This window comes from Mustelus asterias, chromosome 9 (genome assembly GCF_964213995.1).
Source record: "Mustelus asterias chromosome 9, sMusAst1.hap1.1, whole genome shotgun sequence".
Taxonomy (NCBI): Eukaryota; Metazoa; Chordata; class Chondrichthyes; order Carcharhiniformes; family Triakidae; genus Mustelus; species Mustelus asterias.
Window position 1 is genome coordinate 118,445,316 of NC_135809.1, and position 72,089 is coordinate 118,517,404.

The 72,089-nt window shown below is 41.5% G+C and overlaps 1 protein-coding gene across 1 annotated transcript; it reads left to right on the forward strand.

Moving 5' to 3' along the window:
* The first annotated feature begins 10,806 nt into the window (after positions 1-10,806).
* eif3m (eukaryotic translation initiation factor 3, subunit M) lies at positions 10,807-48,302 on the forward strand. Its single transcript, XM_078220942.1, has 11 exons — positions 10,807-10,896; positions 15,470-15,602; positions 15,807-15,945; positions 22,032-22,155; positions 22,611-22,705; positions 32,702-32,785; positions 32,997-33,096; positions 36,088-36,169; positions 45,050-45,193; positions 47,068-47,128; positions 48,021-48,302. The coding sequence occupies exons 1-11, from the start codon at positions 10,855-10,857 to the stop codon at positions 48,139-48,141; spliced, it is 1,125 nt and encodes a 374-aa protein (XP_078077068.1). The 5' UTR covers positions 10,807-10,854; the 3' UTR covers positions 48,142-48,302.
* Positions 48,303-72,089: the final 23,787 nt, after the last annotated feature.

A 72,089-nucleotide genomic window follows, 5' to 3' on the forward strand; every position in this document is an offset into this window, starting at 1 on the left:
TGGTGTTCTCACGTGAGATGATGGCATCTGTGTCGATGATCCGGCACGTCTTGCAGAGGTTGCTGTGGCAGGGTTGTGTGGTGTCTTGGTCACTGTTCTCTTGAAGGCTGGGTAGTTTGCTGCGGACAATGGTCTGTTTGAGGTTGTGCGGTTGTTTGAAGGCAAGAAGTGGGGGTGTGGGGATGGCCTTGGCGAGATGTTCGTCTTCATCAATGACATGTTGAAGGCTCCGGAGGAGATGCCGTAGCTTCTCCGCTCCGGGGAAGTACTGGACAACGAAGGGTACTCTGTCCACTGTGTCCCGTGTTTGTCTTCTGAGGAGGTCGGTGCGGTTTTTCGCTGTGGCGCGTTGGAACTGTTGATCAATGAGTCTAGCGCCATATCCTGTTCTTATGAGGGCATCTTTCAGCGTCTGGAGGTGTCTGTTGCGATCCTCCTCATCCGAGCAGATCCTGTGTATACGGAGGGCTTGTCCGTAGGGGATGGCTTCTTTAACGTGTTTAGGGTGGAAGCTGGAGAAGTGGAGCATCGTGAGGTTATCCGTGGGCTTGCGGTACAGTGAGGTGCTGAGGTGACCGTCCTTAATGGAGATGTGCGTGTCCAAGAATGCAACCGATTCCGGAGAGTAGTCTATGGTGAGCCTGATGGTGGGATGGAACTTGTTGATGTCATCATAGAGTTGTTTCAGTGATTGTTCACCATGAGTCCAAAGGAAGAAAATGTCATCGATGTATCTAGTGTATAGCACCGGTTGAAGGTCCCGTGCGGTGAAGAAGTCTTGTTCGAACCTGTGCATGAAGATGTTGGCATATTGAGGTGCAAATTTGGTCCCCATGGCTGTTCCGTGTGTCTGGATGAAGAACTGGTTGTTGAAGGTGAAGATATTGTGGTCCAGGATGAAGCGGATGAGATGTAAAATTGCATCTGGAAACTGGCAGTTGTTGGCGCTGAGCACTGAGGCCGTTGCAGCAATGCCATCGTCATGGGGGATGCTGGTGTAGAGTGCTGAGACATCCATTGTGACGAGGAGCGCTCCTGGTTCAACTGCTCCATGTGTGCCGAGTTTCTGTAGGAAGTCCGTCGTGTCGCGACAAAAGCTGGGGGTTCTTTGTACAATGGGTTTCAGGATGCCCTCGACATAGCCGGAGAGGTTCTCGCACAGGGTCCCATTGCCCGATACGATGGGACGGCCGGGTGTGTTTGCCTTGTGTATCTTCGGGAGGCAGTAGAGATCTCCAACGCGGGGAGTACGTGGGATGAGAGCACGGAGGGTGTTCTGAAGGTCCGGATCAAAGGTCTTGATCAGAGTGTTGAGTTGACGGGTGTGTTCTTTGGTCGGTGTTCTTTAACCTGGTGTTGTTAAACTTCTTACTGTGTTTACCCCAGTCCAACGCCGGCATCTCCACATCATGAGAAGGATAATCACAGGTTAAAGAGGTGTGAATTGTCTCAAGCCAGGACAGTTAATGGAGAACTAGTCATCTGTGATATCAATTCGACACCATGTCCTACCAGTGCGTGTGAAGTTGAAATATTCACATTTTTGGAATTTGTCAATTTGAATTTATCTTTAGGCCAGAGGCAATTGAGGGAGATCAGATCCAAAGCATATCCTCAGGTATTTCTCAATCAGTTCAGCTCTTTGAGGTCAACATGTGTCATTTATTAATAAAATTGACTTTCTCACTGAATTTTAAAACCCAAAAAATAGTCTGAAAATACCCAATCTTTTCTGAAATGATCATTCACCTCTTCCGGGTTGAAGGATGAAAACAAAGGCAGCAAATCAGGTTAAAACAGAATGAAATATTTTATAACAATCGACAAAGAAAAACTTCCATGGCACTGCACATGATCGGGCAGGATTTTCCGGTCTCGCTCGCCCCGAAACTGGAAAATCCCGTCCGAGGTCAATGGACCTTTCCATGGTCCGCTTCTTGCCCACTCCGATTCACGTGGTGGGCGGGTCGGTAAAATTTACCCTGATGACTGGAGATCGAGTGTAGTCTTTAAGCAAAATAAGCTATAAGTGGACTAGGGTGTCCAGACATAATGGAGTGTCCTTTATAAAGACATTTTTCTCTTGTTTTTATATTATACTTTGACAACACTTACACTTTCTTTGTTCTTTGGGGGAGGTAGTGGAAGCAGAGACAATAGTGACTTTTAAGAGGCGTCTGGACAAATACATGAATAGGATGAGAATGGAGGGATATGGTCCCTGGAAGGGTAGGGAGTTTTAGTTCACACGGGTAGCATGGTCGGTGCAGGCTTGGAGGGCTGAAGGGCCTGTTCCTGTGCTGTAATTTTCTTTGATCTTTGTTCTAACAATTTGCCTTTATCTGTTAAAGCAAGCTTGTGGGACAATCCAACTTTCGATGCAGTTTTTACTTAGTCCTGAAAAATAACAAAAAATATTAAGGATAAAATAAGTTTATTTATTTAAATTGTTTTTGCACTTAAAATAACAGCACCAATTCAAGATAAATAGTGATGGGTTAATAATGTGTAGCTAAATATAATGGAGAACAAACAGTCAGGAAGTTATCAGTTACAGATGTGTTATGTAGAATCTATTCTCATAGAAGACTTAGTAGAACCAGATTCAATTGCTCCAGAAATGACAGTTTGATATCTAAAATGATGATTGAAAGTGAAATAATTAAAATGATAGAACAAAACATGACTGGTTCCAAATGAGCATTCTGTCCTTATTTTAAACACTACTGAGAGTCCAGTGGTAATTCCAGTTATTAATCTGTATAAAGCATGCACACACTTGGTTAACAATCATTCAAAGATATAGAAGTGGCAGTGATTCTGATAGATATTTATACATAAACAAAGTATAATATATATAATCTTTTAGGAAAGATGTGAGATTCCTTGAGAGGCTGCAGAGGAGATTTGCCGGAATTGTTCCAGGGATGAGGAATTTCCGCTACAAGGTTAGGTTAGAGAAGCTGGTGTTGTTCTCCTAAGGAAATTGCAGGGAAATTCGATAGAGAGGTACTAGATTATGACAGGCTTAGATAAGGTACACAAAGAAAATTTGTTCCCAAATATGCCACAAGGAGGGGGAGCGGAGGGTCAGGAAATCCCACCAATAGGTCTGAAGGAGGGTCTTAAAAGAGTGGGGAGGGAGGTGGAGAGGTTTAGGGAGTTAATTCAAAAGCTTAGAGCCTAGGCAGCTGAAAGCACAAACAAAGAGAGTGGGAGTTACTCAGGAGGCCAGAGTGGGAGAAACATAGATTTCTTGGAGGGTTGTAGGGATGGAGGAGATTGCAGAGATAGGGAGGAGAAAGGACATGGAGGAATTTGAGTATGAGAATTTTAACATTGAGGCATTGGTGGACTGGGAGCTAATGTTCATCAAGGAACACAGTTGAGTAAGTGGGACTTGGCGCAGGAGTTCAGATATGGGCAGCAGGATTTTGGCTACAGTTTCTATGGACATTGGCAGGGATGTTGGACGTCACTATAGGACACAGAGAAGTGGGATTTAGGGCAGGAGATTGTGGATTTTCATCCAGCAGCATAATGAGGGCGAGGAACCAGAAGTGAACTGAAGGAGGGTCAGAAGCTCAGTGGGTAACAACAATGGTTGAGGGCAGAAGGCCTGCCGGCAAAGCAGAGTCACAGCAGGTGGACAGTGGTCCATAGGAGGACTAAATCCTGATGGCAAAGGAGTTCAGGAGTTTCAGGAAGTCAAATGTTAGCAGAGGTCAGTCATTGAGAAACAAACAACAAGCTGGGTCATTGGTGGGTAGTGAGCTCTGAATTAGGTTAGTCAACCCTCCAGGACTGTTGTGGAGACTCCAGGAATTATACATCAAATTTCTGGATGCAACAACTTATATTTATAGTGCTTTTAATGTAATAAATTGCCCCAAGAAGATTCAGAGATGCATTATAAAACAAAATATGACACCAAGTCACAAAGAAAGATTAAGTCAGATGACCAAAAGCTTGATCAAAGAGGTGGGTTTTAAGGTTTGGCTCAAAGGAGGAAAGTGAGATACAGAGCCTGAGAGGTGTAGGGAGGGATTTCCAGAGTTTAGGATCCATCCAACACAAGGCACGGCCACCAATGATGGAGCGTTTAAAATCAGGGATGCACAAAATGCCAGAATTAGAGGAGCTTAGGTATCTGGGAGGGTTGTGGGGCTAGAGGAGATTACAGAAATAGGGAGGAGTGAGGTTGTGGCTGTTTTGAAATCAAAGACAGAAATTTTAATATCAAGATGTTGCCTGACTGCAAGCTAATGTAAGTCACCATGGAATAGGTGAAGGGGACACGTGTGAGTAAGCTTAAGTTTATATATTAGTATCACAAGTAGGCTTACATTAACACTGCAATGAAGTTAGTATGAAAATCCCCATGTCACCACACTCCGGCACCTGTTCAGGTACACTGAGGGAGAATTTAGCACAGCCAATGCACCTAACCAGCACGTCTTTGAACCATGGGAGGAAACTGGAGCAGTCGGAGGAAACCCACGCAGACACAGGGAAAATGTGCAAACTCCACAGACAGTGACCCAAGCTAGGAATCGAACCCAGGTCCCTGGCATTGTGAGGCAGTAGTGCTAACCACTGTGCCACCATGCCACCCCACATGCCAGGTCGCAGTGTTTGGGATTACCTCTAGTTTAGCGAGGATAGAAGATGGAAGGTCTTGTAATGCAGTGGTAGCCTCCCTACCTCTGAGCCTAAAAGTTCCACTCTGGAAAGGTAAGAGTTCCCCATCAACCAGAACCTGCATAAAGCAATGGCAAGTGCCTTTCCAAGCATAATAGACCAACTCATGGAGGTCCATAGTTGCCAATGGCCACCTACGGCATGGTAGCTGAAAAGATAAAGAATATGGGAGACCAGTCAGAACACTGCTTTGAATAAGCACCAGGAGAATAATCCTAGCGGGGAATTAAAAAATATGATGTGGCTATTTTTAATTTCTTTAAACATGCCTTTAAAAAAGTATTGGAGATGGATGGAGGGGTGCACCCTTTGATTGTGTTGAAGGGGAGAGATCAGGTGATCAAACCTCCAGGAATATATCCAATGACAATGAGGGGTGGCATGGTGACACAGTGGTTAGCATTGCTGCCTCACAGCACCAGGGGCCTGGGTTCAATTCCAGCCTCAGGTGTCCGTCTGTGTGGAGTTTGCACATTCTCCCCGTGTCTGCGTGGGTTTCCTCCGGGTGCTCCGGTTTCCTCCCACAGTCCAAAGATGTGCAAGTTAGGTTGATTGGCCATGCTATATTGCCCCTTAGTGTCAGGATGATTAGCAGGGTAAATACGTGGGTTTACAGAGATAAGTTGTCGGTTTGTTGCCGGTGCAGGCTTGATGGGCCCAATGGCCTCTGCAGTGTAGGAATTCGAAGTACAAAATTCTTAGTACAACCCTACACAGACAACTTCAGACTATCAGCTTGAAGAATAATTTGGGCTAAAATGTGCCCATTATTGGGGTTGAGGGATCTTCAGCAATGCAAGAGAGATTAGGGGGAAAGGGTCAAAGGATGTTTACAGATAGTCAATTATAGACTTGAAGAGTAGAGGGAGCTTAGGACAAAGTTTCCAGCCTAGGAATTATCACGCTGGTCTTATAACCTATCTGGCTGCGATAAAATAGAACGCTTTTCTCAAACTCATTTTTCAACAGCTGTTATGTGTAATTCAAACTGTGCGTAGTCACTTGACAGGCTGGACTATATTCAACCTTCCAAAGGAAATTTTAACAGAACTTAAAGAAGATTTCCTGGCATAATTTACAAACGATGGACGATTTGAAGTGCAAAGCATTATTTGGCAATGTACACTTCCTCTTGCTTAGCAGAATTAAACCAAAATAGAATTTGTGTTTACTGCACATAGCAACTTGTCCATCAGTAAATAAATAACATTCCCAGCACCTGCAGGGTAGCTACTTTAAAGCAAATGCTACATTTTTTTTGAACATAATGCAAAGGAGCATCACCACTGTTGAAATAGGTTACAACTGAATTTTATATCATATGCATGGTGGCACAGTGGTTAGCACTGCTGCCTCACAGCGCCAGGGACCCAGGTTCGATTCCTGACTTGGGTCACTGTCTGTGTGGAGTTTGCACATTTTCCCTGTGTCTGTGTGGGTTTCCTCCAGGTGCTCCTGTTTCCTCACATGGTCCAAAAGATGTGCATGTTAGGTGGATTGGCCATGCTAAATTCTCCCTCAGTGTACCCGAACAGGGGCGACTAGGGGATTTTCATAATAACTTCATTGCAGTGTTAATGTAAGCCTACCTGTGACTAATAAATAAACTTTATATTGTTATGCATTGTGCTACTTTGAAGAAATGAACTCACCAGGGTTCACACTATATTTGAGGTAGATAAGCGTATTGATGTATTCATGTGAAATTCCTGTTTCTACCATTTTAACAAAGACCTCACTGAGGTAATAAACAAACAAGTCTCCCAAAGGTCTGTTGTCATGTTCATTGCTGGTGTCATTTGTTGGATTTTTAAAATTTGGCTTTGGGATGTGGACAATGTTGGAAAGGCTACAATTATTGCGCATTCCGAGATTCCGAGAAGGTGATGGCTGGTGGAGGGAATGCTTTCAACAGCAATGACAACTTACATTTATTGTGCACCTTTATGCAGTAAAATATCCCAAGGCACTCTAGTTTATTGTTTATTTATTTATTAGTCACAAGTAGGCTTACATTAACACTGCAATGAAGTTACTGTGAAAATCCCCGAGTCGCCACACTGAGGGAGAATTTAGCATGGCCAATGCACATAACCAGCACATTAGTCGGGCTGTGAGAGGAAATCGGAGCACCCAGAGGAAACCCACGCAGACACGGGGAGAATGTGCAAACTCCACACAGACAGTGACCCAAACCGGGAATCGAACCCGGGTCCCTGGCGCTGAGGTAGCAGTGCTAACCACTGTACTGCTCTTTTTACAGCAGCATTTGACATTGAGCCACAAAGAGATTTTAGAACAGGTAACAAGAATCTTGGCCTACGGGGTAGGTTTTAAGAAGCATCTTCAGGAACGTTACAGAGGTGGAGGGGTTTAGAGAAGGAATTCCAGAGTTTCAGGCCTAGGTAGCTGAATGGTCGCCAATGGTGTTGAATATTAAGGATGTCCAGAAAGATGGAAGAACACAGAGATTAGCAGAGGGTTGTAGGGCTGGAGGCAGTGACAGAGATAGAGAGGGAATGAGGCCATGAAGGGATCTGAAAGCAAGGATTTGTGCTACTTAAACTACGTAAGAAGTTTAACAACACCAGGTTAAAGTCCAACAGGTTTATTTGGTAGCAAAAGCCACACAAACTTTCGAAGCTCTAAGCCCCTTCTTCAGGTGAGTGGGAATTCTGTTCACAAACAGAGCTTATAAAGACACAGACTCAATTTACATGAATAATGGTTGGAATGCGAATACTTACAACTAATCAAGTCTTTAAGAAACAAAACAATGGGAGTGGAGAGAGCATCAAGACAGGCTAAAAAGATGTGTATTGTCTCCAGACAAGACAGCCAGTGAAATATTCCAACCATTATTCATGTAAATTGAGTCTGTGTCTTTATAAGCTCTGTTTGTGAACAGAATTCCCACTCACCTGAAGAAGGGGCTTAGAGCTCCGAAAGCTTGTGTGGCTTTTGCTACCAAATAAACCTGTTGGACTTTAACCTGGTGTTGTTAAACTTCTTACTGTGTTTACCCCAGTCCAACGCCGGCATCTCCACATCATGACTACTTAAACTACTGCAGTTCTTGTGCAGAGGGTGCTTTGGGAATGATGTGTGACAGGTAATTCCAGTATAGTGGTTCAATGAAGGCACAGTGATGTACATATTTCGTATCAATAGTTTCTACTTGCAGAGTAACTTGGTGATTGTTACAAAGGGTCTACATCCAAGATGTTAAACTACCTTTTCTCCTTGTAGGTGTCAATGAAAATGCTGTACTTTTCCAGTGTCTTCCGTTCAAGTTAGGGGGTTTTTAACACATGTTTCAACAAGCTGCAAACCAATTTGGCAACGTGTACAAGATTCCAGCAAGAGTTTGAGAGCACTGATGGTTCTAATGGCAGATAATAAATCCACTGTGAGAGGTCATTGTTAGAGGTTAGGGAGAAGAAGGGGGAGAATTGTCATCCCTTTGGAAAGGATAACTTATAAAGACCCATTAAACTGGGAAGTGATATTTGAAAGATCAGATAACCGTGAAATAGAAGAAGGTGATAAGAGGAAAGTTTAAGATTTTATCAGTATACTACACATGAAAAAAGTTAAGTACAATATATGTTCAGGATGAAGGATTGCATGTAACAATGTAAGTATATTAATTAAGCGAAAAAAAATATTAATATCTAGAGATATTAGGAAGTTTTAGAATTTGAAGGAAATGTATCACAAACACAGATTACATTACCTCAGATTTTCATTAGAAGCATGTTCCAATTTTCAATAAATCTATTCAGGAAACTTAGTGGGGAGGGGGTTGTTGCTATGAATTCTATTTTGTACTCTCTGTGGTAGTGCAGGGCTATAAACCTATCACATTATTTTAAAACAACAGCCCTTTTTGAAGAGTTAAGCTGTGTTAATTCATTTAGGTGCTTTTGTTTGAAGACTGAAATGTGTAAACTCAAAGGATGATCAATACTGCAGAGGTCAAGAGATCAGGATGTTCCAAGTTGTTACCTCAGTTGTTCACTTCCCAAACTTTGTGTTCGGACAATAGTTCATATAAATACAATAGTTGTATTATTTAGGGGTTTTCCTTTTGCAAATACACTTCTGGGGGAGTCAAAATTAAAATCCATAAATATAAAATGGACACTAATAAATCCAACAAAGCACTCAGGAGAAAGATCTTTACCCAGCAAGTGGTTAGAATGTAGTTGATCTTAATATCACAGAAGCGATTGAGGCGAATAGCGTAGGTGCACTTAAGATTAAGTTGGATGACTACACGGAGGAGAAAGAAGTAAAGGTTATAGGGTTAGATGAAATCGGGTGGGAGGAGGCCTATGTGGAACATAAGCCCAACAGCGATTGGTTGAGCCAAATGCCTGCTTCTGTGCTGTAAGTTCTATGTAATTCTATGCTCAGGGTTAGAAAGAAAAATGTACATTTATGTAACACTTTTTGCAACCTCAGAACGTCCCAAAGTGCTTCACAGCCAATGAAGTATCTTTGACAGATCAGCTATTGATTTGCTGGGAAATGCAGCCGCTAATTGGTGTACAGTAAGATCCCACAAACAGCAATTTGATTAATTACTAAAGAATGGAGTGGATTTTAATTCCAGTCATAGGTTGGATTAGGAAAAGGTAGAATATGCTAACCATCCGCCCCTCCTCGACCCACACACATCACCTCCTACATTCCTCATGGCAAGAGACCTGATCCATTTCAAAGGCTGTGCCAGTGGTGGCCATAACTTCAACTACCTAGACCCCATAGGGAAATTCCCTCCCTAAGCCCCTCTTGCCTCACTATATCCTCCCCCCCCCCTTCAATAACCTCCTTAAAACTCACCTTAGGGTGTCAGTTTAATACAAGTCTCACCTGAAAGGTGACATGTGCAATTGTGCACCACTCTACTCTCTGAGTGCTAGGAATATCAGCCCAAATTGTTTTTGTGCTCAAGTGAGACATGAACTCAAGCCTTCAGCCATGATCATATTGAATGGTGGTGCAGGCTCAAAGGGCCAAATAGCCTACTCCTACACTTATTTTCTATGTTTCTGACTGAGAGGCAAGTGTGGTCCTAACTAATCTATGGCTGACACCCAATAAAAACATTGAAGATGATGCTGATTTGATTTATTATTGTAATATGTATTGGGATACAGTGAAAAGTATTGTTTCTTGCATGCTATGCAGACAAAGCATACCATTCATAGAGTCCATAGGGGAGAAAGAAAGGAGAGGGTGCAGAATATAGTGTTGCAGTCATAGCTTGGGTGCAGAGAAAGATCAGCTTAATATAAGGTAGATCCATTCAAAAATTTGATGGCAGCAGGGAAGAAGCTGTTCTTGAGTCAGTTGGTACGTGATCTCAAACTTTTGCATCTTTTTCCCAAAGGAAGAAGGTGGCAGAGAGAATGTCCGGGGTTACTGTCTGGGCTCGCCCCAAGACCGGAAAATTCCACCTGAGGTCAATGGATCTTTGCTTGGCCCATATCCCACTCACTCCAATTCCTGCTAAGATGGGTGGGACGGGAAAATTCCACCCTATTTCCTGGCTGGCGAGCAGATCAGATTACAAATGTCAGCTTTTTTTGATGATCATTGCCCTTTTCCAAATACTTTTATTTCCCAAAGAGTTTCATGGGACAGCACGGTGGCAGAGTGATTAGCATTGCTGCCTCACCAGTGCCAGAGACCCGGGTTCAATTCCTGGCCCTGGGTCACTGTCCGTGCGGAGTCCGCATGTTCTCCCCCTGTCTGCGTGGGTTTCCTCCGGGTGCTCCGGTTTCCTCCCACAGTCCAAAAGACGTGCTGGTTAAGCACATTGGCCATTGCTAAATTCTCCCTCAGTGTACCCGAACAGGTGTGGCAACAAGGGGATTTTCACAGTAATTTCCTTGCAATGTTAATGTAAGCCAGTTGTGACTAATAAATAAAGAAGATTCTTTACAGTGTTCCATTTAACCTTTCCCATTCCAAATACCCTCCCTGTTTCTGAGCTGTCACCTCCTCTGCTGCTGGAGATCCAAGGGTGGCGGCTCCTTTAAGGAAGGAGGGTAGTGGCTCCTTTAAGGGACGTCTGGGCGGAAGTGACGGGATTGCGTCGGAAGTCTCGCTGTCGGCGGCGGAGTGGAGTGCAGGGTGGCGGCCATGAGTGTGCCGGCTTTCATCGACATCACCGAGGAGGACCAGGTGAGCCGGGCCGGCCGCTTCATGGCGGAGAGGGCAGCTGGCGGATGGACAGATGCATCCATCCTCCCTCCCTCCCTCCCCGCAGGGTTCAGTGGCGAAAGGCCGGGTCCCCCGCTCCCCTCCTGGGCCTGGGGCCGCTTCGCACGCGTGGGCCCGGGGAGGAGGATGGAGAGGGAGTGGGGGCCGGGGAAAGGCCAGGCCAGGCCGGGCCGGGGAGGGGGGCGGAATTGGGCGAGGACCGGCTTGGTCCATATTAACAAACCCGCCTCTTGGAGACTCTGCAGCCTGTCATGTTGCAAGTGAGAAGGTTTGCATTTCTGTAGCGCCTGTCATAATCCCAGGGCATCTCCAAACTTCTCACAGCTAATGTAGGCAGTACTTTCTAATTATTGTCACTGTTATAATGTAGGAAATGCGACAGGCCATTTGTACCCAGCAACCATGATAGTGACCAGATAATCTCCTATGATGATGATTGAGGAATAAATATTGGACATAACAGCAGTGTAACTTTTCCTGCTATTTATTTGTTAGTGTCACAAGTAGGCTTACATTAACACTGCAGTGAAGTTACTATGAAAATCCCCTAGTCGCCACACTCCGGTGTCTGTTCGGGTACACTGAGGGGGAATTTAGCATAGCCAATGCACCTAACCAGCATGTCTTTCTGACTCTGGGAGGAAACCGGAGCACCTGGAGGAAACCCATGCAGACACGGGGAGAATGTGCAGACTCCACACAGACAGTGACGCAAGCTGAGAATTGAACCCAGGTCCCTGGCGCTGAGAGGCAGCAACGCTAACTGCTGTGCTACTGTGCCATGGAATATGGCCACAGAATATTTTATATCCAGTATTAAATGCAAACCTTATGTTGATGATACTTTATATTTTATGCATGATATGTTTGTTAGGCTGCATGAAGTAGAAAAGTACCTGAAGCCATCTAAGTAATTCTGCTGCTTTTCTCTCCAGAGCCTCTATTTTTAACTCAATTTATTTGTCTCTAAAGTGTTGCAACTTTTACAGTGGACTCAGAATATTAATTGGTTTTGTAATATGGATTTTTAGAAGTCATGTTGGCTTCTGTTCATTGTATAGAATCATACACTGCCGAAGAGGCCTTTCGGCCCATCAATCTGCACCGACGTGAGAAACACCTGACCTCCCACCTAATCCTATTTACCAGCACTTGGCCCATAACCTTGAATGTTATGATGTGTCAATTGCTCGTCCAGGTACTTTTTAAAGGATGAGGCAATTCTCCTCTACCACCCTTCCAGGCACTGCGTTCCAGACCATCATCACTCTCTGGGTTTAAAAAAAAAATTCCCTCATTCCGCCCCCACCCCCTCCCCCAAACCTCCTGCCCCTCACCTTGAATCTACGGCTCCTCATGACTGATCCTTCAACTACCACCCCCCCCCCCCCCCAACCTCCTGCCCCTCACCTTGAATCTACGGCTCCTCATGACTGATCCTTCAACTAAGGGGAACAGCTGTTCCTTATCCATTCCATCCATGCCCCTCATGATCTTGTACACCTCGATCAGGTCGCCCCTCAGTCTTCTCTGCTCTAACGAAAACAGCGCAAGACTATCCAACCTCTCCATAACTTAAATGTTCCATTCCAGGCAGCATCCTGGTGAATCTCCTCCAGCGCAATCACAACCTTCCTGTAATTTATAGCATTTTGATAAGTGGAGAATAATTATTGCTATTTTCAAAGTTATGAAAGTCTAAATGAGGCTAAGTCATGAGCAAGGCCAATTACAGTATGTAGTGGGGAAGTGGGACTATTTGGATAACTGACTCAATGACCTGTGTGGTTTGAGAGACAGTTTGGGCAAACAATTCTATGTATGACCTTATGCTTCACATGAACAGAAATTCTAAACCCAAGTGTCTGTTGTATTCCCAGTTGCTTTCCCTTGTATATCTACCATGTCTATCACCTTCTCAAAGAAATCTCTGATTTTAAAGTCTTAGTGTTATACAACTGCATTCTGCACAGTTTTACTATATGGTTTCCACTTGATGGGTAGCTTTCATTGGGATGTACTGTGCTGCCTCAGTTTTAGAATTTGGGCAGCTTTTTGGTACCATCCACTTTTAAGTTGTAATTACTTTTATAGCTTGTTGGAATAACTGTTTGTCTTTAACCAGCTTTCATATAGATAAAATAGTCCTATAGTTAGGGGAATAGAGAAGTATTTCTGCAGCCACAGACATGAATCCAGGATGGTATGTTGCCTCTCTGGTGCCAGGGTCAAGGATGTCATTGAGTGTTGCAGAGCACTCGGAAGGGAGAGCGAACAACCAGAGACCCTGGTCCATATTGGTTTCAGTGACACGGGTCCTTCAGAAAGATTTTGGGGAGCTAGAAATTAGAACATCAAAAGCAATAATCTCCAAGAGTTGAGTATTGAAATAGGAGAATAGCGCAAATGAATGTGTTTGGAGAGATGGCTGAGGATGGACAGCTGTGCATTCCTGGAACATTAGGACCAATTCTGAGAGAGGTGGGACATGAACAGAGATGAAAGCAATATCTCAGTGGTGCTATTTGCTAGTGCTTTTGAGGAGGGTTTGAGTTAACTTGGTAGGGAAATGAGAACCAGGATGAAGCATAAACAAGCTTCATAAAGGACCACAAAGCAGATATAGAGTGTAATGCAATTGTGTCTAAATTAGGTTTATAATTCACAAATGCACAAAGCATGCTAAGTAAGGTTGGTGAGATGCAAGTGCAGATACCCACATGCAAATATGATGTGGCAATAATGGAGACCTGGTAGGGTGCTAAATATTCATGGATATGAGTTAAAGGAAAGAAAGAAGGATGGGAACTATAATGGTTAAGAGGAATGTTATAGTGCTGCAGAGATATAGACTGGGGTCAAAAGCTAAAATCTATTTAAACAATAGAGCTACAATTTCATAATCTGGTATATTCTATTGGCTACTGACTAGCTGACATCTTGAGCATATTTACAGAGAAATTGGAGGTGGAAAAATTGGTAATGGAAGACTTTAATTATCCTAGACACTATTAGTAGTAGTGAAAAGGGCAAACATGTTGAAGAGTCATGGAAGTATGTTCAGGAGAATTTTCTCAATCCTACGTCTCCAGTTCAGTGAAAGATGAGGTTCTGGGAAATGAGATTGTTCCTTGGGTCAAGTGTCAGTCGAGGACCTTTTAGGGAAACTGTGATCGTTGTGTCTTGGGGTTGATGTTAGCTATGGAAAAGAACAAGGAGCAATTGAGAGTAAAAAATGCTAGACTGGTGAAGGGCCAATTTCATTGGGGTGAGAATAGATGTTTCTTTTATGAATTGAAATCAAATATGGGCAGGTAAAACTGTAACAGAACAATGGACTGCATTTTTAAAAAATAGTTTTGTTACAGTCGAATGACATTCCTGTGAGGGGGAAATATGACAGCCAAACCTTGGGCTCCCTGGATGATGAAAGAAGTATTTGAATCATAGAATAAAAACCTTAATGTAGAAGAGGCCATTTGGCCCATTGAGTCTGCACCAACTCTCCAACGGAGTATCTTACCCAGGCCCTCTTCTCCCCCCACCCCATCCCATAACTCCACACATTCCCCATGGCCGATCCATCCAACCTACGCATTAGCATAGCCAATCCACCTAACCCGCACATCTTTGGAATGTGGGACAAAACCAGAGGAAACCCACCCATGCAGCCACAAGGAAAATGTGCAAACTCCACACTATAACTAATTTAGCAGCTAATTGCTGCAGTTGGAAAGTTTGTTGATTTGGCAGTTGCTTGCAAATTCTTTGATTTGATTTATTATTGTCACATGTATTAGCATACAGTGAAAAGTATTGTTTCTTGCGTGCTTTACAGACCAAACATACCGTTCATAGAGAAGGAAACGAGAGAGTGCAGAATGTAGTGTTACAGTCATAGCTAGGGTGTAGAGAAAGATCAACTTAATGCAAGGTAGGTCCATTCAAGAGTCTGACAGCAGCAGGGAAGAAGCTGTTCTTGAGTCGGTTGGTACGTGACCTCAGACTTTTGTACCTTTTTCCCGAAGGAAGAATGTGGAAGAGAGAATGTCCGGGGTGCGTGGGATCCTTAATTATGCTGGCTGCTTTGCTGAGGCAGCGGGAAGTGTAGACAGAATCAATGGATGGGAGGCTGGTTTGCGTGATGGATTGGGCTACATTCACGAACTTTTGTAGTTCCTTGCGGTCTTGGGCAGAGCAGGAGCCATACCAAGCTGTGATGCAACCAGAAAGAATGCTTTCTATGGTGCATCTGTAAAAGTTGAAAGTAAAAGTCTTAATCTATTGAGGTCAATTAGAGATTAATTGCTGTTGCTGAAAGTAGTTCCAGTTTTGTTGTTTACGGAGCTAGTTGGTTACAGGTACATGAAACACTTGAATGAAAGATCATGCTATCTATTAGATAATTAAACTCTTTTTCTGAATCTGAGTGGAAATTTCCCTTGTTTCCACAATGTAAAATACAAAAAGGTTTTGGGTCTTTTTCTTTCAAAGACAAATTCAAGCATTATTACTAATTTACATTATTTCCTAGGCCTCTGAGCTTCGATCCTACCTGAAGTCAAAAGGAGCTGAAATTTCAGAAGAAAATTCTGAAGGTGGGCTACACGTGGACTTGGCGCATATCATCGAAGTCTGTGATATCTGTTTCAAGGAAGATGACAAAGGTTCGTTTTCCCACAAATCATCTGGTTTGTTTTGAAGTTGATGCTGCTTTTTATATAAAGGCCTTAATTCTAAATGGCAATTTGCTTAATGATCCACTGACTGAACCCTCCAGGGGCAGCCTGAGGCATTGTGCTGACATGTGTGGCTGGGCATGTCCAATGAGCTGCTTTTGGCACGTTGAATGTTTTTCTTTACACATGCAGATGTGGAGAGTGTGATGAACAGCATTGTGTCTCTGCTCCTAATTCTGGAGACCGAGAAACAGGAAGCATTGACGGAAAGCTTGTGCGAGAAGCTGCTGAAAGCTCGTGAGGGTGAGCGCCCGTCACTCCGACTGCAGCTGTGAGTAACCAGTTTACCGTAGGAGTTTATGCAATCTTCGAAACTTCGAAAGTAAGAAGTAACTAAGGATCCATTTACAATTTGTTCACTTTAATTAGGGAATGGTTGTGCTTTTGAACATGGCAGTGCGTACATACTAAATTAAATTCATGGGGATAGTCAGTTCCAAAAAAGCTGCTTCCACTGTAACCAAATTCCTTCAACTACTTTTGGAAAACCGTAGTCATTTTCTGCACTTGCTTGAGGGGCAGTACGGTGGCACAGTGGTTAGCACTGCTGCCTCACAGTGCCTGGGACCCGGGTTCGATTCCTGGCTTGGGTCACTGCCTGTATGGAGTTTGCATGTTCTCCCTATATCTGCGTGCGTTTCCTCCGGGTGCTCCGGTTTCCTCCCACAGTCCAAAGGTGTGCTGGTTAGGTGGATTGGCCATGCTAAATTGCCCCTTGTGTCAGGGAGACTAGCTAGGGTAAATGCCTGGGGTTATGGGGATAGGGCCTGAGTGGAATTGTGGTTGGTGTAGACTCGATGGGCCAAATGGCCTCCTTCTGCACTGTAGGGATTCTATAATTCTAAGTAGTTTCGAACACACATTACCCTTTGGTTAAAGAAATTCCTAATATCTGCACAAGATTTGTTTTCTCTAAACATCCTGACTTTTACTTTGTTACAGAATATTAAATATTGTTCACAAATATCTTCAGAGGTCACCCCTTGATCACCTTCAGAACTTGATTTTCTATATTCTTGGCAACCTTTCATCTTGATGATGGTTTGCACTATGGTGGTCAACTCTGTTAAACAATGCTTAGTGTGGCTCAGGAGCCCAAATCTGGCAAGGCAATCTGTGCCATATTAGCTGCAGATGAAGACAGTGTGCTGAGAAAGTGAAGGATTCACTGGTCTGTTTTCTCTGGGCCCCTTTCTTCACCACTTAAGCTTTTTGTTTCTGCTTGCCTCTCCCAAAATCCTTCGAAGTTGATGCTGAGGATATGTCTGGAATAGTGAAGATGGAAACCTGTTCAACTTTTTTCCTGCCTTGCATATCATGGTCCAAGTCTCACTATCTCGTTATAGGAGTGTGCTGAGGATGCAAGCTTTGTAGATTTGTAGTTTGGTGTTCAAAGATTGCTGTTGTTATTCCACACAATCCTCGGCTTGGACATAAAGCTGCAGTTTTTAATGCCAAGATTTCGGCATCAAGTGACAAATTGCTGGTGATTTTGGGGTCTAAATATGTGAAGCGGTCAGCAATGATCACATCAGTGCCGATAGGCGGTGGTATGACAACATCCTGGACCATGACATGTCTTCCTGATGCAGTGAGCATCACTTGCTGCTGTAGATGCTCCTTGGTGTGGAAAACTAGTGCAGCAGTTCTCTGGACTTTACAGTTTGTCTTGTATCTTAGGCAGGCAATTCTGACAGTTTTCCATCAGTTCTGATATACAAGTAGACCTCCTCTGTGAGTGAACTGAAGGCATTCAGTCTGTGTGCTTGGGCCAAAACGCAAACCTGTTTGACCCCACTGTGGATGCTTTCCAATGTTGTCCTGTCATAGCTGACCTTGCTCCTTGTGTCATGGGAAGAAGCGATCATATTGAGGAGCTTCAGAGGCAGCCTGTTTTCTGCAGCAGCTTAAATAGAACTTTGCTGCACATGGTCAAATGTCTTGATGATGATGGCAATATTTAGTGGCCTCCTTTGTTCGTGGAATTTCTCTTGCAGCTGCCGGACTGAGAAGTTCGATTGTAGATCCTCCAGGTCTGAAACCAAACTGAGTTTGGGATTGATGTTCAGCCAAGATCTACAGTATGACGAGAGCAAATAATTTTCCCATGATATTCAGCAGGGCACTGCCTCTCTAGTTGGTACAATCACTGCAGTTGCAGTGGTCATAATCTTTGCATCATGCATATCCTGGGGCACTGCTCAATCCCTAAGCAGCAAGTTCCTTACAGCGAAGCCTAGTTGCCGCATCTCTTCTGATTCTTCCTCTGTCAGGTGAACATGTGCAGCTTTTCTTTCAGCGATTTACTGTCAGCGAGCCTGGTTTCTTGCAGAGAAACTTATCAAGTTACTTGTCAATCACAGCTGTCTTGCATGCATTATCAACTAGCTGCAAGTTGTCTGTCTCTGCGATGCACATGTCCTGACGTTTCAGCTCGCCAGTTGAATAATTGGCATCTTTCTTTGCTTTTTGTTTGCCTGATGTGATCCACTTGTTGAATGGAGACTCTAAGCTCCAAGCACTCATTGCAGCAGATAGACTGTGGCGGAGCAACACCTTATTCGTTAAGGACCGGCTCACCAGTTGGACACTAGGGTCCTCCGACCGTCAGACACAGTCCATAGTACCTGTTCTCTACACCAATCCACTTGGGATCGTCATTTAGTCTCCAGGTCACAAGCCTAGGGACATTGTTCTGCTCAAACAGCAGGGACCCCTCCCACCCCCACCCTGACCTTCCCAGTTGTCCAAAGGAATACAAAGCATAATATTTGGCACCAGATTGGTTGCAGTAGTTGCTGGAAAGTGGAATGTCTTTGGGCTCCACTCCGTTTTTTTTGGTCACCATTTACTCTCTCAGCTTCTAACTCTCTCTCTCTCTCTCTCTCGATATCCACAGAACAGTGCAGCTATTTGCCCATTACTGAGAGTTTGATTTATGCTGTCAGGGCAGCTCTACATGCTGCTGGGCCCTCCCACGGCTGGTCTGGGGACCTAACCTCCTTTGAAGCTTTAGCCAGGGACCACGAGGAATCCAGTGTACATGTGTTGTAACGTGAAGTACAGCAGAGGACTAGCTGATGGAGACGTTGTGCGCTGACAGGGAGAAACTAACACACTGGCTCTCCTTTTTGATCCGCTAGCCAGCAGTGTAGGCTGAAAATAAAAAGCTAACTCGCACAAAGCATGCTAACTTTCTTTGGTCACACATGAGACGAATGACATCAATAGAGCTCATATCCCTCATCAGCTGAGCAGGGTGGCACTTTCTACCTGAACTTTTATGCTGATAGGCGAATTAATGTATAGTAAGTTAGAGAATTTGAGTTTTCTTTTCATTCATTAAAAGAGGAAGAAATAGTTTGAATAGAAAATATCTATTTTCCTCCCAAGGCTTTTCCCCTTTTAAATTCCGCACAAAAACACAATCTTTTGTAGGGAGGTTTAGGCTAACATGGCCGTAGGTGACAAGTGGCAAGTAACAGTCATGCTATACAAGGCCCATTCAATGACCACCTACAAAAAGAGGATCTAACTGTCGCCCCTTTATATTCAATAGCATTACCATCGCTGAATTTCCCACAATCAACATCCTGAGGGGTTACCATTGACCAGAAACTCAACTGGACCACCATATAAATAGGGTGGTTACAAGAGCAGGTCAGAAGCAAAGAATCCTGAAGCAAGTAACTCACCTTCCGACTCTCCAAAGCCCTGTGCACCATCTACAAGGCGCAAGTCGGGAGTGTGATGGAATATTCTCCAATTGCCTGGATGAGTGCAGCGCCAGCAACACTCAAGAAGCTTTACACCATCCAGGACTAAGCAGCCTGCTTGATTGGACCCATTCTGCAAATATCCAATCCCTCCATCATTGACAAAGATGTGCTGCAGGAACTCCCCAAAACTCCTGAGAGTTTTGCATCTTATAAATTCATTACCGCTTTAATCTTGAAGGGCTAGGGGAACAGACACATGGGAACTCCACTGGAAGTGCATCTCCAAGCCACGCACCAACCTGACTGGGAAATATATTGCAGTTCCTTCACTCTCACTGGATCAAAATCCTGGAACTCCCACCCTAACAGTACTATGGGTGACTTACTGTGGTTCAAGAAGGCCTCTCACCACCACCTTTTCAAAGAAAACTCGGGTTGGGCAATAAATGCTGGCCTAGCCAGTGATGCCCAAATCCCATAAATGAATTTTTGAAAAAAATACCCCAGGCATTACAAAGGACGGCATATTGAATCCAGTGTACAGGAAACTCCAAACAACTTTCCTCCCCAGACAATTACCCCATTTCCCAATTGTGACAATTATGTTCATAAAAGCATTAGAATAATGTGTACAAATACCAAATAAAATGGTGGCTCGTCTGCTAAGTTATGTAACATTTTTGAATGTGTACATACTTCCTGCCATTTCTCCCAGAAACTTGGCTTTTAGTATTGACAGTACTGTGTGGTATATTACAATCTTCGATCATAATTTGAAGTTCTTCAAGATCAGGTGCACCTTCTGAGTAATGATCCACCCCTAAACAGCTTTTCTTGAGTCCAACTCAAACCTTAGCTAAAGAAGTGAGATCAGCCAGAATTATTCATGACGTCAGACTTATTTACAGCTAGCTTTTAGCTGGATTGTAGTTTTCCCAGAAATTATAACAGTTCTGGTGAAACTGTTCAGTAAATATTTCCCCACCATGAGGGAACAGGGATCTGATTCATGAGTCTTTGATACAGAAGACTAACTGACACATTAAGTTTGCAGGTACACAAATGTATTATAAAGCACGCAATTTGGTTATTCATTTGTGAATTCAAACTTCAGATTTGATACAAATGTAGAAAGAACAGACCCTTCGGCCCTCCAAGTCTCTGCCGATCATGATGCCCTAACTAAACTAAAGAAAACATGTAATGTAAGGATATCCATCAAATATTAAATTAAGTTTATCTTAATCCCTGAGATGTGAGATTCGTTTGGCTTCAGATCCATTCTGGACCTGTCTTAAAAAATCTGAAATGACTTGAGCTTGTGCTGAAATATTTATTGTGGAATTTTTGGGGTTGTGGCTCTGTAGATGTGATTTAATCAATAATAGATCGCCCCTGAATGATATCCAATATTTAGTGAAAGGACCACCTGTTGTAATGAGGGTGCTTGTTCAATTTCTAAGAAATGTTACTTTGAATTAATTGCTGAAAACTGGACCTTGGGTAACGGTTAGTCAACATTGCTAAATAATAAAACTTGAGGCCTGGCATTCTTTTATCGACTTGCAGTTTTAATTATCAGGGCTAGCAATGTATGCTTACGTGCTAATGTAGCAGCAAGAAACCATAGAATACTGTTTTTGAGGTGTGTATTTCTTACCAGTGAGTTCACATTTTTGTGAAAGGAACTAGCCACATTGTTTTGCCTGATAGTTTGGTCCCCTGTTAGAGTATGTTTTACTGTCAGTTCACCCAAAGTTTTTTTTTAATCTCAAGTGATATGAATTAATATTATTTGACCCTTATTCCTTCACAACTAAATCTCATCCCCCTCTGCTTCAGACTTTCTATTTGCAATTTGTATAAGTTTTTCAACTTTACAAACTATCTCTCTTAACCTGCTGTGTTGCACATATTCATGTTGTTAATCTTCCAAGTACTTGAGTTTTTTTTTTGTGGAATGAGTTTGGCTGGAATCTGCTGAATGACGCAGATCACATAGCTCAAGATGTCCACAGTTCACTGAGCATCAGATAAAGCAGTGAGAAATCTCTCAGCCCCATCTGCACTCTTCTGCGGCTGAGGGACTGGAGTTAAGATTTACTCTGCATCACACGCCACATTGTCTCCTTGTTAAGCACACCTATGCCTCAGTGTGGGAATGTGATTGCTTTCTCATAAATCACCAAACATTCTTAAAGTAATAATATTATTACAAGAGCTCTTCTAATTCATTTTCATAGAATCCCTACAGTGCAGAAGGAGACCATTTGGTTCATTGAGTCTGCACAAACTCTCCAACAGAACGTCTTACCCAGGCCCTATCCCCGTAATCCCATGTATTTACCCCACTAATCCCCCTAATGTACATACCTTGGGACTTTAAGGGGCAATTTAGCATGGCCAGTCCACCTAACCTGCACATTTTTGGACTGTGGGAGGAAACCAGAGCACCTGGAGGAAACCCACGCAGACTCAGGGAGAATGTGCAAACTCCACACACCGTCGCTTAAGGCTGGAATTAAACGCGGGTTCCTCACATTGTAAGGCAGCAGTGCTAACCACTGTGCTGCCCACTTGATTAATACTTGTTATTTCTAAGTATGCAATGTAAATGTTAGTTTTGACTTTTAATTAGGCTACGTAATCTTTTCCATGGAATGGAGGAGAATGCTCCTGCTAGGTACATCGTATACTGCAGCCTCATCAAGGTAGCAACATCCTGTAATGCTATTCAGTACATTCCTTCTGATCTTGACCAGGTGAGTCACAGTCTCTTCAGATGCTTTAGTTTATTATTGCCATTTTCTACTTGTGCGGGCAAGGTTAGGAGGAGTAAATTTGTTTCAGGCCATTCCTGATATTACAGTACCATTGGAACCAAAGCATTCTACTTGGTGTCACTTGTGGACCTGGGATTTGACATTGCCATTTATACTGGGGCGCAAAGTATTTTTAACAGGAGTGTATGGTTTATTTACTGTTGTACAAAGTTACCAACCACCCTGGTACATGTTGGTTATGTATCAATAATGTGTGGCAAATCATAAACCATTGGTGGGGAGGTGGGAAATTGATAATCTGTCTTCTGGTTAAATGGGCAGCGTAAGTAATATGTAAAAAATAATCTTGTGGGCTGTCATTGCATGGCCATGTGGTCGCTATAGTGGATGTAATAACAAAGATCAGTGGATAAGCAGTTATGGCTTTCAACTAGGTTCGCAAATGGATATCGGACTGGAACCTCAGCGTAGACAAGAAACACCATGTACTGCGATTGCTTTATGAAGCACTGGTGGACTGCAAAAAAAGGTAATGGCACAATTCTTCAAGAAAGGCAAATTAATGAGGGGTCAATGCACTTAACTATGTGGTAACCTTGAGACTTCTGAGATATTGGCAGGTAAATGGAATTGAGATTCAATGCTATTATCTAATCAAATGGTAGAACGGTCTTGAGGGGATGAATGGTCTACTATTCATATTTAACATTATCTATTAAACTAATTGAATAAATTGCAATTTAAAAAGTACTTTTCCAGTAACTGCTTATGTTGAATGTGCTTGCACAGGGACTCATGATCTTTGCTGAATCCATTGCATTTAGCCATTTCTTCATATCATGTGGAGTAAGCTGAATTGACTAAATATTGGTATCTCTGGTACTTCAGCCGCCACTTCTGGCTGATGGTGTTGCAAATGCTTTGTCTTTTTCAGTTGCGTTCCGGCTCCCCCATCATTGAGGATGAGGATATTTGTGAAATGCAGTCTCCACAATTAGTTGTTTAATTGTCTGTCCCCATTAATGATTGGATCAGGTCAGATCAGTTGGTTGTGGGATCACTTGGTTATATCTGTAACATGTTGCTTCTGTTTAGCTTGCATGTAGTCCTCTAGCTTCACCACATTGGCACCCTATCGTTTAGGTATGCCTGGTGCTGCTCCTGATATACATTCACCATTGAATCAGGATTGATTCCCTGGCTTGATGGTAGTTGTAGAGCAGTGATGGGCAACCTAGGCTCATGAATTGGCCACATTAATGGCCCTCCGTTATCTCAGTGGGCTACAAGATTGAAATTGGGCTTGCTCACTAACTATGACCCTTGAATAAGATTGAATACATGCCGAATATTTCATCAGTTGTAGAAAATGTTTAATCATTAATGGAACTGTCATCAACTTCAAGTGGTAAAGCTTGATGTAGAGGGAGCTCTCTCAATCAATGTTGCGTGTATTCAGCACACATCTCACTTCACTGTCCTTGCTTTAAATGCATATCGCATCAGTCATATCGGTAAGAACAAGGCAATGCAGATGGAAACCAGCGGTATGTGTCAATTCTGCTCATGGCAACAGTCAATAAAATGTCTCATGGGCTGCATTCAGAACTATGATGGGCTGCCGATTGCCCACCACTGTTGTAGAGTGAGAGAGATGCTGGACCTTGGAGCTGCAGGTTTTGGTTGAATACCATTCCACTGTTGCTGATGGTCCACAGTACTTCAGGTTCCCAGTTTTGAACTGCTAGATCTGTTCTGAATCTATCCTATTTAGCATGGTGATATTGCTACCCAACACAAGGGAGAATGTTCCCAATGTGAAGATGGGTTTTGAACTCCACAAGGGCTGTGGAGCGGTCGCTCCAGCGTTGTCATGGACAGATGTATCTGTAATGAGAAGATTGGGGATCAGATCTCGTAGGTTTTCACCTTTGGTTCTCGCCACCTGCGCCAGACCCAACCTGGCAAATTTGTCTTTGATCTGTCAATAATGGAGCTATCAAAACCTTCTTGGTGATAGTCTTTGATCTTATCAACCAAGTGTCCTTGCCCCTTCCAAGTTGTATTCCACATGGAAGAGCACTGATTCATCAGCTGAAGGAAGGCGATGGGCAGTAATCAGCAGAGGTATCCTTTCTCGTGTTTGATCTGATGCCATGAAATCTCATGGTCCATAGTCAACACTGAGGACTCCCAGGACTGCTTCTTCCTAACTGGTTGCCACTATTCTGGCACCTCTGTTGGTCTGTCCTGCTTGTGGGGCAGGACATGCTGAGAGATAATGACTGGAGTCTCTGATTGAAGAAGTCCCAGATAGTAATGATTTTACAGGGGGTTCTGGGCTGGGATGTGCTTGGGCCAATGACAGTCCATCTGTTTTTATTTAACTTTTTCATAGCGGTTTGATGCAGCTTAGAGGCTTGCCCGACCATTTCAGGGGGCAATTAACAGGCAGCCACATTGTTGCGGGTCTGGAGTCATGTTTATACTAAACCAGGTAAGAATGGAAAATGAAGGGCATTAGTGAGCCAGAAGGATTTTGATAAATCTGTTCGCTTCATGATCAGTACTGAGAAGTTTTTAATTACACATTTATTGATGAACTAAATCAATGATACTTCATGAAAGACAAATTACAGAAACTCAAAGCTGGTTTCTCTCAGTCAGTTTTTTTCAGGAATAGCACAGCTGATAAATGTGCCTGGGTTCATCAGTTTAATCTTTTCACCAATTGGCTAAATCCGATTGCTTAAGAAAAACCCTGTACTTAAATCATAACGCAATCACTGCTGGTTCACGAGCTTCATCAAAGATTCTGTACCAATTAAAATCTGTAAATAATACCCAGTTTCTTACACTATTGATTATTTTGGAAATTTGTTTGATTTTATATATGGAATAATATAACAGATGGTGAGTTGCAGAACAGTTGCACATCAAAGGGTTGCAATAAGAGCAGTGCTTGAGCAGCCTATCACTGTCATCTCATGCCCAAGATGTGTTGCTTTGTTTGAACGCAATCCAAAATATCTTCCGGCAGATCATGTCGAAATTTAGTGCATGGCAAAAGGACAGCAATTCATAGAATCCTTACAGTGCAGAAGGAGGCGATTCGGCCCATCGTGTCTGCACCAACCACAATCCCACCCCAGGCCCTATTCCCATAACGCCATGTATTTACCCTAGCTAGTCCCCCTGACACTCAAGGGGCAGTTTAGCGTGGCCAATCCACCCAACCTGCACATCTTTGGACAATTCAATGGAAGTGCTGCTTTGCAGACCAAATTTGCTACAGCTTTTTAAGGGTTATTTTACAGAATTCCTATTGCTGGTATTCAAATGCTGTGGTGCTCTGGTGCCATGACATTAAAAGCCTACAAACAATCGGAAGGAAGAGTTTTGGTACCTGCATTGCTGCAGACCTTATTTACACTGTAGTTAAGGGTTTACAGTGTGTTTGAAACTCTGGGATTTCACACTCCAGTTCCCCCAGTCTGAGCAGCAATAAGATTCTTATCTGACTGTGTTGACACTCTAGCTTAATTGATTTGCTTGACTTGATGAGCAGTGACATTATACTGAACCGCATCATTGACTCAGCAATATTGTTACTTAATGGCAACCTTCATTTACCTGCAGTTTTCTGGCACACTGGTTTGGTTTTTTTTTGTTGGGGGGGGGGGGGGGGGGGATTTGTTTTTTTTCCAGAAGTGTTTCTTCTGTCTGAGGCTTACAGTTCCTTGAGGAAAGTTCAGGAAGTACTAACTGCACACAAGGTAGTGGGAACCTGGAATTCTTCCCCATCCTAAAAATAAAACGTTGTTTGGGGGGGTGGGGGGGGGGGAGTGTTTTTTTTGTTAGTTGAGGGTATTGAGCGTTATTGAATCAAGCTGAGAGTTGTCTCAGTTGGCAGCACACACTCCCGTATGTCAGTAGGGTAAGAGTTCCAGTATCAGTCGAGGACTCGAGTACAAAATCAAGCCTGGCACTTCAGAACAGCACGGAGGTGCCATCTGAGGTACCACATTCAAACAAGGCTCCATCTGCACTCGGACGTAACCCCTGGCACTTTTGCAGAAGAGCAATTTTCTTGGCCAATATTTATCCCTCAGTCAATATCACAAAAGTGATCAGGTCGTTATTACATTAGCTTGTGGCAACTTTGGGTGCCATTGTACGTACAATACAACAGTAACGACACATCAAAAGTACCTCAACAGTACAGTGCTTTGGGATGTTCATAAATGCAAACCTGTCTTTTCAAGTATTTCAAGGCAAATAAATGGAATTGAAGTGCAGAATAACTGATCTAATTCAAAAGTGAAACAGGCTTGAGGGACTGAATGGCCTACACCTGTTGACTACCTAAGGTTAATTTGCCAACACCTGCCCTTGCAGGGAACAAATTTTTCAGGTGATAAAATTTGGTAAATCAGTATCTGTATAAAGATTAAAATTGGAATATTGCTAAAAGCAGAGGTGCAATTTAAGATTATCTGCAGGGTGTAGTCATGCTTGGGGAGCAGTTCCAATAGGATGAATCACACTGGATGCATATTGCAATAATTTCCTTGTAGGGATTCTCTGACAGACTACGAACACATGGTTCAGCTAAAACCAACCAACTTTACCTCCAGAAATATTTAAATTGGAGATGTTCAGTCTTTTTACCTTATGCCAGTGGGCCTCAGTGGAGGAAGGGGATACTATACAAGTTTTAATTCCCACATTTTGGTTCATTTGCATATGTTCAAAGTTCCTTTCAACAGTTTTTTGTTTTTTTTCATTGAGGAATTCTGCAACAGTATTTTTTTAAAAATATCATTCCTGCCCAATCTTTCAAAAGGATTGATATTTGGAATGGTCCTTCCAGCAATTCATAATGATCCCTTCAATAAATAAAGTTGCCAAACCACTATGAATTTAGCAAGAGATGTGTTTTTTTGCTGTTGGGTCAATGCACTGGCAACACATTGGCCTGCTTCATCTGGATTGATTCCTGTCTTTTGATTCTGGTAAAGAGCTGGGTGATGGAGACTAATTGCATAGTGCTTTTATGCATAGTGGAGAGAATGGCTGCCTTCTGTGCTTTATATTCTTGCTCAGACAAGTCATGTAGTTTTTTTTAAATTCCCACTGTAGTGATGAGAGTTTGGAAGTGTCAAATCACTGTCGGAAATTAAAAACTGACCCAGTTTGTAATTCTTTTTGTTCAGTGTCTCAGGGGATGTTGTCACTTCCTATAAAATTTGATGTATGCGTTTTTGTATTTTTTCCACTTTGTAGTTTTGATCTTTGTAATCTTTTGATCTGCATGCTTAAACCAACATCTTAAACCCCAGCTGGGTAACATAGAACACAATTTATGCCTTGTGTAGTTTGTTATAGTCTGCCATGTCAGACTCTAGGACATTTGGATCTAGTTTCCGGGAAAGGCACTCTAAAATGGCAACCCTAGATTGTAACAAATTTGATGCCTCAATGTGCTGGTTTTAGCAGGAGGAGATAAATCTGTACTTTCATTTTAATCTGCAGAAGTGCCACTTTTTTCCCTTTTTGTAAAGCAGCTGCAAATCACATTAACTTGCTTTGGGGAAAAAAAATGTTAAACCACTTGAATGTCATGATGAAGTATGAATTAGATGTGTGTCCTAGGAAGTGACTCAGAGCGAGTCTTAAAAGTGCACAGGAAAGCAGCTTTGTTTCTTGTGTTTTTAAAGGCTGAACCTCTTGATATTTACAGATGTTTTGCCAAATGAATAATGAGGCAAGATTACAAGTGTGTGCACTGAAATGAGCAGACCAGTCATGCACTTAAAGAACTTTTTGATCCAGTTTTCTGGTGCCATGACTATCTAAATCAATAAAACTTTTACAAAAAAGATAAAAGGTGTCATTACTTTGTGCTATTTGTCAAATGCCCCAGTTCACTTTGAGTGAGAGATTAATGCAAAGTAAATTGGAGCATTGGTTTATTTTATGTCAAGAGGAGTTTGCCTTGCATTAGCCTCAATAATCTGCATACTTAAACCAACATCTTAGTCCATTCAGAATTTTAAAAATCTGATGCTTGTTACCTACATAGTAATCTATGCTCAAAATAAGACCTTTTTACAAAATAATTTCACTTACTGCACAATAGAATTCTTGCAAATCAACCCTATTTTAAAAATATACTTTTAAACCACGATGCTTCTAGCCCAAACTTGCTTATGATACAGAACCATGGTGATAGGGTTATATGTATTGGGCTTTAATGGGTGAGCTTCCAATAGTACTGAGAAATAAATTGAACTTGGCTTGAAATCTGTTCAGATTACAACTGTGGCATGTGTACATTCAGCTGTTCTTTGGAGGAGCTTCCACATCTAAGGAAGATTGTTTTGCACAGCATTACCAATGCAATTGCAGAGGTGGTTGTGAGACTTAAAAAAGGTGTCACTTTTGACACTAACCACTTGATTCTCCTGCAATGTATTGCCACTGTGCCAGTCGCCTGGTTCCATTCTTTAATTGTAGGCAGACATCACTTGTCACAGTTTCTCTTCCTGCTTGCACATTGTTACCTCTGGTGTCCCAACAATCTTTGATGTGGAGTTGCCGGCGTTGGACTGGGGTAGGCATAGTAAGTAGTCTCAACACCAAGTTAAAGTCCAACAGGTTTATTTGGTAGAATGAGCTTTCGGAACGCCACTCGTAGAAATCATAGAAACCCAACAGTACAGAAAGAGACCATTTGGCTCATCGAGTCTGCACCGACCACAATCCCACCCAGGCCCTATCCCCATATCCCTACATATTTTACCCACTAATCCCTCTAACCTACACATCTCCGGACACTAAGGGGCAATTTAAGCATGGCCAATCAACCTAACCCTTCATCAGGTGAGTGCCTTTTTTTTTCAGTAAGTCGTCTCACGACACCAAGTTAAAGTCCAACCGGTTTATTTGGTAGCACGAACTTTTGGAGCGCCACTCCATCAGGTGATTGCAGGATTTGTTTCACAAACAGGGCATATATAGACACACTCAATTACAAGATAATGGTTGGAATGCGAGTCTTAACAGGAATCAAGTCTTTACAAGTGCAGACAATGTGAGTGGAGAGAGGGTTAAGCACAGGTTAAAGAGGTGTGAATTGTTTCCAGCCAGGACTGTAAGTGAGATTTTGCAAGCCCAGGCAAGTCATGGGGGTTACAGATAGTGTGACATAACCCAAGATCCTGGTTGAGGCCGTCCTCGTGTGCGGAACTTGGCTATCAGTTTCTGCTCAGCGATTCTGCGTTGTCATGTGTCATGAAGGCCACCTTGGAGAATGCTTACCCGAAGATCAGAGGCTGAATGTCCTTGACCGCTGAAGTGTTCCCCGACAGGAAGGAAACACTCCTACCTGGTGATTGTTGAGTGGCGTCCATTAATTGGTTGTCGTAGCGTCTGCATGGTCTCGCCAATGTACCATACCTCGGCACTCACCTGATGAAGGACCGGCACTCCAAAAGCTCGTGCTACCAAATAAACGTGTTGGACTTTAACCTGGTGTTGTGAGACTACTTACTGTGCCAACAATCTTTGGCCCCCTCCTATTTCTCATCTATACAATGCCTCTCGGCAACATTGTGTAAAAGCACAGTTTTAGTTTTCACACTAATCTATTTTCATTACTTGATGCAACAATTGCTGGATTGTTTTTAGTGTGTATGCTGCACTCATTGTCAGCATTATAGCTGAGCTTTTTATTATCAGCTAATCAGAGACAGCCAGCATCAATTTGAAAAGGATAAGTCATGTATGATAATGCTGATTTTTAAATCTCTTTCAAGAGGTAATTATAAAGTAGTGGACAAAAGAATGTCTATGGATGTTACTTGTATGGACTTGAGGGACTTTATGAAGTGCCTTCTATAGAGACTGTTGGCTGAAGTTAAACTCTTAGAATTGAAGAAGATTATTTCCTCCTCCTACCAAATAAGAGATATTGGGCAAGTGGTCTAATTGGCAGGTGGAGTCTGACAGAACCCCCCTAGAACATAAGTATTCACTACATTTATTAATCATTTAGATAGGAAAGAAAACCATGCATCCAAGCTTGCCAATAACATAAAGATACATAGCATTGTAAACAGTGTCAATGGAAGCTTAAAATTAGGAGTTTTGATAGTGAATGACAAAACTACCACTGCAGTCATTGTAGTGTAGAGATACCCATGATGCTGTTAGGGATTTCTAGGATTTTGAATCCGCAACAATGGCGTGTTGGTATAGTTCCAATTCAGGCCCATGTTTGGCTTTGAGATGAGCTTGTATACTGGAGTTCTCCCATGCATTTGTTCTCTAGGTGGCGGAGATTACAGATTTGGAAGAACCTGTTTTAAGGATCCATAGCAAGTTGCTGCGGTGTATCTTGTAGACGGTACACACTGCTGCCACTCTGCCAGTAGTGGAGGGAGTGAATGTTTAAGTTGGTGGATGGGGTGCTGATCAAGAGGACTAAATCCTGGATGGTGTTGAGTTTGAGTGTTATTGGAACCACACTTATTCAGGTAGGTGGAGAGTATTCCATCTACGTATTTCCATCTCGTAGGTGATGGGCAAGTTTTGGAGAGTCAGGATTGAGTTGCTCCTCATAAAATTCCTAGCTTCTGACTTCATGTTGTAGCCATAGTATTTAAATGGCTAGTCTAAGTTGGTTTCTGGTTAATGGGAATCCCCTGGGATGTTGATGGTAGTGCTGTTGAATGTCCGGGGCTGATGTTTAGGGTACATGTTAATGATTATTGCATGGCACTTTTGTGACACACGTCATTTGCCACTTATCAGCCCAAGCCTGAATGTTGCCCTGATCTTGCTGCACATGGACACACACTGCATCGGTATTTGGGGGATGACACATGGTACTGAACACTAAAATCAACAGGGAACCTCCCAGCATTAGGATGGAGGGAAAGTCACTGAAGCAGCTGAAGGTGGTTGGGCCTACGTTATCTGGAGGAGGTTCTGCAGCGATGGGAATACTGAGTTAGATTGCAGATCAGTCATGATCTTGTTGAACAATGTAATGGACTTGAGGAGCTTAATGGCCGCCTCCTGTTGGTATGTTCCTAGCTGACACATACTGATAAAGCACACTTGCATTTTGTAATTCTGAAATGCCGCAAGTGAGGGAAGCAGCAGCAGAAATGAAATGGAATGACAGCATGGAAAGAAGACACTTGGCCCATCAAGCCTGTGCTGGCTCTTAGAGCTACCAAATTTCTCCTATAAAAGTGTACATTCAAATTGAATCTGCTTTCACCACGTTTTTGAGCAGTGCATTCCAGATCAATGTAACTTTAAGAAAAATCTCTTTCGCCTGGGTCTTTTGACAATCCCAAAACCTCAAGTGAAAATGAATGGCTGTGTGATGGCACCCAGGAAATCTGTTCAGATTTTGCAGCAAATCAAATTCAATTGATTTTAAGATATTCTACTTTTTAAAGCAATTGTCTCATTTACTTTTTACAGTGAGTTTCTTAACTGCATTATTAACAGTTTTTTCCTATTTGTATTTCTCGTGAAATTTCAAAATAAAAAGCAAACCAATCCTCTCAGAACATAACAGTTCTGGAGCCAGAATTTCTGCAACTTGTAAATAGCCCTCTCTTCAAACCTACAATCTCTAAGTGTTCAAAGGGAGACTGTGGCCTTTTATTTTGACATGATATATTCCTGTTCTTGCAAAAAATGCACATTTTCTGATTTACCGTAAGTGGTGTCACCAGAGATTTGCTGGTTATAGGAATAGGCCATTCAGTCCCTCAAGCCTCTTCTGTAGTTTTCAATTGGATGATAACTGATTAGTGCCTCCGCTCCATTCTTCCAACTTTCATCCCTGTTCCCTGACACCTTTACGTAATCTGCTGATCTTAAGTTTTGTAAGTTTCCATTGACCCAGCATCCAGAAACTCCTGGGGCAAATGTTTCACATTTACCTTTTGTGAATAGGTGCTTCCTGGTTCTAACTTTTAAGATTACGTACCCTTGTTCCGGATACTAACCCTTCCCTCAGAGAAATAGCTTTCCTCCATTTGAGTGGCACAGTGATTAACACTGCTGCCTCACAGCGCCAGGGACCCGGGTTTGATTCCTGGCTTGGGTCACTGTCTGTGTGGAGTTTGCACATTCTCCCCATGTTTGTGTGGGTTTCCCCCGGATGCTCTGATTTCCTCCCACAGTCCAAAGATGTGCAGATTAAGTGGATTGGCCATACTAAATTGCCCCTTGGTGTCAAGGGGACTAGCTAGGGTAAATGCATGGGGTTGTGGGGATGAGGCCTGGGTGGGATTGTGGTTGGTGCAGATTCAATGGGCCGAATGTCCTTCTGCACTAGGATTCTATGATCTACTTTATTGAAACATTTTAAATACCTTGATTAGAAAACCACTCAACTTCAATACAGACCTGTCCTTGTCTTTTCTAAATATGATTAAATAAAGTTGCTTTAGTTTTTTGTAATTGGCTATGTTTTAATTGTTCAATTTGTTCTTAGTGATGCTGCAGCTAAAATTATGGTGGAATTACTGGGCAGTTACACAGAAGATAATGCTTCACAGGCAAGAGTTGATGCTCACAGGTAATGTCACTTTGTTTGGTGCAAGTTGAAACACTATCTACACCAACTAAATATCAGTTGCTTTTTGAGTAGTTTTGATCTATGAAAGAAAAATCCCAATGGCCACCAAATTGTATTCTACAGGTTTATCATAATGATTACAAATTGTGTAGCTAAGTGGAGTAGTTTACAGCAGAAACAACAATAAATGTGTTGAATTTCTCTCTGACAGATGCATTGTAAGAGCGTTGAAGGATCAAAACACATTTCTTTTTGACCATCTTCTTGCTTTGAAACCTGTTCGATTCCTGGAAGGAGAGCTCATTCATGATGTGAGTGGTCTAACCATTTAGGATTGGTTACATAAGACAACCTGTTTGCCCCCTCCAATTTTGTTCATTTTTGTACCAGTTTAAGGAGATTTTTTTGTAATGTATCTTGTATATAAGTTAGAAAATGGGAGGGAAAAGCCTTTCAAAATATTTTAATGTCAAATTGTTACACCTTACACTCAGGATCACAGCAGACTGCTGGTAAAATGAAAACCTAATTGTTTCAAGAAAAATATCCATATTTTCCACATCGTAATCCAAGATTTACTTTGTGCTGATGGTGAACATTTTGCCTGTAAATGGCATGTGGCTCTACAAGGTACAAGAGCCAGGTCAAACTACAATCTTCTCTCCTCCTCCTCCTACACGCCGCCCCCCCCCCCCCCCCCCCCCAACTCCCCTGGTATCAAGCAACAATGAGTTAAAGTCTTCCCATTCACTAAATGGAGTAAAGACTTTGTTCGTAGCTTTGACAGTGTTAAAGTTTTGCCCTTTATTTGGATGTGTAATCTTCCTCAACCAATACACCTCCATGATTACCACTTAGTAAAAATTGCGAGTGTTGTATTTGAACCTGGTAAGCTCATTAATAACACTCAGTACAATGCTCTGTCAAGTACAACTGCAACTACTGGACGGATCCCAAAAGTTCCTTTGATCTTTGGTTATAACCCTGGGAGCATTGAAGTGAGGATTACTGGGCATTTGTTCAATTCCCACATGTTGTTGAATTTCTTTTTAAAGCAGTTTGTTAAATTATTTTTTCATAGCTTGAATTAATCGTTGCATTAGGCAAAACAGACTGCAGGAAGTTTTGAGGCAAAAAACTGTCAAGGTTACATGGAGGCGAATCTAATACAAATGGGACTTTTGGTGTCTGTTTTAATTTGAACTTGAGGTCAAAATCTGGGCTTCTTGTCACGAAGCTTGCATTGGTTGTTCAAACCTAATTCCCATCAGGCTGGGGCTACTTGAGTTTTGAGTAGATACAGTGGGCTGTATATGATCAACATCTTGAGACTCCAATGCATTCTCCAACCTGTTTTTGTTTGAGGTTATTGAACCAGTCACAATTCCATAATGTCAGTGAACTAATGTGAACTTAAATCATTCCTGTAAAGCAGTGTCTGTACATATAATCTTTCTGACACATGTGCAAGAGGTGTTTTGACATACTTAACTGAACCTGTTACTACCAACTGCTGTCAAGTGTCGGTATCCAAAATCCGGTCACAAGCTGTAAGAAAGTAAATGGCATTTTCTGCCACTCATTATGGAGCACAGTGATCAGAGCACTGAGTGCTTCCAAGTGGGAATTTGAGCCGACTGGGATTTTGGCGCAGAAAGGGTGTGGTGCTTTTATTTGTTTTCCCAGTGCCTGCTGTTTTTCTCTTGGCCCTAAGCTAAGAAACTGTTGATTATTACTTTGTAAAATTAGTAATTAACTAAATAAATAAGATGGCAGGACAGGTTGTGCTGTAACTTCAGTTTGTGAGAGTTAGTGCAAAGTATTGTAATCCCAGACCAGCGATATCTGCAGTAAACTTCTATAGGTCTAGGAACTTTAGTGTAGAATTGCTGAGCTCAGACATTGCAGGGTGGGGAGGAGGAGGGTTACATGGACACTTTGTCCCTGGAGGGAGTTACACTCCATTGGGTAAGTGGAATGTTTAGAGCTGACCAATGGTCAGGGATGAGAGAGAGTGACTACAAGTAATACAAGTAAGGCAGGTTTGGGGATCCAGGATGTAACAATGGAAAAACCTCAGCTCTTGACGTCGTGAAGGGTGAAGGCATTGGAGAGAGTGAGAGGAAGGATTCATAAGAATGGTTCCAGGGATGAGGAACATAAGTTATGAAGAAGGGAGAAATTGGAACTGTTTTCTTGGAGAAAAGAAGTCTGAGAGGAGATCTGATAGGTTCAAAAGTCTCGAATGGTCTGGATATAGTAGATTTGGAGAAACTGTTCCTACTTGTGAAAGGATCAAAAACATGAGGCCATAGATTTAAAGTAATTGGCAAAAGATGCAAAAGTGACCAAGAGGGAAAAAGGTATTGATGCAGTGAGTGGAATGATGTGCCTGAGTGTGGTGGAGGACTGTCCAATCAGGGCATTCAGGAAGGAATTGGATTATTATCTGAAAAGAGAGGATGTGCAGGGTTACAGGGAGAAGGCAAGGGAACGGCACAAAGTGAATTGCTCATTTGGAGATCCAATGCAGACATGATGGGCTGAATGGCTGCCTTTTGTGTTGTAACTATTCTGTGATTTATGAGGTGCTTTCAAGTGAGCACAAGGGCAAACGGACCATAACGCCATGGTGCAGGATGCCATTCAAATGAGGTGTGAGACAAGGAATGTAGTAGTGATGGGGGCCAGTATAGTCAGGACATTAGATGCTGTTGCCTGCCCAGGGCCAGAGTTAAAGACATCTTGCAGTTGGAGAATTATTTGGAATGAGAGGAGGATCAGTTGTCATGGTCCACGTCAGTTCTAATGAAAGGCCGTCAACCTGAAACCTAACTCTGTTTCTATCTCCACAGATGGTGCCAGACTTGCTGAGTATTTCATGCATTGTGTTTTCTTTTTAAGAATCTAATTGCTTAATATCACAAATGGTTTACTTTTTGTGAACGGTTATAAAAACTTTGTTTAAGAAGTCAAGACCCCCTGATGAATTATTTTCCCCTGATATTTGATATTGTTTTGCATTGGTCCTTGATTATTGAGAGTAAATAAACTGTTTATAAGGCTATTTGAGAAATGTTTCTGATCAACTTCAGTTTTTGCACAATGAAATCTGAGTATTCGGGCAGCTTGCCAAACTCCTGCTGTTCCTTTTCCCCCAAGTTAGCTTCTGTTTTGAGTATCTGGCACAGTATTCTTCCATCTGTATAAATATATGCATTTTAATTGTGCACCAACGTTTTGTGTTTTGTAACTTCACACTGGATTTATATTAACTTGATGTATCTGTCTTCTTTCAATAGCTCTTGACTATTTTTGTCAGTGGAAAATTAGCAGCCTATGTCAAATTCTACCAGAACAACAAAGATTTCATCGATTCACTGGGTGAGATTTCATTCTTTCAAATCATAACAAAACTTTGTAGTTGGAAAGAATACTTTTATTTTCTTCATGGCTGGATGGTCCAGAAAGATGGATTACGTCACTCTGAATAATTGTTTCTCAATTTTTAAGCATTCTCACTCCATGCACCACCAATGTGCGTTGGCAGCAGCTGTATAAACCGTTTGCAAGATGCAGCGCAGTAACACACTTTACTTTCCAACCTTCCAAAGCCACAACCTCTACCACCTAGAAGAACAAGGGCAGCAGTTGCATGGGCACACAGGCGATGCAGAGGGGATTTGAGAAAAAACGTTTTCACTTGGTGTTGTGGGAATCTGGAATGCACTGCCTGGGAAGATAGTCGAAGCTGGAAACTTTACAACCTTTTTTTAAATAAAAATTTAGATGAGCATTTGAAATATCATAATATTCAAGAATATGGGATTAGTGCACCTTTAGTGGTAGATATTATCAATTCAGACTCGATGGGCTGAAGGGCCCTTTCTGCACTGTAGACTCTATGACCACCTGCAAGTTCCTCTCCAAGTCTCTCAATGTCCTGACCTAGAATTATATCACTGTTCCTTCACTGTTGTTAGGTCAAAATCGTGGAAGTCCCTAACAATTCTTAACTTCACAAGTACAGGCCTACTTTCTTAGTCACTCCAAAATTATTAAATTTTGACCAAAGGTGGGTTGCTACTTTTGCACTGGTAATTTTGTTGTTTATATAAAGTCTACCTTTGACATTAAACACTAATAAATGAGCTCATAAAATGAATCTTAAATTGTTGCTGTTTGTAATTCCTTGTGCAAAGGTTCTAATCTCAGTGCTGTTTTGGAAGGAAAGAGAATTCCACACAAAAGAAAAGGGACTTCAACTTGGAGAATGAGAATTAGAGAACTGCAATTCTGTAGTTTGTTGTAGTTGGCTTGAAATCAGGAGAGGCCTTGGAACAGATATACCATCAATTAGAGTAAGTTTGGATGGGGCAACTAAACTGGGGGTTCTAGAACTAGAGGTGGTTGTTGTTTCCGGATAAGAAATTGGTCATTTAGGCCTGGGATTAGGAGAAATTTCTTCACTGTAAATCTTTGGTATTTTCTAATTCGAGGGTTGTAGATGCCCTCAGGTCAGAGGGATAGGGCGGGAAAGTGTAATTGAAGTAGATGATCAACCATGAGCATTTCGAATGATGGGGCAAACTTGTGCTCCTCTTCTATTCCAGATGTTAAATTTTGTTGGATTTCCTAAGTTTGGTGTGAAGTGGGATAAGGCACTGGGTGCATACTTTGAGATAATGCATACATGTCATTACCTATGAAGGTTCAATTTCTTTAGCGATGTCATTGCATCAATTCATATAGATTCCAGTTTTTAGATGGAGAGAAGCTGAATTCAGAGTACAAATCACCCCAGTAGAAATATTACTTTGCCAAAGTAATGATTTCAAACTATACAATGTGGAAAGAGCTTTATCAGAATGTAGGAACGGCAAAAGGCCATTTGATTCCTCCAATCTGTTCCAACGTTCAATGTGATAATGGCTGATCTGTGGAAAGTACATCATACAAATCCAATGATCACCGGCTCTCCACAGGAGAGGGGAAAGAGAATAATGTCAAATTTATTTGCATCGCTGGCTGGACAGGGAAGTCCTGCCCAGTCAATGGACCTTTGGCAACTCTGCAAATATCCTGGTCTCATCTGCTCCAATCCAGGCCTGTGTTCTTGCGTATCTGGGATATTGCAATGTTTTCAATGTTTGTATTCACAAATGCCTGGTATTTTGTAGAGGGGTGCTTTAAGTATAAATGCTGAAGCGCATTACAAAAACAAGTAATATCTTCAAATACACCATATTTTAAAAGTTGATGGTGGGGTTCTGCAAGATGTGGGTGGGTGTTTTGGATGGTAATGTTTTTAATTGATTTGGTGTATTGCTGTAATCACAATAGTGTTCCTTGTTGCTTTTTACTAATTGCGTTTTTGAAACACTGCTAGACTTCTTCCCTAATGTTTTTAGACATTGAATGAAAAAGAGATATTTTAAAACCTGGATAGTCTGCCAGTACAGAAATCCATTGGCCATTAGGAGGTCATTTTGTTTGAGGTGGAATTGTACCCAGCAGTGACCCTTGACCTGCAAATTCTCATTATGCAGCAGTTTGGGGGAAACATTGTTTTTAGCATTAACCTCCGAACCTTTAAAAGTGTCAATGGCTGCATTTAATGTGCTGACTCTGAAGTGTCTGTTTATTTAGAGAAAGGGTTGATGTCCACTTATCATCAAGAACCATACTTGAGAGGGGTCTGATTAAATATACATATAGTTCTAACCTGTACAGGGTAAAGTACGTGCTCGGTGAATTGCTGCAGAAAACTGTTCCAAGTTCCAGCATACTCTACTCCGTGAACTAGATAATCTGCTTCATCGCTTAAGGCAGGGAGTGTTGGTGTCAGCAGTCTCCTTATTTACACACTGCAGGAGGGAGTGGTAATTAACACTTCAGTACTCCCACGGTGCTGTGTAATTGGCTGTTTAAAAGGTGCAGTGATTTCTAGTGTCTTATTTGTATTAAAATGCAATTTTCATATTGCTCTTGTTTCTGGATGGCAGGGTTTAACAAATGCAGAAATTGCTTAGTGATGCAGAATACTTTATTGCTGCATTAGGATTTTGACATAACAGTAATAAGTAAATCTGTTTGGCAGAAAATTAGATGCTTTTAAAACTTGGTACTTGAAATGATTGTGTGTGCATCTGATGTCTCTTTAATACAGCTCGTGCTTAGAAATTAGTCTGACAGTAAGTAAGCTCTGTTTTGTAAGATGGAGAATATTAGGCAGGGGCCAACATACTTTTTCCGAGGGGTTTTTATTATGGGAAAACACCCTAGCTTCATTTTGTGGTGGCCTGTTTTATTTTTTTGGGGGGGGAGGGGGGGGCTCTTTTTCAGACACGTGCACATTTTCTACTCCATTCATTTGGGCTGATGCACCAACGCACGGATCCAGAATAAAATTAAACAGCATGAAGCAATACACTCCTTGGGGAGCAAAGGCAATCGTCGTCTGATTGCTGCTCTGCTTGAACTTTCCCCCACCTCCACACTGCTCCACATTTCTTGCCAGGTAGTCCAATCCTGGTTTTAACAAATGTGGAGCGCAACAACTCTTTGGAGGCCTCTATGTAAGAACATAAGAAATAGGAGCAGGAGTAGGCCATCTAGCCCCTCGAGCCTGCCCCGTCATTCAATAAGATCATGGCTGATCTGAAGTGGATCAGTTCCACTTACCCGCCTGATCCCTATAACCCCTAATTCCCTTACCGATCAGGAATCCATCTATCCGTGATTTAAACATATTCAACGAGGTGGCCTCCTCCACTTCAGTGGGCAGAGAATTCCAGCGATTCACCACCCTCTGAGAGAAGTTGTTCCTCCTCAACTCTGTCCTAAACTGACCCCCCTTTATTTTGAGGCTGTGCCCTCTAGTTCTAGCTTCCTTTCTAAGTGGAAAGAATCTCTCCACCTCTACCCTATCCAGCCCCTTCATTATCTTATAGGTCTCTATAAGATCTGTAAAATAAGCGCTGTAAAATCGGGAAGAAGTCTGGACACAGCCCCTTTTTAGAGCACCAGGTAAGTTTGAAGTGAATGTTAGTGAATGGTTTTGTGGGTGAGTGGGGAGGTGGTGGGGGGGGGGTCATTTGTGGACATACCAAGGAGTTGAAATAATTATTGTTCTGTCTTAACATTTCTTGGGTAATTGTCCTGATAAGTACGTTGGAACTGTCCAAAGTCTCCAACTCTAGCTCAGTTGGAGATGTTCACAAGTATCCCGGGGGAACAGGGCAATTGCTTGTCAGAATTTAAAACTTCCTGGGCAATTTCCATAGAGGTCAGCACATCAGAGTTCGAGCACGCGCCTGACGCACATTAGTGGATCTCCAATCAAAAGACTGGAAGATTAGGACTAATGTTCTTTAAAGCTTGTAAATCCCAATGCATTCATAGTATACATTTGAAGTCGCTTGCAGTAATCAAGTTTTTAGCTGTACCTCATCACCTGTGCTCCCCCCAAACTGTTTTCCAGTGTGATCCCATTTTCTCTCCTTTTCTTTATTTTGTGCACTTGTTCACTCTTGCACTCGCTCGCTGTCTCTCACTTTCCATTTGTGAGCTCTCTGGTTTGTTGCTGGCAGCTTGGTAATTTCTGTAACCTACACGAGCTATCAAAGCGCTGTCTTTCTCTCCCCCCCCCCCCCCCAATAACAATGAGAGTGGCGAGCGCATGGACTCCTTGCAGTTTTAGATTTTTTGTGTGTGGGTGTTGAGTTTTCTTTCTTCCCAGGATTGCCAGGAAAGCACTGCTCTGCAAATATATTGATTGCAGGCATCTGTCTGTTTCGGTGTAATGTTTCTTTTACATTTTAAAAAGAGGTGCATCAAAAGCAGAAGGGAAGGCAAGTGGAGTGAAACTAAGAGCACAAAACTGGTTGAAAATGTTATAGCTGATAGTTCTGAATATTCAATATCCTGACTTAATTACAAAGCGAGTTAATTATCAGGAGCAGTCCATGTGGTATAGGTTGTTGCTAGGGATGGAGTTCCAGGATTTTGACCCAACAACAGCGAAGGAATGGTTATTTATATTTCCAAGTCAGGATGGTGAGTGGTTTGGAAGGGAGCTTCATGCCACTAGCCTCTAACCCACTGGTGGAGTATTCAGGTGGAGCTATGTCGGTCAACAAATCAATACTTCTCTGGCATGTAGGCTTGATAATTTCCTCTGGGGTCCATTCCACTCCATTTGTGTCCTGCTGCTCCCCTCCATGAGCTACATTGCTATTGAGCTGCTCTAATTTGACCAAATCGTTCTTTTGGATGAGGCTGTACAGAATACCTTTATTCATGTTTTGTGCTGTCATGGCCACTTTATATATGCAATCGTTTGTATTGGCATATGTACTTGGACAGTGAGCAGCAGTGATCCTTGTGCTCCTAAATGCTTTGGAAAATTGGATGACCTTCAGCAGGTACTTCAGAGCACTAGGGAAGTACCATCAGTGATGCCTTCGTAAGATTCGTCAAATCTGGTGACAAGAAAAAACAGACAACAGCAGCATCCTCTCCAAGCCAACTTGCCCAGCAGTTTGGCACTAATCACGCAAAACAAGCTCTGGGTGGGCTACGTCAGTCATTTGCCTGACATTGGGTTCCTGAAGCAACTGCTTTTGTCGGAACTAGGTTGCAGCACGGGGTTCCCAGAAGATCAGAAGAAACGCTGTAGGGATATGGTTAGCACTGTTGCCTCACAGCGCTAGGGACCCAGGTTTGTTTCCAGCCTTGGGTTACTGCCTATGTGGAGTTTGCACGTTCTCCCTGTGTTTCCTCCCACAGTCCAAAGATGTTCAGGTTAAGTGGATTGGCGATGCTAAAATTGCCCTTTAGTGTCCAAAGATGTGTAGATTAGATGATGGGTTAGCCATGGTACTCATTGACTCATGGCTTTTGGCACACGAAAATGGAGAAGGCTCATTTAGAAAGGCATCAAACATACCGAGAGTCTTCGGGACTGTGCAGAGGCAATGTCAAGGCATTGGATGGAGCGCCAAACCTCCAAATAGCCCATCTATCCAAGCTTTCAAGCATCAGCTGCCCCAGATATGGCAGAGTCTGCAGATTGTACATATCAACCATTTCACAACCCATCAAATTCACAGCCCATTGAATCGGAGTGGAAGTAAATCATCTTCAATCCCAAGGGACTGCCTGAGAACAATTAGAAAATTAAATGGGGGTGGGGAAAAGTCAGAATGCAAGCATTCTTTTTAATGAAAGATTATAATGGAGCGGATAATGGAGGTCTGCCGAGCAATTACCTGGTAATTATTCAGCCAAGTAGTTGTCAGCAGAACCGTGTGTATGAACTATCGTCTTCTCGCTGGCAAACATTTACAATCCGTTTTTAAAAGTAATTTTATATCTTTGCATAAACTGAGATGTGAAACAGATGAGAAGCTGCTTTGGCAGGAAAAGTAACGCAAAGGCAGATGCCACCACATGATTCATCCTTGAACTGTTACATTACCATGTTATATACCAGGTTTTATTTCCACAGTGAGCCTACTGCGGGAAAGACCTGGCTGAAGAATATTTGCACCTGATACTTATCTGAGCAGTTGCTTTTCTTGATTTTTTGTATTAAACATATTCCTATAGTTTCCTACAAACATTAACCAGCCACATTAGTGTTCATAAAACAACTAGAACTGGGGTTAGTCATCCCTACATGTCACTTTAATTTTCTAATTGTTCTCTGGGGATAAAGAGGTCTTTCTCAAGATGGCAGCCAGTGACTAGTGGTGTGCCTCAGGGGTCAGTGCTGGGACCACAACTTTTCACAATATACATTAACGCTTTGGAGGAAGGAACTGAAGGCACTGTTGCTAAGTTTGCACATGATACAAAGATATGTAGAGGGACAGGCAGTATTGAGGAAGCAGGGGGGGCTGCAGAAGAACTTGGACAGGTTAGGAGAGTGGGCAAAGAAGTGGGAGATGGAATACAATGTGCAAAAGTGTGAAGTTATGCACTTTGGAAGGAGGAATGGAGGCATAGACTCTTCTAAATAGGAAAATGCTTAGCAAATCAGAAACACAAAGGGACTTGAGAGTCATTGTTCAAAATTCTCTTCAGGTTAATGTGCAGGTTCAGTCGGCAGTTAGGAAGGCAAATGCAACGTTAGCATTCATGTCGAGAGGGCTAGAATACAAGAGCAGGGATGTACTTCTGAGGCTGTATAAGGCTCTGGTCAGACCCCATTTGGAGTATTGTGAGCAATTTTGGACCTCATGTCTAAGGAAGGATGTGCTGGCCTTGGAAAGGGTCCAGAGGAGGTTCACAAGAATGATTCCTGGAATGAAGAGCTTGTCGTATGAGGAATGGTTGAGGACTCTGGGTCTGTACTCGTTGGAGTTTAGAAAGATGAGGGGAGGATCTTATTGAAACTTGCAGGATACTACGAGGCCTGGATAGAGTGGACGTGGAGAGGATGTTTCCATTAGTAGGAAAAACTAGAACCAGAGGGCACAACCTCAGACTAAAGGGATGATCCTTTAAAACAGGGGTGAGGAGGAATTTCTTCAGCCAGAGAGTGGTGAATCTGTGGAACTCTTTGCCGCAGAAGGCTGTGGAGGCCAGGTCATTGAGTGTCTTTAAGACAGAGATAGATAGGTTCTTGATTGATAAGGGGATCAGGGGTTATGGGGAAAAGACAGGAGAATGGGGATGAGAAAAAAATCAGCCATGATTGAACGATGGAGCAGACTTGATGGGCCGAGTGGCCTAATTCTGCTCCTATGTCTTATGATCTTTTGACTCTTGTTGCCTTGCGGTGGCACAATGGTTAGCACTGCTGCCTCACAGCAACAGGGACCCAGATTCGATTCCTGGCTTGGGTCACTGTGGAGTTTGCACATTCTCCATGTGTCTGTGTGGGTTTTTTCCGGGTGTTCCGGTTTCCTCCCCGAGTCTGAAACATGTGCTGGTTGGGTGCATTGGCCATGCTAAATTGTCCCTCAGTGTATCTGAACAGATGTTGGAGTGTGGTGGTGACTAGGGGATTTTCACAGTGACTTCATTAGTGTTAATGTAAGCCTACTTGTGACGCTAATAATTAAATTTTCTAAATTTAATTTGGTGTTTCCTCCTTCTGAGCCTGAGTACTTGCAGCAGTTTAAATAAGCAAAGTTACTGCTCAAAATGTGTGACCCTCCTGTCTTAGATACACTCGCAACAAATTACAAATGCACCTCAAAAGTGTAGAGGTTCCCATTTAATTTTTGTGTTAACGGGATATTCCAGTGTTAACTAGAGATTGTTTGGTTGTTCTTGGGCCTGGAGATAAGAGTGATAACATCCAGAAACTTGGCTATTTTGTTCACCAATTTAACATATCCATGTGAGGCTGTCAGAAGGGTCTCTAAAATGTTGCTTATATTCTTGTAAACAAACAGGAACTTTAGCTGAAGATTTATGGTTCTGAATTAATTAACATTTTACAAATGTTTACTCTTGATATAAAAGGACTGTCAAATATTTATGAATCATTGATACATTAGAAGTGCAAGATGAAGTTTTGCAGGGTATCTCCAACAGGCGGCATGATTCCTGGAGTCATAATTTGCCTTTATTAATGTTGACAAGATAGGCCAAAAGTAACAATCTTTTGTCAACTGCTTTGCCCTAACACATGTACCCTTTCAATAAACCTAGTCTCATCACCACCACCCTGCTTAAAGTTCATCAGTATCTCATTTGCATTTGTTAATTAGGAGTAGTGTGCTAATTGATTTTTTTTGTGTAATTTTCCATTAATTCACATTAGCTGGAGTTTTGCCCTAGTGTACCTCATTCAAGTGAATTATGTTTTTCACTTCTGTTGCCATTACTGCATTGTTTGATGAGGCAATGTTAATTAAAATTTGAATGCTGGCTGTAACATGCAGGATTTGTATAGTAGGTTTGCTTTCTGCTCTATGGTTAAAAAGTTTTGATATTGTCCCTTAATCATTCCATTTTTTTATGGACCTAATCTGCAATCAGTACTGCTTCCAATTTATTTTGTACAATTACAGAACATTGAAGGCATAATATAGTTCAATAAGAGCCATTTTAGTTTTGATTTGGTCATATTCGGTATAATTCTTGTCCCAGTGTTTGCTGCTTTTAACTATGAAAAATTTAGTCAAATTGAATAAATAAGGGAAATATGACTAAAATAGAAACTGTTCACTGAGTTGCCAAATTCATGCAATTATAAATATGGCAATGAATACTGGGAACAACCTAACTTTTTTTCATTAATTACAGGACTTTCTCACGAACAGAACACAGCAAAAATGAGGCTCTTAACCTTGATGGGAATGGCAGTAGACAACAAGGAGATTTCCTTTGACACACTTCAGCAGGAACTTCAGATTGCTGAGGATGATGTTGAAGCATTTGTTATTGATGGTAAGCAAAGTGAACTAAATCACTGTTTAAATTTACTAAAAATGTGCACCAGAATGAGTGGGAGAGGACTACAAAGTTACTGAGTGCAATAATACTTCAGGCATATTGAATGTAGTTCACTGTTACCTTCCCTACCCTGCCTTTTGGACCCCAGAGTTTTGTTACTTTTTGGCATTGTGAGCTGGACATTGGTGCATTTGCAAACCAGACACCTCAGTGAGCTGTTTGCTAGTGGAAAATATGGAATTTACCCTTCCAAATAGAGGAAATTTAAAATGATTTTTCAAATCTTTCTCTGCCTGGCCTGTTTTCCTTTTTGACTCTCTGCAATTAAGTTACTTAGTTTTGGGACTATTCCAGGGAAGGGTGAGGGAGGATTAACTGTTTAAGGAATGGTTAATTTTCAGACAGATCAAACATATGCAGCAAATCATTCTTGAAGCAGTGTCGATGGTTGTCCACAAATTTATACGATTGGACCATTCTGACTGAGGAAGGTGTTTGTCAGAAGAGGGCCTACATAACCAAATAAACTTCTGTTTGTCTCCAAGAATCACAGTAGCAAGCTGATACTAGAACAACACTCATTTTTAATGTTTAAAAATACTGCAGTATTTTATTTCTTAGCATTAAACAGAAGATATAGTCATACATTAAAAGCTGCAGATTCCACTCCCAGTGATAAATAATGTGAACTTGAGGATTCACAATTCTGGTCCAGAATTGTAATGGTCCAGTAAATCACTTAATTGCAGTTAAGTAACCAAATGTCAAAAAAAAATCCTGTCACCATTAAATGGATGGCAACTGACTTGGTAGTTAATACCAATATGTCATAAGGAGGAACAAAGGATTTCAGTTTGTATATTGCAGAGGCTCTTAGTCTTGTTTCACAGTAGAATTCTGTACTTAAATGCTGAAAATAATTTGTCTTTTTTGTGTGAACTAACAGCTTGCAGTTTTAATTGTCCATTTTTATATGGCATCATAAACACAGGATGTGTTTTGGGAGAGATGAGGAGGTTCCACAAATAGGATATTGCTTTAGCATGTTGGCAGGGGGCTTGCAAAATCTTTTATCTCAATGTCAAGTTGTTTTCCTATTGTTTTTAAGTTTTGCATTGTATAAAAATGTAATTATGATGTTTAACATAAATCCTTGGAAAGCACCAAACTTACTTCTGAGCAAAAACACTTTCATTTAAGTTTATATTATTTTTATCTTTGTCCTATATTTAATCTAGGTAAAAGAAAAACTTTATATAGTGCCTGAACACATCTCTCAAACAGCCCAAAGCATCAATTAGATTTTACAGTTTGAGATATCCTTCACTATTGGTTTAAAAACATTTCCATTGTGCTTCTACACATGGAAAGACTGTTTGATGAAAATTCTAACCTTGAAGGATGCATCAAAACCTGAGTCAGTGAGGCTGTATCTCTGCTGTGGAAGTATGCTCCCTATCTTAAATCCTCCTTTGTGAGAATGAGCAATTTAATCAGTAGTGAGTCACTGCCATTGGACAATAAGAATTTATCTCTAGTCATTTATAAAAGGTTGCTTTTACCCAAAAAAACACGAGTTTGACTGCTTACAGCATTAACATGTCCTATTTCTGCTTTAGTAGCATATTCACTAGTGTTGATTTTTTTAAAATCCCAGTTCTTGTGACTCCTTATCTGTTGAGGTGTTTACATTATTTTTTAACGCCGTTTTAAAAAAATATGATATTCATTGTCCAAGTGCCTTTTGGTTAAAGTTGGTTGACTGTATATTCATAACTGTTATATGCAAATAAGTACAAGAATATTTTTAGAAGTTAACTTTGCAAATAAATTCTGAATTTCTAAACATTTGTTTAAAAAATTTCCAGCTGTTCGAACAAAGATGGTTTACTGTAAGATTGATCAAACACAACGCAAAGTAATCGTAAGGTAAGGCAAGCTTAAAACACGTTCATTTTGAAGGAATTTTTTAAAAAATGTTAAATGTACTTGGCATACCTAGTTGCTGCTGTGTAAGTGATCATGGTTTGGATAAACTGCATATCATTAATCTTAGTCCTTGATCACTTACGGTCACATTACTTATTTTTGTTCCAATGAGACAATAACTTGTTTGAGTTGCTATCTGTATAATTTGAGGCCAAGTCTGCCAGAATGAGCTATATAAAACACAAGTCTGGAATGTTTATGAAGAGAACTAGCAGCAGCTATTGGCTGAAAGGTTGAAACTCCTTTATGCAATTACAGCAAAAATTTAACTAGAAACTTTTAAAGATAAACCTTTGAAAAATGAGGAGTTGGAATCTGAAATGTATTCTTCCCCTGTATAATAATATATACAATCTCAAAGACCAAGATTTAATTTGGACACCAACTGTAACTTGAAGCATATTCCTATTGTTTGGTCCATATCTAAACAGACAATTACTTTGTATATTTTATGTAGGAAATTGCAGCATACAACATTGCATGCACAGTGAAATCAAATGCAGGATGAATGATAAGTCAGGTATTGGTCAATGGAAGAATGAATATTGACCAGGACACTCCCTGCTTTTCCTTGAATAAGTACTGGGATTTTTAATGTCCACCAGAACAGTACTACCAAAAATTGAGTACACCCTCAGCGCACCAGAGTATCAGCATAGATTGTAATTGACTCCTTCAGTGAGACTTCAGGCAAAGGAATTTTTTAGCTTGGGGGATGTATGTGTGTCAACAAACTAAAAGTGATCTTGAGCTAGGCTTTACTTTCAAACCTTTATTGTACAAGTAAGTAATCAACAATGTAGTTAACTGTATTTTTTTCCCTTTATTATAGTCACACCACACACAGAACCTTTGGGAAACAGCAGTGGCAGCAGCTGTATGACAGTCTTAACTCCTGGAAACAGAACTTGAACCAGGTGCGGAATAGCCTCCTCAGCATTTCCACCACATAAAGGTCCAATAAAATGTCTGGACTTGTCATTCATTTAATTTTAAAGTCATTGTCAGAATAAAGTTTGTTTTAAAAACTACACAGCTATTTGAGAAAAGATCGTGGCTGTTACTCTGGAACAATTTGTATGGTTCAACTATCTAATTAAAACAGTTTGCATTATCTGTCTTATTTTATTTGTCTGGCAGCAGTGTTTTCCTTAAAGTTTGTGTGAAACTGAAACAAATCTAGATTACATCAGAAATATTCAACCATAACACTAACAAGAGAATGCCTATGAAAAATGTGGCTCCTAGAATTGTGCTTTTCTAGTTGGAAGGTAAACTAGTGAAGTGCACACAAACACAATAGACATCAAGTTGGTGTTACCTTGATTGCACACTCAATTATGCTATTGTCAGCTTTCCTTTTCCGTGGGTGCTTGAGCCGATCCAAACTGAGAAACCTCTCAATTTTGCTAATCTGTCCTTTAATGGTGGAATACTGAGAATCACACTCCTCCTCACACAGTAACTCTTGAGGGTCAAGCATAGTGTTAGATATGGAAACCTCTGGAAGCTTAGTCGCTAGCAACTGAGGATCAAAGTATGATTGGGAGCAGGATGTGGAAGATTCTGTAAACTGTCCTTGATATTTCACTGAGGCAGGTGAGTAAGAAATTTTGAAACTTTCGCTGGAGGATGAACATGCTTTTTCCTAAATGTAACAGGGAAATATTGTAATAAAATCTCATTAAGATTGTAATAAAACTATTCTCACAATAGGCTAATAATCTTGAGTTTTACTCCCTTGCAGATCCAACTTGAGATGTAACATGGTTTTTTTTTCCCTGCCTGAAGCTTTCTTTACAGTTGCACCAATCATCATTGGAGTCTTTGTCCACAGTCAATCGTTACTGTTAATGAGTCAAAGAATGACACCAACTTGGGATTGGAGTCGAATCCAAATCGGGCAGAGGGCAGGCAGTGTTTGATTTTCTCTTAATTTGTCAAGGGGGTGATCCTAACACGCCATCCATACATAACATAAAATACAGGTACGCTGTCCACAACTGTTCATCCATTTAAAATCCATGAATGTAAAATCATAGGTAATCTCCTAATGTTGAAGATAATGTACTGAACACAGATTTTCATTTGAAACGGTTGCAACAGTGAAGGAGGATGAGAATGTCCAGTTCATAATTGAAATGGTTTGTACTCTAGGTGAAAAGTCCTAATTAATTTCATTTGGTAAGTTTATGATTTAAATGTGACCATCTGTATTGAACAGTTTTTGGGACCAATCTCAAAGATGCTTTGCTCAGTTATTGACTAATCTGTTGACAGCTAAGTGCTCCATCCTCACAGGTAATGAAGATACTAATTCAGATTGGGTTTTAAAAATAACATTCTTTCAAATTAGAGCCAGGAATACAGAGGATGGAAAAGCAGATAAATACTAAGTCCATGTTGCGACAGTAGGTTGAGCTAATTATAATTGGGTCTAAAATGTGAGAATTGGTTGAACAAGTTTTTTTGAGAATGTATGGTAAATAGTTCCAATTTGTATAATTGGCATGCATCACAAATGGTCACAGTGGAACATTGGCTGTTGCTTTGGCCAAAATATATTTCCAATATTGAATTAAACAATGTATAAAGTAGGACTTTCTTGCTGTACAGATATGTATAATAGGGTGCTAAAGTGCATTTGCAATAATTATCCACAAGATATCTTCACTGAGGAAAGTATCTAGCAATTTAGACAGTTATCAGTAGTGATGAAAGCCAGAGGGCAGATTACATTCCACACACTCCATACAATATTTTATTCACACTCATGAAAGACCTAGAAAAGGGACTGGGGAAGAAAATGTGTAACATAAAGTGAGAATGGAAAATGCAAGAACTGAAATCCTCATGCTCTTTTATATGGTTTGAAGTAGAAACATGAAAAAAGTTAGAATGTAGTTGAATTACTACATTACAATATGGATTTTAATTATATGTATCTCAGTAGCAGTAAATGAATGAAGCCAAATCAACTGCACACCATGGCTACTATACTAATCCCTATAGGATGTGGTGAACTAACTCCTAAATTTGTGAGCTCCATCACCTAGAAGGACAAGGACAGCTGGGACATGGGAACATCATCACCATTAGATTTGTCTCCAAGTCACAAACCATCCAGACATAGCACACATTGCTGTTCTTTTAACACCACAGGGTCAAAATCCTGGAACTTCCTATCTAACAGCACGATGGAAGCAACTTTGCTACATGAACTGCAATGATTCAAGGCAGTGCCAAAACCACCTTCAGGATGTAGACACCTATATCCTGAGAATTTGTTTAAATAAAACTAGGAATTTAGAGGTCCCATGTTACAAAAGAGCTCAGTTTACAGTGTTCTCTGTTCTTCTCTGCTTCTGAGAAAAATGGTTTTGAATTTGTTAGTAAATTTGACCCAGGGCAAAAATGTAGTGGGAAACCCATCAATTAGCAAGAGGTCAATGAAGAAACTAGCCACTGGCGGAAGGGTTGGTAAGCAGTGAACATATTTTAAATAATTGGCAAAAACTGCAGGCAGATGTTATTGAGTTGTTATAGTTTGGAAAATATTGCCTGACAGGCTGGTGACTTTCAAAAGGGAGTTAGATTTTTACTGAAGGGCAAAAAAAATTGCAGGGCTATGGGAAAAGAATAGGTTAGTGGGACTAGATAGATTGTCCTTTTAGAGAGCTGGCACAGGCATGATAGACCAAATGGCCTGCGCTGTAAGATTCTATTATTTGAAGGGTGCTAACACTCAAGTTGAGTTACATTCTCATAGGTTTTGTAGGAAGATCTCATTTTATTATTTTAACCTAGGTGAGGTTGATCTAGAATTACAACGGAAGTGAATTAATAAAGCATGCAGTCTCCGATGGCCTGAGTTATAAACAGACAGTAAAACATTCAGAATTTTTATGAAAGTGGGGGAGGCTGTTCCACAGAGAGGCAAAGTGGCCAACACAGATTTAAAAGGAAATAATAAGAACTCTCTGATGATAATGGGGAATAATAAATAAACACACAGTGCAGAGGCCATTGTGAATAGAAAAACTCAGGATAGACATCCAAAAAGAAATACAATACTAACTGTAAAATTCTACTTATGAGTGGTGGTTTCGCATTTCACAATATATCAGGATAAAAAGGGAGACACAAACAGACGGGGTGGGGAGAGAATTAATGCTGAAGTACCCAGGCTAGATATTTATCGAGTCTGGAAACTATAGAGTATCAGAATATAATCTCATATTGAGTGGACAAGGTGAGGATTCTGAGAAAAATAGACGGATTAAATAAAAATTCTAAATGAGGAAAGACAGACTCTTCATGATCCAAACAATTAACACAGCAGTATTAATACTGTCCGTGCAGCATGTAAAAGGGACAATATCATAGTAGTTTGGGTTAATATTTAGGATGAATTTGGTGGACAGGAGCCAAGTTACCACCAATGTTATTTAGTTTGGTCGTGCCACATTGGCATGTCTTTTTTAGTTTCTTCTGGGCTCTTAAGTATAAGACGCCACCGGAGACCAGATTTGAAATGGCAGACTGATTTTTCAACCTGTTCAGCTCTCACATTGGTACTGTGATCAAACCAGCAAAACAAAGTCAAACTGAATTTGTGGGCATAAAGTGGTCAAAACAGTGGATGACCTGCAGGAGTATAGAAAGTGCAGGGGGGTACTTAGAAGAGAGAGCGAAGAGGGGGCATGAAAAACACCTGTGGGCAAAATAAAGGAAAACACTGAGGTGTTTTATTATGGGCAGAAGGGTAACCGGGGAAAGAGGAAGGACCAAAGTGCCAATCTACGTGTGGAGTCAAAAGACGGAGGTAAATGAGTATTTTGCATATGTTCACTATGGAGGATGAAGAAGTAGGTATAGAAAGCAGGGAGGGAGACTGTAATATAATTGAATGATTAACATTGAGAGAGAGGAAGTGTTAGTAGTATTAGCTGGCTTAAAATTGGATAAATCCCCAGGCCCAGATGAGATATATCCCTGGCTGTTGTGGAAGGCAGTAGAGGAGATTACAGGAGCTCTGATGCTAATTTTCAAATCCTCTCTGGCCACCAGAGAGGTGCCAGAGGACTGGAGGACAGCTAATGTAGTACCATTATTCAAGAAGGAAAGTAGGAAAAAAACAGATAATGACAGGTCAGTGAGTCTAATATCAGTGGTAGGGAAATTATTGGAAAAAATTCTGAGGGACAGAATTAATCTCCACTTGGATTGACAAGGATTAATCAGGGATAGTCAGCATAGCTTTGTCAGGGGGAGATCACATCTAACAAATTTGATTGAAATTTTGGAGGAGGTGACTGTGTAGATGAGGGCAGTGGATGTAGTTTGCATGGACTTCAGTAAGGCTTTTGACAAGGTCCCACATGGAAGATTGATCAGCAAGATAACAGCCCATTGGATCTAAAATTGGCTTAGGGGCAGGAGGCAGAGGGTGATGATCGACACCGTTTTTGTGACTGGAAGCCTGTGTCCGATGGTGTACCATAGGTAGCAGTGCTAGGTCCCTTGCTGTTTGTAGTGTACATTAATGATCTAGAATTGGATGTGGGGGGTCTGATCAGTAAGCTTGCAGATGACATGAAAACTGGTGGTATGGTAAATAGCGAAGAGGAAAGCCTTAGATTACAGGACAATATAGCTAGGCTGGTTAGATGGGCAGAACAGTTGTAAATGGAATTTAACCCTGAAAAGTGTAAGGTGATGCATTTTGAGAGGACTAACAAGGCAAGGGAATACACAATGACTGGCAGGACACAAAGAAGTACAGAGGACCCAAGGGATCTTGGGGTGCATGTCTAAAGATCTCTGAAGGCAGCAGGAAGGCAGATGAGGTGGTTAAAAAGGCATATGGGATACTTGCCTTTTATTAGCCGAGGCATAGAATATAAGAGCAGGGAGGTTATAATGGAGCTGTATAAAAGGCTCGTTAGGCCACAGCTAGAGTACTGCGTGCAGTTCTAGTCACCACACTAGAGGAAGGATGTCACTGTATTAGAAAGGGTGCAAATGAGATTCACTGGGATGTTGCCTGGGCTGGACAGTCTCACCTATGAAGAGAGGCTGGTTAGACTGGGGTTGTTTCCCTTAGAGCATGGATAGGGTAGATAGGAAAAAACCTTTCCCCTTAGTAGAGGGGCCATGAACCAGGGGATTTGAGGCAAATCTTTTTCACCCAGAGGATGGTGGGAATCTGGAACTCACTATCTCAAGGAAGGAACCCTCAACATTTAAGTAGTACTTAGATGAACACTTGAAATGCCATAGCTACAAGGCTATGGACAAAGTGCTGGAAAATGGGATTAGAATAGATAGGTACTTGATGGCTGATTGCAGACACAAAGGGCCTCTTTCTATGCTGTAAAGATCTACTAGAAATATAAAGTAAGACAGGTATAATTTAAATAAATTAGCATGACAGAACTACAAAAACTATATAGTAGGCACATGCTGAACTGAATTTCGAAGCTTAAAAACAAGTAGGCCCTTGACCACTCATTTTTTACCTCAGTATCACACCAACATAGGCCATCTAAAGGGTGCTCACACTATTAACATAGTCTCTGCCTTCAAGACTCACAAAACTTATTCTATCATTACCAAATTGCCAAAATTTGACGGTTATTGTTTCATTCAAGAGCCATTTGTCACAGATTTGTCGGGTGAAGAGGTATCTGTACAGGATCTTTCCTGTGCTTTTACTCTCCACAGCCACTTAACATACTGAACAAGGTTGTAAGATATGTTGCTGGTGGAATCAGATCCGATAGAACTGCACTTCACACAGAACCAGGCGTTACATGCAAGGTTCAGGAGCATGTCCGACCCAGAAGTACATAAAATCACATGGGAAGGCGTTGAGGGCACATCCCGACGTCATGGCGCCCTCATGCGATATTTCAGATGGCAGGCGCAACAATCAAGAAGCCAATTTAAATCAAGTAAAACAGCAATTGACCGGGATTCTATGTTGCCCGTCCATCTTTACAGTTGGTGGGGTGGGTCGACTGGCAAGGCAGTCTTAATGTTTAAAGTGCAACCTCGATTCAGGGCAGGATGGAAAGTCAAGGCTGAAATAAAATTAATAAATGAGTTTGGGGACTGAGGACTGTGTAAGATTGTGTTGCCTAGACACTCGTGGGTCTAGTTGTTCTGCTGATTTTTTTTGCAGGTCAGCAGTCCCTTCAGACAGCTTTGCAACACCTGAGGGAGCACATTGGAAGCATCAATCCACACGTTCCCTTTTCTCAGCACCTGCCCTCCTCGGCAGGTCTCAGCTTTTCACAGAGCGTGTTTCACACTGGAAGGTTGTTACTTGGCCAGCCAGTGCGAAATTACACTCCAGGGCTGAGTGTGGCTTGGAACCTGTTTCATGCCCATTTCCGGGTCCACCGAGTGCACGCACCCAACGGGTGAAAAATTCAGGCCCAGCTCTTTGGGGCTCAAGGTTTTTCTCCAACCTGGCTAAAGAGTTGTTGAAGAATTAATCTGCTTTGGTTCTTGATCTCTTTTTCAGTCATATATATGTCATTTATATCTTAAAATGGACCTTCCTTGGTATTGCTCAGAGCCAAGTTCAAAGATGCACTTTTTATGATGGCAGGTTACAATACAACATGCAATGCACAATGCATTATTCCACTTCTAAGGTGGAGCTGGATGTAAAATGGCCCATTTCTTTAAGGTCACGTGGTCTAGTTAATGTGAATTATGTGTCCTGAGGTCAGTAGAAGCTAATTGTTTCTCTGTAGATTAGCATCTGCTTGTGAATATCCAGTTGCCCCGGTTGACAAACCAACTGGAAACAAGTAGCGTTTTTTAAAAACATTTGACACTTTTGAAATGTAATGGATGAATATTCCACGCAATACTTTTTTGATATATAAAACATCTTAAGTGTTAAGTTATTTCCCAAACTATGCTCTCCTGCCATGGCACTTCAAAGAGGTATGACCTTGGATTTTTGAACATTTTTTAAAAATTATATTTTCTTTGGCAATTAATGCATTGTACAGGATAGACTGCATACCATCTTTTCCCCTTCTTCCAGCCTTGTTGGTGTACCAGGTATAGCCTTGTCGATGTGTGCAGAATCCCTATCTCTCTCTATACTCTATTCCTTTCCATATGACCTTCAAATAATATGGTGCCAATGCACTTCCCAATATTTCTGAAACCCGTCTGTGTCATAAATTGTCTGTTTGCGTATAAAATTGCACATTCCTCTCAAAGGTTTAGAATGTTTTAAAATCTTCCTACCTGCTCTGGAGGCTGTGAAAAATCAGAAAACGTCTGTGCTATTGCATTCCACTCCACATTGGAATTCCTCTTGGGGTAAAGAGGAACACTGGAGGTATTAAAAGTGTCATTCAACCTTTTAGCAGTGGGAGAATCTGAGTGACAGAGAGGAAACGGTTACAACTGCACTCAATGTATAAAACTTTGAAATTCCCCAGATGCTAATTTTGAAGTTATTGAACTGCTAGTTTGTATCTGACCTTGAGAATTATGGCTATTCAAGTTTAATCAGAGACACTTCACTGTTCACGCATTCACTAGACAGTTTCCTATTCTAATGCAGCCTTTGATCTTATTTTGCCTCAGAGAACCGAAAAAAATCATTTGTAATGTTTTTTTCAGAATGCATTTTTGTTTGAATATTTTAGTATACTTAACTAGTGCTATAGGGAAGAACAAATATCAGTTTGTGAAGCAAAATTGCCTGCATTTCACCTTACTTGGTCTCAGATGTGCTACTTCAAGTTATTTCAACTGGGGATGGTTTTCTGTCAGAGGTAAAAAGAAATACACTCAAGAGTTCTTCTCAAGAGTTCATGTCTGTGTCTGCACTTAGTCACACAGGCCCTGATAAATTGATCATGTGAGACCATAAGTCACCTTTTATTGGTTAGTGATTGAAAATCCCATATGACCAATACATTTTGGGCCTTTGAGAGGAAGCCAGGATAGAAGATGGACGTGTGTACGCAAAGCTGGGTTGCTTACTTCAAAGTTGGATATTGGGTAAATGGAAGTGGATTACAAGGCAGTAATCTATTTAATCTAGTAGTTTATATTATCTGAATCCAAATATAAACTACAAGAGTGAAATGCGGCATATTTTGTTATTTATTTTAACCTCGAGATTCGATCATCTGTACCTGTACACATAACACAACTTTTCACATGGCTTCGTTCCTGGGTAGTCTGGATTTAGGAGCATGGTTGTAATGACTGCTAAACCAACCAATTAGATATCTCCTGTAGGGTGAATGGATCTAACAATGGGAAGCAGAAGGATGAAAGAAAGTCTTGACAGTGCACAATGAATTAAAAGGCAGATTAAAAAGAATGCCCTTATAAAGAAGGTAGTGAGAATTTGGAATGCACTGCCACAATTAGATAATTAGATTAATTAGATAACTGAATGAGAAAAATACTACCAAAAAGTATGAACAAGCAGAAAAGTGGGATTGGGCACTGATTCACATGGGCAAATACCAGAAATATAGCAGGTCTGGAGAGGGAAACAGAGTTCACATTTCAGATTGATGACTTATTATTAAAAGTCACCGGTCTGAAATGCTGAATTTTCCCATCCTGCTTGCGGTGGGACTTGTGGGAAAGAGTATCTAGCAGGAGCCAAAAGTTCAGAAACCCGCCAGAGTAAAAATAGTTTGCGATTCTCCCACTGATGGGTTAATGGCGGGTTGGATATCCCGCTGACTAATGGCGTGAACACTGTTTGTGTTCATTACCATCTCGCGAATGCTTATTAAATCAGCTTCTCGCCAGCATCATCTGCTGACTTCCAATCTTGCGTCGCGCCAGCGGGAAATCATGTCGATTGAACTTTGTTTGAAAAAGAGTGGCGTGCACAGGTCAGAATTCACTCGCCACATCAAGATGAGTGCAACATACACAGTCTTGTGCTGATCTCGCTGTGATGCCGCTGGAGCTGTAGGGTTGGTCTTCTCCCAGTGGGTGCCTCCATAGTCATAAAGACACCACTGTGCAGCGGTACTCAGGCACATTTCTCCTGGTCCTGATTGCCATTCTATTTCATTGAAAGGGATGTCCAACCAGCCACATCGAGAGCCAGTTCAGCATTCACACTTGAACTTCCTAGCCTCATGATTCACCAGGCCATGATTTCTAAGAAGGTCAGTGGTGCCCTCTATACGCGCTCACACTAGGGGCGGCACAGTGGCTAGCACTGCTGCCTCTTAGCGCCAGGGACCCTGGTTCAATTCCAGCCTCAGGTCACTGACTGTGTGGAGTCTGCATGTTCTCCCCGTGTCTGCATGAGTTTCCTCTGGGTGCTCCGGTTTCCTCCCACAGTCCAAAGATGTGTGGGTTAGTTGATTGGCCGTGCTAAATTGACCCTTGTATCAGGGGGATTTGTAGGGTAAATATGTGGGGTTACGGGGATAGGGCCTGGTTGGGATTGTGGTTGGTGCAGCCTTGATGGGTGGAATGGCCTCCTTCTGCACTGTAGGGATTCTATTCTCAGTGAGAGTCCACTCAACAACAAGAATACTGTGAAAATTAATTTGAAGCAGCCGTCGCCATATAGACGAGAAACTACAGCGGGCAATGAGATAAGGACAGGAGTGGGTATTTCCTCCTACCGTTCATGTCTTGCCCTTTGGCACTACCACTGAGGCGACACAACTGCCGCTAATCCCTCAAGGCTGTTGTGCTGCCCAGATACAATGGTGCATCATCAGGGAGAAGGGTTACAAACAATTTAATCGTACATTTCGATTAAAGGTTTTAACACATCTCCCTGACATCACACAGAGGTGGAGAAACTATCTTCAGTGAGAATCACATCACATGAATGTAAATCTCACAGAGGGAGTCTATCACTGAGCGGGAGGATGGCTAAACCTCAAAATAAGATAATTCAAATGTACAAAATGCTTTCAGTTGACCAAGACATTCACATAAACATCAAATGTGTTTACAAAGTGCAATATTTTGACAGTAATAGCACACCCGTGACCCAAAAGTGATTTCAATATTTCTTAACTTTCCTAACCCTACCACTATGTCTGGGTGCAGCCCTGACATCTACAGCAGAGCTGGAGGCAGCTCACTGACTGCCACACCCTGTTGTCTGTGATGACCTTAGTAGATGCACCCTGGTGGCCCGAGACCTGGAGGGTCTGGGCCTGATAAGGGTCTCCTGCTCTGGGTCAGAAGTACACTCCTTGTCCTGTGCAATTGGAGTGGATTTGGTCATAGCCAGAGGGACTGAGCAGCTGAACATCCCCGGAGTGTCCTTAGATGAAGCCCCTGAGGAGTTCGGCTGATGCTCATCCTCTTGGTTGGTGCCTGAGGGCCCTGCATTGACTTCTTGAGAAGGTGCACCTGAAGGGGAGTCAAGGTGCTTCATCCCCCTCTCACATACACATTGATGGTACCCACCAGGGCATGTGGTCATGGAGTCCAGGGTCGAGCGCAAATACAGTAAAACCTGCTGGACCAAGATGTCCATGGTGGTCACCAACCTTCCCATAGTAATCCTGAGGTACTCACGTGTCAGGGCTACAATGTCAGACACAAGGCGGACACTCTCACCATCCATCCTTTGTTGTGAGTGACTGCCAAATCTCTATCTGAGATTTTTCATCCAAAATGCAACTGTTCATGGTATTCTGTCCTATTTTCAGTAAGAACTTCCAGGTACTGAAAATCTGTCTTAGCAGCCATCCACATACCCACTAAAACCCTCCCAAGACACCCCAGATGAAGATGGACACGTTGTCTTGAAGGACAAACTGGATAGGTAAATAGACCTGATAACAGTTGTTTGCTTCTTGTGTTATCTCAACCAGCTCTCCAAGTTATTTCTCCTTCCAATGCACATTTATTTTTTAAAAAGGATCTTCAGTTGTTTCATACAAAATGTGGAAATGGGATTTGAAGTTTGCCCTCAAATCTTTATAAACTTGTAATTAGCTCTGCAGATGAATTAATCCTGCTGCTGCTGACCTTTCAAACCCACGATCACTACCATCTAGAAGAACAAGGGTAAATGTATGGGAACACCACCATCTGATAGTTGGGAGAGTCCCGTTGGGGCTCAGTGTGGGTCTGTACAGCAGTTACCCAGAAGTTAGAAGGGTTTTTCATTCTTCTAACCTTTTCTGGGTAACCGTTGATGTAACATAGTCAGAACCATCTGAAGTTTGCAATTTAAATTGCATTTTTGGATGTTTTCCAACGCAGGGCAATTGTCCATTGGATGTTTGCACTTCCCAGGCAATTGCTGTGCAGGCCTTACCTAGGTATTCTGAAGGGGGTAAGCCCCTAGATATGACAGTCTGGTACTCGGAAGTTACAGCCCAGGGCTTTTTTGTTCTCATTGCGATTAATTACTGCATACCTACTGATGACTAATAATAGACAAGGTGATGATCTCTACTTTGTTCCTGCATTACTGGAAAATACAATGGAAATAACATGCGAGCTTTGGTGGTTCAGCAGTTGAGAAAATTAAATCTTGACCTCACTACTATTAGGCATTGGTTTAATGGTTCAACTTAAAACGTAACAGTTCAAATACTAACCTCCCACACTTTCTTATTCTTCAGGGGGCCATTATTTATTGTCCATTCCTGGTTTCCCTCAAAGGTGATGGTGAGCCACCTTGAATACAGTTGAGTGGCTTGTTAGGCTATTTCAAAGGGCAGTGAAGAGTCACCCACATTACTGTGGGTCTGAATAAGTCACTATAAGCCAGACTGGGAAAGGACAATAGACTGCAGCAATTCAAGAAGGCAGCTCACCACCACCTTCTCAAGAGCAACTAGGAATGGGCAATAAATGCTATGATGTGGAGATGCCGGCATTGGACTGGGGTAAGCATAGTAAGAAGTCCCACAACACCAGGTTAAAGTCCAACAGGTTTATTTGGTAGCAAATACCATAAGCTTTCGGAGCACTGCTCCTTCGTCAGATGGAGTGGATATCTGCTCTCAAACATCTGCTCTCAACTGTTTGAGAGCAGATTTCCACTCCATCTGACGAAGGAGCAGTGCTCCGAAAGCTTATGGTATTTGCTACCAAATAAACCTGTTGGACTTTAACCTGGTGTTGTGAGACTTCTTACAATAAATGCTAGCCAGCCAGCGACATCCATGTCCCACGAATAAAAAAAATAGATTATTCTTCCCTAAAGTATATTAGCTTTTTCAACAATGGTTACTATTACTGATTTATTTAATTGAATTTAAAATCTCCAGTTGCCATAATGGGATTTGAACTCGTGTCTCTGGATTATTCATGCAGGCCTGTGGATTACTAATCTAGTAACATAATCACGATGCTACCATTACTCCATACATCATCTGCTTTGGATTGTCAAAAGAAGACATTACCTGCTGCATTCGTGTTTCTCAAACTCATTTCACCGATTTTTCTTGGAAAAGTGAATGCTGAAGGAAATCTTCTGCTTATAACAGGAGCCTCCAAATTGTCCCTCGGTAATGAAATTGAGAGTGAAGCTGTGGCTTTGTTCAACATATCCTTTCCTTTGCCAGAATCTAAAATAGGGAGTCCACAAAATTTCCAGCCATTTTGGCTTGCGGCTGCTTTGCGGTTTGCAGGTTCTGTCTCAGAAGTTGATGTTATATTCCTGACATCTAAAGCAATGATTGCAGCTGGATTAATGCAAGTACTTATAATGCTCGGTTTGAATTCATTTTCTGTTACCTTGGCAGAGCCTTGGGCCTTCGGTATTTCAGTCTGTGAATCCGTTTTACTAACTGCTGCTTGCTGAATTACCACAGTAGCTGCAAAACCATTGGCACTGCCGTTTGCTTCCTCCGTACTTTGAGAGTTTGAGGCTAAGACCACACTATGGTCAGCAGTGGTTATGAAGTTCTGCGAATGGCTACTTGTCACACTTAAATAGTCATTAATTTGAGCCAAGTTACCTTGCAGTTGTTTCAGGTTTCCCAAAGCTTTGTCGTTGGACACAACTGCCTGCAAATCTTCAATTGCTTCGCTGTCAGAAATGACAGTTTCCAGATCACGCAGTTCTTTCTGCCGATCATCAGTACAGACAAGATTCCTCAGTGCATTACTACTGATTTCCTTAGTAATATCTTCCTCGTGGTCCATAGGCCCAAGATCCCTTACTTCAACCAAAACATCTGATGGGGCATCAACACAATTGTTAATTTTACAGGCTGTAAGTGATGGGACACAATGATTACACTGGTCAGCGGGTAATTTTGTAGAACCGACGTTTGATTTACTGTGGGGTTTATTGAATTGATCGAATTCGACTATATTTTTGCTAGTACAGTTTTCTTCCATCAGAATATCTGCTTGGCTGTGGTGTTCCTGCTGCTGTTGCAAACCGGATTTCTGCTCATCTTTATTTTCAGCTATCACTGGTTGAGGTACAAGGTCAGAAACGCTTTGGTGCTGAGTTTGGTTAGTGTCCTGTCTTACTTCATTTGCACTGACTTTTCTGGCTGGAATCTCATCAGTGCCAGTGGTTGCTCTGGCTTCAGTCCGAGGTGCTTCATTTATAAAGACACCTTTGTCACACTGTGTGGTTTTAGTCTTATCGTTTGTATCATAAACTGCCTCACTTTTGCCTCCACCAAATTTATGTGTGATGGAGTCTGTCTGCTGACCTACATCTGCACTGCAGACACCTAATGCATCAGCACTGTCTGGGAGCATCGTTCCTCCTTTCACTGGGATTTCTGCCAAACAGACTGAAGTGCACTGCGACTTGGGTTTTGCACTTGCAGACTGTGCTTCACAGCAAGTGTTTCCTATTTCATCCTGCTGAGTGTCACTGGGCTCTCCAGCATTAACGTTCACAGTTGATACACTGGTGTACTGTCTTTCATTCACAAACAGGGCCCCATTATCAGTTGCTTTCTCTGGCATTTCTGCAGCTGGCTTAGCAGTGTCTGGTGGCAATACATTACTGTTTGTAACTGTTATGATAAAAGACAAGATTAACCTTGAAAGCGAATCTGCACATTTCAATTTCTTCAGTTCCACCGTTTATTCAATGCAAGATTTTTAAGTAAATGATGTTTAAATTAGTGGATCTCTCATAACTTTTGTTTCCGGTGAGTCAGTGAGTACATTATTTTATCACAACAAAGCATATTATGTAGTACATTATGTATTATTAAATAATTTTTATAACCCATGGCACTGCAACAGATACAGAACAAACATATATTTTAAAAAACCACTTTATTCTCTTTCTAACTTTCTAATTATTTCTATATGTGCCTATATCCGTTTTTTTCTCCTGTACAACTCTTGTGCTCCCTCAACTTTTCATTTGTCTCTGTTTCTCCACACACACATCTCTGCACCCCTCTACCCACGACATCTCATAATCTCTGCATGTTGCTCTTAACATGTTTAAGATGCTTGATGTTCTCAATTTCCTTTTAACCCTGGTGTTGGTCTAGTTCTGCACGAGGATGTGCCTGGATTCTGTAGGTTTCCAGAACTCCTGGTATTTCCCCAAGTTCCAGGAATCCATTTACATTTCTGGTCAGCATATATCCTGCTCAGGATTCACTCTATGTTGGAGGATAGCGTTAGCACGTAACATTATGTGGCGTAGCGTTATCCTGCAGCTAAAAGCGACAATTACACTGGCTTGTATATTGATGGGAAAATTGACTTCCAGTAATCGCCCATGTTCTCCCACAGTCGGCAATCTCCCCCATGTTCTCCCAGTCACCAATCCCCCATGTTCTACTACATGCCAGCAATCTCTCCTGTTCTTCCACAATCACCAATCCATTTTGCCCCCTTCATTCATTTTACAATTTCCCTTTCAAAAGTTATTACTGAACCTGCTTCCACTACCTTTTCAGGCAGTGCAATCTAGATCATAATAGCACACTGATTAAAAAATCGGAACGAATTGCCCATGGCAGCAGGAAAACCGGAATGTTTCCTGCTTGCACTGGCAGCATCTGTCAGGTGGGATTCTCCCATGGGCACTGGACTTAAGAGAAATTGTAATTTTTTATTGTACGATACCCCAAATGTCACAGTTTGTCCCTGAGTTCAATTCTGCACTGATAGTATATAAGATAGTGCTTTAAGACCATAAGACACAGGAGCAGAATTAGGCCACTCGGCCCATCGAGTCTGCTCCACCATTCAATCATGGCTGATATTTTTCTCATCCCCATTCTCCTGCCTTTTCCCCATAACCCCTGATCCCCTTATTAATCAAGAACCTATCTATCTCTGTCTTAAAGACACTCAATGACCCGGCCTCCACAGCCTTCTGTGGCAAAGAGTTCCACAATTTCACCACTCTCTGGCTGAAGAAATTCCCCCTCATCTCTGTTTTAAAGGATCATCCCTTTAGCCTGAGGTTGTGCTCTCTGATTCTAGTTTTTCCTACTTGTGGAAACATCCTCTCCATGTCCACTCTATCCAGGCTTCGTAGTATCCTGTAAGTTTCAATAAGATCCCCCCCTCACTCTTCTAAACTCCAACGCGTACAGACCCAGAGTCCTCAACAGTTCCTCATACAACAAGCTCTTCAACCGAGGGATCTTTCTTGTGAACCTCCTCTGGACCCTTTCCAAGGCCAGCACATCCTTCCTTAGATACGGGGCCCAAAACTGCTCACAATACTCCAAATGAGGTCTGACCAGAGCTTATACAGCCTCAGAAGTACATCCCTGCTCTTGTATTCTAGCCCTCTCGACATGAATGCTAACATTGCATTTACCTTCCTAACTGCCGACTGAACCTGCACATTAACCTGAAGAGAATCTTGAACAAGGACTCCCAAGTCCCTTTGTGCTTCTGATTTCCTAAGCATTTCCCCATTTAGAAAATAGTCTATACCTCCATTCCTCCTTCCAAAGTGCATAACCTCACACTTTTCCATATTGTATTCCATCTGCCACTTCTTTGCCACTCTCCTAAACTGTCCAAGTCCTTCTGCAGCCGCTCTGCTTCCTCAATACTACTTGTCCCATCATCTTTGTATCATCTGCAAACTTAGCAACAATGGTTTCAGTTCTTTCTTCCAAATCGTTAATGTATATTGTGAAAAGTTGTGGTCCCAGCACCGACCCCTGAGGAAGACCCCTTTATCCCCACTCTCTGCCTTCTGCCAGTCAGCCAATCCTCTATCCATGCCAGGATCTTACCCTTAACACCGTGGGCTCTTAACTTATTTAACAGTCTCCTATGTGGCACTTTGTCAAAGGCCTTCTGGAAATCTAAATAAATTACATCCACTGGTTCTCCTTTATCTAACTTCCTTGTTACCTCCTCAAAGAACTCCTTTAAGAAACAACAAAAATACAAACAGGGTTACTTGAGAGGTTGCTGATGTTTAAGATGTACCTGTATTATCTATATTGACCATTCCATTCTCACTGTGATTGCTGATATCTTGATTTTTGTAGTCTCGCTTATTGGGCTCATCTTTTATTTCCTCTTCTGTGGCATTGTGCATTTCTATTTGCTTAACTCCATTGTCAGTTACTATTAAGGCCTCATTCGCAATGGTCTGTAGTCCCTGTGCTGTATGCTGTTCAAAATTATTCTAGTTGGGAAACAGTAGTGAGGAACCAACTTTTAACATTGGGTTATATTTACATGAAACTCCAGTGTTGTCAATTTCTTATCTAACTTAAAATGACTATTTCTGTTTTTACATACACCATCGCTTAATCTTGCAATCTATTTGAACTTTGATTGGTGTCAGTCTTGAAATGTTGTTCCATTTGTTAAGCAGAAATTGCAACATACAAATAGGCCATTCGGTTCAACCAATCCCTTGTGCTTCAAGTAGTGTTGCTGGAGATTTTGCTTGTGTTTTTCAGGCAGAGCCTGAGTTTAACATCTCATCCAGAGGATGGGACCTCTGAGAGTACAGCACCTCTTCAGTACTGCATTGAAACAGAATTTTCCCATGCCCCATGTGGTGGTTTTAATGATGGGTGTGGGTAGGGGGGAGGTAGAGATGGTGCAGTGGAAGCTCCAAAATCAGTTTCATGCCAATGTAAAATAACAGCAAGATCTTCCACTCCCAGTGGAAAATCACGCCAGCCCAGAACACGTCTGGACCAATGTGGCGTGTACATATCGGCACTTACTTGAAGACGGCCTGAAGCTGCCTCTGTTGTTCGGGATGGAGGCTTCCAGTGACCATGGATCTTGGAACATGCAGCTCTGGGTAGATCTATCAAGTAGATCTTCCAACTGCAATGTCTCTGAGGAGGTCTAGTGTTCTTGGAGGTTCAACTTCTTTCTTTTGGAGGCCCCTCTTCTTTCATCAGTTGTGGATCAGTTATGTCCGGACGCATTTTAAAAGTAGCGTCCAAATGTGATGGCAGGGTACGAGCCATCCAGCCCACTCCGCTGTGCAAAACATTGTAAATTCCCTAATGCGTATTTAATCAGGCTGGGGCCATACAATATGCCACAATTTCGCAGCAGCCTCTGTGGTGGGTAGCACTCCGTGTCATTGTCCTGCCATGGGACTTAGTTCCAGATGGGAAAATTCCACCTTACATTAAGGCTAATATTCATCCGTCAACCAACATCACTAAAACAGATGATCTGGTGATTTAGCACAGTAATGTTTGTGGAACCTCGTAGTACAAAAATCGACCACCATTGTTTCCTACAGTTAGTGTAAAGCATTAAGGGTCGTGAGAACTACTATAGAAATGCAAGCTTGTTCTTTCTTTATAAACCCACAACCTTCTGACTCCAAGGCCATAAGGACCAATGTACATGCCACATTGGTCCAGACGTGTTCTGGGCTGGCGTGATTTTCCACTGGGAGTGGAAGATCTTGCTGTTATTTTACATTGGCATGAAACTAATTTTGGAGCTTCCACTGCACCATCCCTACCTCCCCCCTACCCACACCCATCATTAAAACCACCACATGGGGCATGGGAAAATTCTGTTTCAATGCAGTACTGAAGAGGTGCTGTACTCTCAGAGGTCCCATCCTCTGGATGAGATGTTAAACTCAGGCTCTGCCTGAAAAACACAAGCAAAATCTCCAGCAACACTACTTGAAGCACAAGGGATTGGTTGAACCGAATGGCCTATTTGTATGTTGCAATTTCTACTTAACAAATGGAACAACATTTTAAAAGTAACTCATAGGCTGCAAAGCATCTTGGGAATATAACAGATGCTATATAACTGCAAGATCTTTCTTCATGTATTGTTTCTTCATAAACACATTTTATAGCAATTTTCAAGTGAAATTAATCTTGAAAAATTAAACCATTTTTATCTTTAGATTTATTGTAAATCCAGGAAGGCTCTAAGCTTGGGGTGCCTAAACACACCACCTTTAATAGCACGATGAGGTAACATCCTTACATGTCAATTCTAGCATCACAGTGAAAGTGAAGTCAGATCAACTCCAACTGGATTTTCAAGTTTGCTGACAACACCATCATAGTGGGTCAGATCTCAAATAATCATGAGACAGAGTACAGGAATCAGATAGAGAACCTGGGGAACTGGTGCGGCGACAATAATCTCTCCCTCAATGTCAACAAAACGAAGGAGATTGTCATCAACTTCAGGAAGTGCAGAGGAGAACATGCCTCTGTCTACATCAACGGGGACGAAGTAGAAAGGGTCAAGAGCTTCATGTTTTTAGGTGCCCAAATACCAACAATCTGTCCTGGTCCCCCCATGCCGACACTATAGTTAAGAAAGCCCAGCAACGCCTCTACCTTCTCAGAAGACTAAGGAAATTTGGCATGTCAGCTACGACCCTCACCAACTTTTACAGATGCACCATAGAAAACATTCTTTCTGGTTGTATCACAGCTTGGTATGGCTCCTGCACTGCCCAAGATCGCAAAAAACTACAAAAGGTCGTGAATGTAGCCCATCCATCATGCAAATCAGCCTCCCTTCCATTGACTCTGTTTACAATTCCCGCTGCCTCGGCAAAGCATAATTAAGGACCCCACGCACCCCGGACATTCTCTCTTCCACCTTCTTCCTTCAGGAAAAAGATACAAACGTCTGAGGTCACGTACCAACCGACTCAAGAACAGCTTCTTCCCTGCTGCTGTCAGACTTTTAAATGGACCTATCTTGCATTAAGTTGATTCTTCTCTCCACCCTAGCTATGACAGTAACACTACATTCTGCACTCTCGTTTCCTTCTCTATGAACGGTATGCTCTGTCTGTATAGCACGCAAGAAACAATACTTTTCACTGTATGCTAATACATGTGACAATAATAAATCAAATCAAATCAAATCAATGATCCATAGCATTAAAAATGGAATCTGAAACCATCAGCAGCCTGGAGTTTGAGATCCAAACTGCAGCATAACTGCAATTGTATAAATAAGGTATCCTATAGCTCCTTTCACCAAAGGAAGAATTATCTCATCAGTTTTTATCCCTCATTGAGTATCACTAAAACAGACTATCCGGTCATCAGCTCATTTTTGTTGGTCAGACCTTGCTGTTTTAATTGGCTGCCATGTTTCCTTCAATACAACTGATTACAATTCAAAAGTACTTAATTGCCCATAAAGTGCTTTGAAACATCCTTCAGTCATGAGATAAGGTGGCCAGTGATGGACCTCAAGAATACCGGACATCTCTGTCGACTCCCTTGCACATATTATTTGAGCACGCTTTTATTAAAATAAATTAATAACTATTGATTCAAACCCTTTGCTCAAACAAATCAGAACACCTTACATAACAGCCCGGGTCTTAGAGCAAGCTAAACTTGTGGAGCTTGTACATTTCCAATTTATAATGAATCTTGGAGGAGTTAAAGCAGGTTAAAAAATTCGAGTGACGCTTTTAATGAGGAACTGTGTGCACAAGCGTTAAGACTGGCTAGTAACCCAATCTATTTTATGGGCAGCAATATCCAAGTTGATAATAGGAGCAAGGCACTGACAGACATGAAGAGTTTTATCAGGCTGCTGTTGTCTCTCTCCTCATGGCAGCTACTCAAGAGCAGTGTGGCCCTTCATCCACATTAATACTGGCACAAATGACATAGCATGAGGGTATCATGGGGATGCACAGTGGATAGGCCCAACTGGATCTTTGTGGGACTTATATTGCAGCATTAGGCTTTCACAAGCATAGGCAGACAAATAATTTTGATTTTAAATACAAAGTAAAAATACCAGACAATAAGGTGTCCAGTTTAAATCGGGTACAAGGGAAAAACCACCTGAAAACTGCACAGTCTGGTATAAAACCAAGCAAGTGGTCCCTTTCCCTCCTGTCGTAAAAGGGGCCATACAAATGAAAGCTCTTTCCAGCTCAATTCCTTGTCATTTGGATCTTTCTTTGCTTCCTTAATTTCTCTCTCCCATTGGTCAATTGGTGATTTATTTTCATTTTTCTTTCTTTGTCATTTTTACAACTCTGAATTTGCTAAATTGATTGAATAATTTTAATGTCTGGCATCATTAATATATTTTCTCATTATAAAGCAAACTAATATTTATACCAACTAGTCCTCAGCTAATACTGAACTCCCCAAATAAATAATTTAACAATAGTTTTTAATCTATTTACAATATTGTTACAGTAGACAAACCAAAAGAACACACAAATTCCAAATCAAATAATCACAACCTCTTTCACATGTCTTTATAGTATCTGGTTTATGTCATAATAAAATCTCTAAGCTGTTACAATTATCCAGATAACATATTTATAGGCCAACATAATATATTATATGAAAACGTACTGTTGCTTTAAAAGCCCCAAGCTCTTACTCTGGTGCCTTCAAATCAAAAAACAACTTGCCTGCAATATCTGCGTGTTTTGTTCTTGTACATTTTGCACAGCTAGTTTACTATGGTTCTCTTGCCACTCTGCATGAGCCTTTTTAAGTGACTTTAACTCCGATTTCATTAAGTGATGTTCCTTATTTAAACGAGCCTCCTGCAAACAAGAATTACAGATTTCTACTCTACTGCTGTAGCGAAACATGCACACATGAAAGGCTTGATTTTTCCCAACTTGCTCCTGATGTAAAGTCAATGTGCTTCAATCATGATTATTGTTGGGGGTATCAGACACTAGCATTAAAGCATAGTCCCATGATTGAAGGCAGATCACCAGTCAAAGCATTCCTCCAAATGAGGAGATCAATTTGCCTGAATTCTCAGCTAGGGGAATGCTACGTGTGCATGGAGATTTAACTTCCAAAAATGGGGAGGCATAAAACTTCGCCTGTCAGATATGTCATATAAAATTATTTCATATCACAACAACATAATTTGTGTATCACACTTCTGTGATGCAAGAGGCATCTATATTAGTGTTTTTGACACAATATATCAATAGTAATATAAATTGTTCAACCCTTATTATATGTTTTGTGTATGAAGTTTTCCTCTTAAGATTTAATTTAAAATGTTATAATTTATTGTTGACACAATCAACAAGTTGACACATAAGGCTGTGTTTAAAATAGGGCTGATAACCTCTGTATGTTCTTTATTGAAGGCTATACTAATAGTTAAAAAATTGAAATATACATTCTAATATATTTTACGATAAAATACTTATTATGACAAGCATAGAATACCAACTAATTCTGTACACAACTTTTGTTAAACGTTTGATGCTGGTAAGATTTCAACTATGTATCAGTTCTTGGTTTATTGAAATATTGTCCCAGACAAGAGGATGCGAGTTGTTACAGAAATTGAAATGTTATCTTTATATCTTGTATACAATTTTTAATGATTAAAATTAGACTAATTTTTCCAAGATTAAAATAAAATGTCAGCAATGCTGCTCTAAGAAAATAGTGCAATAATCTGTTAATCAAGAACGTAAAGGCTTTCTTTATTGGAGTGTCTGCCATAATATTTGGTGGCATTATCGAAAAAGACAAACAAATGGTATGTTGGCCTTCATAGTGAGAGGATTGAATACAGGAGCAGGGATGTCTTGCTGCAGTTATATAGGGCCATTGTGAGGCCACAGTTGGAGTATTGTGTACAGTTTTGGTCTCCTTATCTGAGGAAGGATGTTCTTGCTATAAAGAGAGAGTGGTGAAGATTTACCAGACTGATTTCTGGGATGGCAAGACTGGCGTTTGAGGAGACATTGAGTCGGTTAGGATTATATTCGCTGGAGTTCAGAAGAATGAGAGGTGATCTCATAGAAACCTATAAAATTCTAACAGAACGAGATAAGGTAGATGCAGGAAGGATGTTCCCGATGATGGGGGTGTCCACAAACAGGAGTCATAGTCTAAGTATACAGGGTAAACCTTTTAGGACTGAGATGGGGAGAAATTTCTTCACCCAAAGAATGGTGAGCCTGTGGAATTCACTATCACAGAAAGCAGTTGGGGCCCAAGCACTGTATGATTTCAAGGAGGAGTCAGATATAGCTCTTGGGGCGAAGGGGATCAAAGGATATGTGGGGAAGGCGGGATCAAGCTATTGAGTTAGATAATAAGCCATGATCATAATGAATGGCGGAGCAGATTTAAAAGGCTGAATGGCCTCCTCCTGCTCCTATTTTATGTTTCTAATATCGCCTTTTGTGACTCAATGTCAAATTTGTTTGATGAGTTCTTGCAATATTATATTAAAGAAGTACTAAATAAAGTGACATTCTAACTCACACAAAACCTATTAACTTAGAGTTAATATTAGGCCTTAAGAATCTGTAATACTGTAACACGTTGAAGTAGCAGTTAGTCTGATATTTGATTTAATAAATGTTGAGGTATGATCATCACCTCAAATCTGAAATATCATTAAAGCAACAACAACTTGCATTTATATAGCACAAAAATAAGCACCCCTAGTGCTCGAAGTCTCTTTCTAACACAGGTACCCAATCCCATTTAGCTCCTTTTATGTATTCCCTCCAAGGCCTGGATGTTTCTACCTCCACCCTCTCGTATCATGCTCAGAACTCAAATTGGGGAAGATAGATCAGTGCTTCGTATAACTACTAATCACACCCTGGGACACATGCTTTGTTCGTACATCCCAAACTCCCATTTGTTGTGCTTAGGACTATTGAACATTTGCACATAATATTCTTGACTAAAACCCTTATATTGAATTGTTTGTAGTCCTACACACTATTCCCTTCAATTTTCTATTTTTTGTGCTTATAGTGTTGTCCAGTCCCTAAGTACATATGCTCCAAGTGCAATTATGCACTATAGTTAACTGTAGTTATTTAACCTACAACAAGAGTGTAATATGACTATACAGAATGGAGAGGAGATGTAACGGATACTCAAAGTAAATTCTACTGCATAGTTGTGCTGCGAGGTCGTGTTAATAGTAGTCATGCCTGACAACCAACGAAGGCAAGCATAAATGTTTCAGTAGCAGAGGTGATGAGGCAGGATAAAAGCGGGTGGCAGTGATGAGATAGAATTAAATGGCCTTAGTAATGGATAAAATGTGTGGATTAAAATTCAGCTCACAGCTGAACAGAACGGCAAGATTGCAAACTGTCTGGTTCACCCTTAAAGTGTGGTCAAGGAGAGAGGCCAAAGATGATAGGGGCAATCTTACCTTCTCGAGTCACCGGTCAATGGACGGGGTGAGCCGGCAAGATCGCGCGAGAGGCAACAAATCAGCTACATGCCTGGTTTCTCACCTCTCGCAATCTTACTGGGCCCGGGTGTCCAGCGAGATCAGGGCACAAGGCTAATTATATTTAATATTCATATATATTTAATGGTAATGTTGATTTAAATATTATTAGTGAGCCCAGGATGCCAAGCGGGGGGGGGGGGGGGGGGGGGCTGGGATTGGGTGTGTCAAATGACCGGGCTGGGCAGGGAGCAATATCCAAGGGGGTGGAGGGCCAATCGGCCTGGGAGACCAGTGATTGCGT

Excerpts from the sequence above, each read along its gene's own strand:
- eif3m (XM_078220942.1), top strand. The coding sequence starts at position 10,855 with ATGAGTGTGCCGGCTTTCATCGACATCACCGAGGAGGACCAG. Across the intron at positions 22,706-32,701 it reads CTGGTGGACTGCAAAAAAAG|TGATGCTGCAGCTAAAATTA; the intron begins GTAATGGCACAA and ends ATTTGTTCTTAG. Across the intron at positions 47,129-48,020 it reads CAACGCAAAGTAATCGTAAG|TCACACCACACACAGAACCT; the intron begins GTAAGGCAAGCT and ends CCTTTATTATAG.